At 40.9% G+C, this 72089-nt stretch overlaps 1 protein-coding gene across 2 annotated transcripts; it reads right to left on the bottom strand.

The window, feature by feature from the left end:
- Positions 1–11868: 11868 nt before the first annotated feature.
- BASP1 (brain abundant membrane attached signal protein 1) lies at positions 11869–67540 on the bottom strand. 2 transcript variants are annotated; one of them, XM_060295675.1, is made up of 2 exons: positions 67519–67540; positions 11869–13452 (listed from the first exon to the last, which is right to left on the bottom strand). In XM_060295675.1, the coding sequence occupies exon 2, from the start codon at positions 13441–13443 to the stop codon at positions 12757–12759; it is 687 nt and encodes a 228-aa protein (XP_060151658.1). In that variant the 5' UTR covers positions 13444–13452; positions 67519–67540; the 3' UTR covers positions 11869–12756. The 2 variants fall into 2 exon arrangements, with proteins under 2 accessions (XP_060151658.1, XP_030712462.1); XM_030856602.3 differs by lacking the exon at positions 67519–67540 and adding an exon at positions 66192–66425.
- Between the last annotated feature and the right edge of the window lie 4549 nt (positions 67541–72089).

Raw genomic sequence — 72089 nt, 5'->3', positions numbered from 1 at the left:
TAAGTCCTAACCACTGGATCACCAGGGACTTCCCAATTTAACCTTATTTCTATTTTAGTCGTATGTGGGGGGTGGAGGGTATGTTGGGAATGGTCAGCAATCCTTTGAGAAAAGAAAACAAAAAACTCTCTACGTAGTAAAAGATACAGGAGATGTCATTTAGCTGTCTCGTGTTGGAGGCCAAGCAATGACCGTTCAACATCTCACGACTTAAGCCTAGCAATCATTCAGATACAGACAGCAAAGCAGAAAGCCTAGAAATATTTTTTTAAGTACCAGACTGGAAAAAATTAGATACACACCTATGACATACGTTTCCAGAAATCGACAATTATCAATTGTATAAAATAAATAATATTAATTATTTGAAATCCCTTAAGACCTAGCTATTGAAGTGTGGAGCAAGGACCAGCAGCACGGGCTTTCCTTGGGAGCTTTTCAGAAATGATGAGCCTTGGCCCCAGTCCAGACTTACTGAATCAGAATCTGCAACTGAATGAGGGTTCCAGGTGACTCACATGCAGGTTATGTTTGAGAAATACTCTGACATATATACTAGTACCTTTCCCTTTTCAGTGTGCTCAAAAAGGAAAATTTAGAAAATTACATTTATTTCTTATCCAGAAAACTCTCCATCCTGGTTGCCATTAGTTACCTCTTATGTATAGTTCTTAATTGGTGAAGGTAAATATACTAAGGAACTACTTCCTATCTCCACCCCTCCACCTCGACCATTTCAAAAAGGTGAAAATTCCCTTATACTTAGCAAACCCATTATCAGAAACACAGTGGAATGAGGACTGGTGTGAACAGCAGAGGGGAAGCCCACACATTCAGGAAAAGCCCTGGGAGGACTGGGGAGAAATCACAAGGCAGGAAAGGTAGCCTGGGGAGAAGCTGCAAGCATGGAGCATCTATGGTAAGTGCACATATGGTTGGGTGTTTGGCTTCATAAATCACAAAGATCTCTGATTTCTGACTTCGCCAATTGACTGGGTGCTCAAGTGGATAACCAGCTTCTTCTTCATCTGATTTGCTAGTCCCCAGCTGGTGTGCTCATTCCTGGGCCCTGTTGGTTTTCAGGCATCTATCCTGTCTACAACTATTACCCCTGCACCTTTATCTTCCTAAGTGATCTTCCTCAAAAGTCACACAAGACTCTCTTCCAACTCTTCCATAAACCAAACTGTCTCAAGGAACAATGCAGAACCATAGTCTAAGATATAAAAAAGGAGCCAGACTTCAAATACAAAGTATCTTTAGGCTCAACCCAACAAAATCATCTGAATCATCAGCAATACTTTGGCCTCCTCTTGCCTTTGGGAGTGGGTGGCTTGTAGCTGGTATGAAATCTCTCATAAGTATGAACTTGTGCTTGCTTCAGAGAATCAGAAGATGGGGAAAGTTGGAAGAATTCTGATTAACACATCAAAAGGACCTCATGTGAGTGACTCTGAGCTATGAAGTATAGATGGTTGGGCAGCCAACAAAATGGTGACCTTCAAAAAAAAGTAATCAAGATTTAAATTATCAACTTCTCAGTTGATAGATCCCAATGTTTCCTCGAGGACTAAGATTATAAGAAAGTATCAATCAAACTAGGTAGCACGACTAGCCAGAATTTCTCTCTAAAATCAGATGCCCAGGATAAATGAAGAAACTAGCAATGTGAATGTTTTTTTTAATATAATAATCCACACGCTTTATAACCTTATACAGATTATTTCCATTGTATTATAAACTTGATAAGTGAACAAATTTAAGGATAATAACAGGATTTTTTCTTTTTAAAAGTTGAAGCATCTTTTTGTATGCTTTGTGTCAATGAAGAATACGTTATTTTTAATTACTGAAATATAATGAAGATCCAGGCATATGCATAATACGTGATATAATTGATGGAAATTATGCACACTGTATATTTTTTTCTGTCAAGAAAAATACTACATTTCATAAAAAGAAAATCCATAAGTGAATCATGTATGTTTCCACTAGAAGTTACCGAATCATCATGCGTTACATATAGAGAGAAGGTAACATGTACGTTAGCTTACAGTAGGGGCTTTGACAGAATAAACTCACTCTCTAGTTACTTAATAACCCTGATGGATTGATTATACACTTAGTGTGTAAACTCCTAGTTCCTTGTCTTAAAAAAGATAAAGTTATCCAATAATTATTAGTTGTCTTTAGAGAGACTTAGAGAATTAAGTAAGGAAATGCCAGGTCTTCTAGTTGAACTTCCTATGGGACCTTCAGGAAAAGTCTGAAACTCAGAATACAAAACAGCAAATTTCCAGGAATCCACAAAGAACTCAACAATAAATGTTACTTTCTCCAAAGAATATCAAGCAAATCAGCTTGATGTTCTAGTTGCTTTCTAATTTCTTTTATTTTATCCAAATTTAAATTGAATAATAGTATTTTCAGCAAGATCACTATAAGGCCATCTGCTAATTACTGTCCAATTCCACAGGAGGGCTGTTGGAGATCTTTTGGACTCTATGCAGCGATAGGAAGCTCAGGGAGGCAGTTCGGTTCAACATCTTCATAAACTAATAATGCTTGGCTTCAATCTATGATTCACAGATGCATGTTTTTCATTTATAATATTTGATTTAGAACAAGAACTTCCCTCTCTTCTTTTCCAAATGCTAGAGATTGCTATATATTAAATTATTAATAAGAAAACAAGTTATGTTGTTATAATATCATGTATTTGTAACAAATACCAAATACAGAATTGGCCTTATTAGCTGAGAAAGTCCGAACCAGCCACATACGATGCAATTTCAGTGGTTCTAGGAAGTTCCTCATCAATAACGCTGTCCTGCCCACACAAAGTCACCCCACTCTTCCCCAAACAACTACCTCTCCTCTGCCTGACCATTTACCTGAAACTGGGCAATTGAGTCTTTTTTTTTTTTTTTTTTTTTTTTCGCGGTACGCGGGCCTCTCACTGTTGTGGTCTCTCCCGCTGCGGAGCACAGGCTCCGGACACGCAGGCTCAGCGGCCATGGCTCACGGGCCCAGCCGCTCCGCACCATGTGGAATCTTCCCGGACTGTGGCACGAACCCGCATCCCCTGCATCGGCAGGAGGACTCTCAACCACTGCGCCACCAGGGAAGCCCTGAGAGTCATTTTTACGTAAACTTTTTGTCTCATCTCAAAAGGCAAATAGGTCTGGGAGAGAACATAAGAGGCCATATTATATAAGCCACTTACATCTCAACAAATATTTTCAAAATACTAAGTGAGAGGCAACATTCAAAGTACTGGAGATAAGAGAATGAGAAATTATGTTTCTGCCCTCAAGTCACTCACAGCCTAGTGAGGGAGCTATATGACAGAGAGGATTTGAAAAGGTCCGGTGAGTCTGGATTTTAGGAAACAGTTGGAGAAATAGAGACAAGGCTGCACATTTTCTTTAGTCCATCACTGGGTTCCAGGTACTGTGCTTCAGATCCATCATATCATTGATCTTGGTGACAACCCTAGGAGTCGGGTGATATTATTATTCCCATTTTACAGATAAGGAGGATGAGGCACCAAGAGGTTAAGTCACTTGCCCGAGGTCACTGAGCTCAGAAAGTCTCAGAGACAAGCTTCAAACCAGGAGTCTGCTAAGAGCTTCTCAGTGCAGGTTGTGAAAGAGGAAGGGTCAAGGAGCACAAAGGGATGGGAGGTCTTCGGAGAGATGTGAGGTGTGTGCTGAACCCACATGGAAAGCAGGTTCACCCACGTGTGCTTTGTTTGAGGTCCAGCCTGCAAGGTCTACTGAGGCAAAGTGGAGAATACCTCTTTGGCCATTAGGGCCAGAGCTCACTCTCCTCAAAGGGGATGTTAAAGCTTAATCTCCACGTCTCTCATCTCCGATTACCATCAGTCAACATGCAGTGTAAGCTACCGGGGGGCCCAATTTGCTGCAACATCATCCTCCCCATAATGCACTCTGTTTCCCTGCCTGGACTCAGCTGCGCTCTCCTCCCCACCTCTCAGACTCTGCTCCAGGAGCGCAGCGTCATAGCAAGCAGAGGTCTTTTGCCCTCCATCGTCTTTTTGGAACATCCCTCCTCCCTCCTTGCCTTAACTGGAGCCACCGAGGATGAGCTCCCTCCTTGCTTTCTACAGCAACTTCCAGAAGCCTGGTCTGCAATGGTCCTGTGCAACACAGCACAAAGTCTGCTTTGAGGCTTCCAAGTGAACAACTTAGCTCAAGTCCTGGCCTCTTAGTGTTTTCACTTTCTCTCATTCAATAACCCACTCACCCCTTCAGTCACCTTCTTCCTCAGTCACCAGGAAAACTGTCACTGTGCAAAACTTCTCCACTTCCAAAATTTCCAATTCAAGTGTCCTGCTCCATTTCTCAAACAAGCTTTTCCAGCCACTCTTACCAAGACTGTGGTTCGACTTCCCCGCGGTGTTTATCGCACGGACTGGTTTCCTTCTCCCCATCTACCCACCGATCTCCTGGTTCTTCGCTCTCTTGGTCTTATTTCTGTGGGATGGCCACCGTATCAACAACAATCTTGCCAGTTCCCTGATTGGGTTTTGAGGGCTGGGTTTCTGTCACACGCACCTAGAAAAATCCAACCCTGGAGGCCCCCAGCGGTGCTCTTTTTATGTGTCTGCACCCAAGTAGCCAAGGAATTGTGGGGAAGAGCTAGCAACGGAGCATCATTACCCATCATTCAAGATCAGCCGTCTCCAATGGGCCCTCAAGTGTGTCTTACCACCTTACTAAACTTTGAGGGTCATCTTGCAGATCTTCCTTCTTCTGCATCTTCAAATCTCCTACTAAGCTATCTGCCCAGCACCCCAGCTGGCCCCCCTCAATCACAGTAAATACTCTTGCCTCAGAGGAATAGTCATGACTTTTTCGAGAGCAGGGGTGTAATTTGGACACAGACCTGATGCAACATTCCTTTTCGGTAGTTGTACGGCCTTTTCTGGCTGTCGTCATGGCAACTGTCAACTCTCATGGCACTGGTGGGTGTGTCTTTAGCATGCTAATGTATTACAATGAGCATATAATGAGGCTCAGGGTCTACTGGAAGTCGAATCTTTCACCATCTTGGGCCTAGCTGGTTCTAACCAGTTCTTGTTTTGTTCCCTTTGCAGCTTCCTCCTGAAACTTAGATAAGAGTAGTTGGTTTCCATTTGAGGGAGAGGCAGAGGTATGATGCTGGGGCAACAGCCTTGGTAACACTTATGTACTATGTACTGTGCTGAATATTCCCTTTGATTCTCTCCACAAGCCCCCAAGATAGGCATATTCTCTAACTTTCAGATTAGTATATATTGAGGCTTTGAGAAGTTAAAGCTGTCCCAGTTCATAGAGTTAACTAAATAATAGAGGTAGGATTCCAGGTCTTCACCTGCTATACACAAGGCAATTCATTTTCCCTCCTTGAGTCATATCTTAGTTATCTCAGTAAAGTAATTAGAATATTCTCAGGGAAACCATCTTGGATTTTGACATTCCCCTCCCTCCCTCCCAAATGGTTTCCATGCCTTGCATGTGTGTTTTATTTTTTTCCTACAAACTAGACTGTCTTGTCTAGGATAATGTGGGTCTCAATTCCACAGTCATTGTTTTTGTATTTCCAAGGAAACATTAAGAAATGTCTTCCCATTACATTTTCCTTTACAATTTAAGTAGGATAGACAAGCCAGAGCTTACAATCCCAGCTTTTTTTAGGAACTGAAGGCTCTGCTGTGGTTCATTGAGTATCTATCAAGAGCTGGTTACTTCCAGCTCTTATTAAAAATATTCACAGCAACTTATTATTATTCCTTTTTCCCCTAATGAGGTAAGGGAGCCTCAGAGATGCACAAAAACAGATTCTAACCCAAGTCCCTTTGCAAATCTTGTGAAAGTTTCACTATCTCAGTGAATTCCCAAAGAAGGGCTTTATGAAACTCTTCCCCTCCCTCTACCTTCCATAAGAACTACTGATTCAGCATCATGGCTTGGTGGCTGGAATGTTTTCATTTCAATACCTTAGAAAATTTTATGTAGTCGGGTTGTATGGCATTTCGGAACCGCAGCCCTGCATTCTGCAACAGAGTTTCTTGAGGTGAAACCTTTAGGATTCCCTTTTAATAAGCACTCTACATCAAAGACTGTTTCAAATTATGTTAGATTCTGAATATATCTTCCCTTAATCTCCCTGTTATTCTTTTAGATAAATGGGGATGGCGGGGGGGAGAGGAGATGTAAGTAAAGTACAGGTAAGTTCCAAGTAAAGTATATTGTTCTTCCTGAACAAAGAACAAATGAATAATAAGTGTTGTGCAAAGTAAAAAACAAAAAAGTACACTTAAAGTGCATTTAAGAAGTACACATTTAAGATGTATATAATTTTTATAGTTCTGGCCCAGTGTATATATTTGCCTCAGTGTGAATTCAGTGGAAGGAAGTTAGGAAGGAAGGAAGGGAGAAAGGGAGGGAAGGCAGTGACCATATCACTTTAGAATTTAATTAGTTGACCAAAAAATGTAGAAGTAGGAGACTTGATGGGATAGATAAAATGCAGAGGAAACAGAATAAGGAAGAGAGGAAATAAAAGACAAAATAAGTTATAATGAAGTTCTGACAAGCATCAGAAATGTAAGCAACTCTTCTTTGTCTTCTAATTATGTTATTTTTTGGGTTTTTTTTTGTTTGTTTTTAGTATTGTGTGTGTGTGTGTTTTATTTTTATTTTGAAAAGGTAGAATTTGCTCTGAATGTCAAGGCATTTCCAGCTCCTGCAAGAGAAGGCAGTTGAATAGGTAGCAAAATATAGTCTCTATTATCCTCAGCAAAAAAAAAGAAGTAAAAGAACCAAGAACCCTCTGGGGAATTTGCATACTAGTCAGACTCTGGTGGCTGCGGTGGGTGGCTCTGGCTGACAGGCAGCTCTATTCTTAGACGTCTGGGCTGAGGCAGAGGGTAGCATGGAAACTGTTCACTGCTGCTCTAGGACCTTCTTCTAATCGGAGATTTTAATGGGGTTCACCTGTCAGATCAAATTTCCCAAACCTGCGCGAAAGGCAATTGTAATCAGACGTGTCATTTCCTTCTGCTCATGGCAAATGTCCAAACAGGGTCCTTTCTATCAGTAAAGTACTAAAATGTAGTCTTTCTCTTCCATTAAGAGGATTGCTTTCTTTTTGAGGGCTCAGAGATTCTTTTTCTTTTTTTGTTTTCTTCGCTGTCCTTTTTGTTCACAAAAGTGTATTACAAGTGAATGTGTTTTCCTCCAGGTTATAAAAAGTGCCTTTTTCCTTGAGTAACAATGTTATGGGCCTGACTTTCTGGATATGTGGCTCTTAAGTACAGTCCAGTAGGCATTAAGGATTAATTTAGTCAATTATAAAGCTAGAGTCTTTGGTACCTACTCCAACATATTTTCTACTTGAATAAATTCATAGCTTAAAAAGCCAAAAGATAGTGAGGTTGCCAGTAGGCTTTCTAATGATTGAAACTCAGTCTTTAAGATATATGTTTTTAATGTATCAGAATATTTATGTAAGTTTAAAAAATAGATTTCTCTTTAAGTTTTAGTAGATGTTCCTACACCCATGACGTCAGGGAAACCCGCAGCTTGTCTGGCTTTGTTTTCGTTATCTGAAACTCTGCCTCAGAATTAGGGAAATACATATAAAGCCACATTCAAGATGAGAATTCCCCAATACATCATTTTTGAGACACTTTTACTCTTACTCTTTTAAATCCTGGACTATATAAGCAAAAACATATGTGAAGAAAGCAAATATGAAAGCTTTCTAGATGATTCTAAATTGGTGCTTATTGCTGTATCATTTTTTCATTCGACCATTAAAGACATGAACCTGAGGGAGTTAAAACAAAAGAGGTGGATACATTATAGAAGGCTAATTAATTTATAAATGAATGATATTAAATGTGAATTTTCCTGGACTCAGAGGGAAACTTGGGGGAAACATAAAACTACCTTCAAAGGGAACAAAATGAGGAACAAATGTGATATTTGGACCTTAGGAAAATATGAAGGTAAGTATACATGAGATAGAGATATATGATATTGCTATTTGATTTTTCTATTTCAATGTGTACAGTTGTACTAAGTATTCATTTTCAAGAGCATCGTTCTTCTTTAAATAGATATTCCCTCTAGGAATTCAAATATGTAAATGAGTGGAAGTATACAGCTTCAGAAGGAAAATTGCTTTTAATAAAATGAAGACTGAGAAAAACTTGTAGAAATGTACTGAACCAATGGTTCCTGGATTTTGAGATTTCATATGCTCATAAAATTTCTGTCCTTAAAAAGGCATGCAGCATATAGGCTCTTAAAGGAAATAGCATTTTTTTTTAAATCAAGGACATATACCTTTATGAAAAACTCTCTACGTTACTCTCTTTTAACTTTTTCATGAGCAGAAAGGGTAAAAAAATGTGACAGCCTAGCCAAATAGTAGTCCCTGAGCTAAACGTTTAAAATATGAACTACTTGGCTGACCAAAAAGTGTCAGTTATAAATGAAGCAAATTTTGCCTCCTTTTATAAGGATGCATAGAAAAGCTCGTCCGATTAATCCCACAAATATTACTGGCACTGTTATTTGGTATATTCTTAAAATTATCTTCTAAGCATCTGATTTCCATTCTTGTGTAAATTAGTTAAAAATAAAGATCAAAATAACTGCTGTTACTCTGGAAAATAGAAATCAAAAGAATGGAGATTAAGCTCATTAATCTTGAGACAAGAATTGGATAAAAACAAAATAGTAAATTCTCTAAATAATAGATTATTTTCCCATAAATGAAACTTGACTGAAATTGCTGTATGTCAAAGCTTTCTATATGTAAAGGAACAACATAAGACGGGTGTCCCAAAGCCAGCTCTGACACTGGACATCAGTTGATATGCTGAATGTTTCAATGAAGATGCTGTGTTTCAATATACCATGGTATGTCATTTAATGAAAATTAAGATTTCAGGATGCTTTATGAGAACAAAGTGTGTAGCTGTTGACACCTAATATGTTTCCCAACTTAGGCAGCTAAAGAATGTCTAGATCCCGTCAGTACCTGGCGGTTGACAGTATACACTGGACCTGGGTCTGACCCCACTGAAAGGAAGGACGCCCTCTAAGAATGGCAAATGGCATTCCTGGATGGTGGCCACGTGTGGCCTCTGCCTCAGTGGCCAGGGACAGGCTGAAGATGGCCTGCTTTTAGGGTTGAGTCCAGGTAGGATCACCATGGCACACCCCAGCTCTTGAGGACTTGGGTCCACCCCTATCATGCAGAGGTAGTGTCAGCTGCTGGACAGGACACCCAAGGTCAATGTGGACAAATTCATTTCAATTCCTATTAAGTTTCCTACCTGCAGTATGTCCATAGGCACTCAACAAGTGTTAGACCCTGGAACCCTTTCTTCTTCGTAAAGCAGACGTTAAACACGCATGAGGGAGTTAAGCCAGACATGTGGGGAGTCTCCAAATAAGTTGCCAGTTAAGCAAATTCTGTGCATTACCTTCACTTTATTTAAGATCATTCATGAAAAGGGAGCGATCGAGGTTCCTCCAAAGTTAAAATGGATGCTCAACATTGTTCCTTCCTGAGCCCATCACTCCCACACGCAAAACACGTTCTGCTGAATATACAATGTCAAGCTAAGTTTTTCTTAACTGTGGTAAAATTAAATGTCATGAGCCGCAGTTAGGTTAAAATTCTGATTTCAATATTTGGGGGATCATATTTCTGATACTTTTTCATTGCTGGAACACCTACTAGAGTTAGAAAAAAGAAAAACAGCTCAGATTTTAATTCTCCCACAAAACAACTGTTACGTGTAAATAAACTAGGAAAAATGCCTCCTTAGTTTCGTTTATCCCTAAACGGCAATTTATAGGGATAAACGCTAATCCAGGAGGCTGATTTGATTGTTCTAATTACCCAAAATCCTAGTGAATTTTTTATTAAAAGATGAAGAGTGAATTTATATGACCTCCATCAAGCACATCTGTCTGCAAAAAATGCGTGGTATTTAATATGAGTAACTATTTAAATGTCTTCCATGGTTCATAGAATCTGTTATCTCCCCACCACCACGACCAACCCACCCCTGAGCTATTTTACACCTGCTAGGACACACCAGTAATAATCTGGACATTCCTCTGCTAATTTTCTTACCTAAAACAGTTGCTTGGTGGTTCATGTGTTTACATATTTCTTGTTTGTTGTGCTTTCAAGCATTAAGAGTTCAAATTTATTTCAAGAAACAAGAACCAAAAGTGCCAAAAGTTGACCATAGATATGAATTAAACCCAACAGGTATAGCCTAGTATCCAGTTTTACCATTTCTTCTTCTCCAGTATTACCCACTGGCAACATCTCAGGTGTGGTACATACTAGACTACTGAGACGATAATTGGAGGGGACTTTTTTCTCCTTTTTCATTTAACCATGTGTAATGTAACCCGTTAAGAACCGAATAAGGTTCATCCGCATCCACTATATCACTAGTGTCCATCTGAGAATTAATTCCAGTATATTGGCCCTTCACAAATTCTAAAGAAAATTTTCTAGGTTACAGGGTGAAACTGTATTTATTACTCTAGGTAATTACCACCCAATCCCACTTTCCCCAAAACCTGCCATTTAACTGATTCAATCATAAGAAATCTTTGGAGTGGCTACTATTAAATTCATTTTTAAGTGTTTTATAGTTGAGATTTGGTTTCTAATAGCCAATCGGAAAGACCAAAATCACTACCAAGAGATTAGAGACAATTCCTTCTTTTCTTACATTATAGAATTGATACGCGTGCCTGGCTGCTCTGTAAAAGCCACTGCTGACACCAGCTCTCCAACCCCTTCCCCATCTACAGAGAATATGAGCAAACTGAGGGTCACTATTCCAGCTCTGGGGGAGAAACCAAGGGACAGAGGTGACATCACATCTGTTGGTATATACTTGTCCATCCTATAAAACTGTCATCAGACATATATACAAACTATTAAATATTTCAGAAGTAAAAGGGGCTTTGCCTTAACCCTCCTGTAGGTAGAGCCTGCAGGTTGGATGTGACTTAAAAGCCATGAGTCATTAGTCAAGGCAAAATCTGAACAGGAATCCGGTCACTGTAAAGGCCAGTTCCATGCTTGCTTTCACTCCACTGCTATCTCATGGCCTGCTCACAACACTCAGGTCCCCTTTCTGGGCTCTATCATGACTACGGTCCATTAACAGATAAAACAAAACCATCTTCAGTGGCTTCACAACTTACATACATGTGATGTTTTTATAAGACCTTATTAATTCTCTTCTACCCAGCCTTCAAGTTCAAATCTATTTATTGTCTTTAATGTATTTTATTCAAAATATTTGTGACTTTTAAGTAAATTTTAAATTAAATTAAAACACCCACATTTTTTAATAGGGTGTACCTCCATAGACATAGTAAGTCTTCAGTTTACCTTCTTCCAAGACTTACTGACACAGATCCAGCTAATTTTTGTTTGTTTGTTTGTTTTTTGCGGTACTTGGGCCTCTCACTCTTTTGGCCTCTCCCGTCGCGGAGCACAGGCTCTGGACGCGCAGGCCCAGCGACCATGGCTCACGGGTCCAGCCGCTCCGCGGCATGTGCGATCCTCCCAGACCGGGGCACGAAACCGTATCCCCTGCATCGGCAGGCGGACTCTCAACCACTGCGCCACCAGGGAAGCCCATCCTGCTAATTTTTTAAAAAGATAACACTGAGGATCCTGCTTTATACTTCTATCCAAATATACCCATGAAAATGCCCAATACATTGTTCTGTTCTCTACTGAGGCAATTACAGAGGAGGGGACAGCGTGCTGGTGGGAAAAGAAACCAGTAATCCTTGTGACTTCAGTTTAATTGTTTAACTTTATTACTGTTGCACCATTTATACAATTACATATAATTTCAATGCATCCATTGTACATTTTTTTTGTTTTTTTTATTTTTATTTTTTTCCATTTTCCAATGAGTGGTGTGTTGGTGTCTGTGACACAGAATGGAAGAGAAAACTGGAACTGCAATGAACGCAGACTTTTTTTTTTTTTTTTCATTTCCACTGACCAATAAACAGAACTACAGGTGCACCCAACCACGGACATGCATTAACTCGTCATGAGAAATCTAGGGAGGCTAAGTAGGATGAGAGAATGTTTGTTACTCCCAAAAAGACCTGGGAAGGAAGAATGGAGAATTGGCATTGAGATACATGTGGACAGGCTACGTGGGCTGTCTGAAAGTTGGCATTCATCCACAACATTAAAAAAATATCAAAATAAGAAAGGCTGTAAATGAAAAAGAACACACAGAAAATACTGCTTTCATAAAGATCTGATTGCCTCGGCACAGGCCCTGCGGGCAGAATCGAACGCATCACTCCCAACTCCCCTTGCAGAAGACAAGATGCTCAGATCTTAGTGGCGGAGTGCATGTAACAGCAGTTCAGGTACAAAAGATGTACTGTACTTTCAGACATTGATCTTTCAAATCCAGGACTGATTGGTAGAGTTGACCGAAGGTATATTAGATATTTCCCCACAAAAATACTATTTGGATTCTCCCCCCCCCCTCCCTTGATGGGAACACATCCTTATTCTTGGGCAATACGTATCATTACTTCCAATCTGAAACAAGTTAGTATAGGAGAGAGAGAGACAGAGAGAGAGAGAGAGACAGAGAGAGACAGAGAGACAGGTCGTCGTTAAGCGGTATTCTTTTTTTTCCATAGGCTGTCCTTGTTACTCTTTCACTGCTACGGTTTGATCAGAATTAGCTGCCGGGGTCTCGGCGGGTTTGACCTCGTCTGCGGGGGCTGCGGGGGCCTGGGCCTTGGGCGTGGAACTGGGTGCTTCCGTGGCTGCCGGGGTCTCCTTGGAGGATGGGGCAGCCTCAGTGCTGCTGGGTTTTGAGTCTGAAGCTGGGGCCCCGTCACTTTTCGTCTCCTGCGCGGCAGGCGCTGCGGAAGCCTCAGTCTTTGTGGGTTCCCCACCCTCCTTGCTCTTGTCATCCTTGCTGGGGGCCGCGGGCTCCGCCGCCTCGGGCTCCGAAGCTCTGGGGGCGTCGCCGCCTGCAGCGGGGGCCGCGGCGGCCACCGGCTCCTGCGCAACATCCTTCGGGGGCTCGGGCTTCCCCTCGGCTCCCTCCATCTGCTCGGGCTCTGCCTTCGGGGCGTCTTCCTTGGCCGCCTCTGTGTCTTTCTCGCCTTCCTTGTCTTCGGGCTTGTTGGCAGCGTCCTGGGCATCCTTCTCTGGCTTCTCCTCCTTGCCGTCCTTCACCTCTGCGGTCTCCGCAGCCGCCTGGGTCTCATTCTCCTTCGGGGTTCCCTCCTCTTCCGTCCCGGCTCCTTCTGCCTTCTTGTCTTTGTCCTTGGCCTTCTCATCATTCACATTGTACCCCTTCTTCTTCTTGCTCAGCTTGCCTCCCATCTTGGAGTTCTGTAACGAAACATAACACAAAACGAGAAACAGTTACTCGTGGCTCTAGACCAAATGTCTGTGTCCTCCCAAATTCATAGGCTGAAATCCTAACCCCCAGTGTGACCGTATTAGCAGGAGGGGCCTTTGGGAGTTGTGGGTGGAGACCTCATGGATGGGATCATTGGCCTCACAGAAGATACCCCACCACAGAGCTCTCTGGCCCCTTTCCCCACGTGCCCACGCAACCAGAAAGCAGCCGTCTACAATCACAAAGCAGGCCCTACCAGACACCAAATCTGCCTGCACCTTGGTCTGGGGCTTCCCAGCCTGCAGAAGTGTGAGAAATAAATTTCTGTTGTTCTATGGTACTTTGTTATAGCAGCCCCAGTGGAGGAAGATGCTTGCTCTGTTTACAGAGTAAACAGTTCAGAACACTACTGAACTGTACACTTTAGAATGGAAAACACGGTAAATCTTATGCTACATGTATTTTGCCACAATCAAAAAAAGAGTCATAAAAAAAAGGTAAAGTGTCTCATCATAGTAAGCCAAGGACATACCAACCTGAGATCAAAGAATCAGTGATTAAAAGACTAAGCTTGTCAATTGTAAAGAGAAGTGGTGCAGTATTTGTTTCATCCGCTTTCCCATGTCCGGCTAAACACCAAGTCTTGAACAAAATGGCAGTGACAGCCATTTTAGGTCTATAGTAAAGCTAGTAAAAGGTGTCATAACTTGAAAACACTTTGCAAAGAAATGGCACAGCTGGAAAATCACAAATTTCAAGAAAATAATCTCGAACTACAAACTCCTTTCAAACTCCATTATTCATATATATGTACATATATGCACACACATCTTCAAAGACCAAATGCAAGGAGGATTTAGTCTATCTCATTATTAAGAAGGACCCATTAAAGGAAAACTATCACTCAGAAAATGAAAAGCATGGTGTTGCCAGTTACATTTAGTTTGTTAGTTGTGTCATACTTGTATTCATTGCTTTTCAAGGTATTTTTGGCTTAAAAGAAAACAGTTCCATAATAATATAAAAGTGTCCTTCATTATCAATTTCTTGATGAGAAGTCAAACTAGATATGCAACTTCAATGGTCATTAACAGCCTATTTCACTCAAAGTTAAGTCTCCAACTTCCTGGAGGTTGACACTTTTATTCTATGAATATATTTGGATCCTGAATTTTTCTCCTCTGGTACTAAAGCATTAATCCAAATCAGTAATCAATTATAAATTTAAAAATAATAAACTCAATCCAGAACCGTTGTCGGAGCTAAACAGGCACTCCATTGCTTTTTCTTCAAGTGTATTTTAACGGCATCATATATATCAGTGGGAATCCACCGAAATGTTGCTCTTTAGAGGAAAATCTGTTGCTTTTCCTTGATGAATCATGGCAGAAATTCTATGGCAATATCCTCTTTAGTCCACACAAGTAAGTCCAGGAGAGAAAGAGAGAGAAAAAGAGAGAGGACACACGCCTTGCCCTGTGCCCCATGTGCCGGTGTACAGGTGAGACCTCTGGTTCTGTTCTAGTTCAGGGCTGTCTCCTGGCAGAATTATACTGTACTCTTGGACCAATCTTTTTGGGTTTTTTTTTTAAAGTATTTTCCATTTAGAACAGAAAATTTGCTGCTTATACATTCCATTCCTTGGAATCATGACTCAGGACAGTGATAACCGACATTTATCTTATTTAGAAACCAGGTGTTAGGTAGAAGCGTGCTATTCTTCAGTCAACATTTGTCTCACCACTCTATACGTGAATCTCCTGTCCAAAACTGGGGAAGAAAAAAAAAAGGAACAAACCGAAGGATGATGAAAATACTGCTCCAATTCTCAAGGAAGGCCTTTATTACGTTATCAAAGTAAGAATTCCTCTTACACATTTCTTTCTAAAAAGAGAGTGGCTTTTGGTCATAACCTACTTCAGACACCCAACAGGCTCTATTTGACTTAATTTTTGGTTATTTCTCCCCCAGAAGTGGGAGCAAACATATATGGTAAAAATACTTTAAATGCACCTTTATCCTGTAAGCAATCACAAAACAATAGATGAAAATCTGAAGAAATAAACTGAAGCAGTATTTTAAATTATAGTTTATAACTCTTCCATTGAATTCTTAATTACCCAGTATGCATGAACGGTGCACATCAAAATGTCAGCTCTGATATTTCAAGATATTTTGGTACGTTAGTTTAGAGCTAAGAAAGAGAAAACCTGACAGGCCTGCCTTTAGGATCTTCTCCCAATTCTATAATAGAAACCCATACACCAACTTAGAAATTATAGAATAGAAAACAAAGGATAAATGCAGTGTGTGTATGAACATAACACGAGTGCCCCTTTCTCACCCACAAGGCATGAAATTCTATACAGCTATTCCCAGAGGCTTAAAGTCATGTTGGTTTACAAACCTAAAATCTACTTTACTAAAATTGGTGTTCTGAAACACAGTTAGGGCCACTTTCTATTCTTTATTTCTGGGTAGGAAATGAATGTACATAATCAAATTCTAAGTAAGAGTGTCTCCATTCCTGTTTGTCTTTCAACGTTAATAAACACTCCTACTTTTGCAAATTTTCTCATGTTAGTTATAGTGAGGTATCAGAGGGAGGTTTATAGAATCCACTAGAACCCTGGAAAAGCAGGGCAGTCTGGTTATTTCCCTAGACAGTGTGGGTGAAAACCTTGCCAACAGCCAGGGATAAATTAAAATTATAACTTAAAATCTATTAACTGTTTCCAGGGGTCCAGCACAATCCTAATTCCAAACACATTACTAAACTATTTTATTTAATCTTCTCAACAGGACCATGAGGTCGTAAGTATACCATTAGTGTCCTCCTTTTACCCATATGGAAATTCTAACTAGCTGAGTTCATGCAGCAGTGTCATAAGCAAAAGGCCAAGCCAACAAAATTAGGTAAGGCAGGAGGGCACTGTCTAGGAGGTTACAGGGAACCCCACCAAGAAGCTGGCAAACGGGCAGAGCTCTTGTCTCAGGAATGGTACCCACCTTGGGTCACAAGGTTGGTGCAGATCTACGGTGATTCAAAACTCAAGATGTTGACAAGATAAGGATGAAATTCAGAATTTCAGGTACACTTTGCCCCTAAACTTTTTATCACCCCATTTGCCAATGGAGATTTGTATCAAATCCTTAAAAAATAAGGAGAGTGGTGGGCATATTATTTTCATTATTTCTCATTTCTATTACTTCTAATTTTGAAAGAAATGAGTTGGTATAGAAATTCAGAAGCTGGAACTTCTAAGTTTAAAAAAAGGGCAGTTAAACAAACAAAACAAAAACAACACGGCAACTAGTAGTCCATGCTGGAAGGCACTTAAACCCAAATCTAAGCTACAATGAAAGGGCTGGGACTACCTTTGCATTTCTCCACATTTGGGACATTCACTAGCCATAGAGTGACACAGCAGGAAAACTCACACCCAAGCTGATGCACTGGAACTAAGCTCTCCATGTTGATACAATAACCAAACAATAAAGTTGATTTATTAGTTACAGCATCTCAAAGGAAAGCAAACTCCGGAGCTGTCCTTTGAAATTACAGAAGAATTCTAATTTACAAGGGCCAAAAGTATTTGAAGACTGATGGCTTCAAATCGGCACAGAAAACAACTAACAACCAACAGCAAGAGAGAGGAACTTCACTGTGTTTAATCTGGAAAATGTTGGACAGGAATTATTTCATGGAGACTTTGCACATTGCATCATGGTAGATGTTGTTATGAATCCCATCTCCACAGCACACTGGCCCTGAATCCTTGGGCAAGTTACTTAACCTCATTGTCCTTCCATTTCCTGTACGATAAGAAAGGTCAATCTTAGGAAAATTTTATGTGAGCCATCAGTACAACGTTTGACATTTCATGGGCTTGCAATAAATGTTAGTTCCTTTCCCCATCATTGAGTTTTGCAATTCTTAGATAATTCTGTGCTTCTAAACCCCCAGAGAAAAGTAGAACACAGGTTCCACACCTACAAACACACACAAGTTCTGGAATCAGGAATTAGAAGCACTGTAATTAAAACATTTAAAAAATATTTTTAAATGGCATCAAGAAGATTTTTGGTAATTGTGTTCCAAGCATGCTCCTGCTGACTGGATATATGTGGAAAAGAAGTTTGTACAGTTATCTGTTGTCACCATACTACCCCCATACTGCTAATATTAAAATCAGTCTACTTCTTAGATTTGAATCTTTTATGTACTTAAGATTCTCGAGGTTACACAAGTCTTTAAAAAATATAAAAAGTCTCTTATACCAAGAAATCATTTTCCAGACAGAAGTAAAAATTATAGATCAGTCATCAAATCTAACTCCTCCCAATTTGATCTGATACTGGAGTGATCATAGAAGAAATATCATTTCATCTTCCCACTACCTCTCCATCACCTGGTCCAAGGAAACAAGAGAAAAATTCCCTTTCAGTCATCAGGATGAAAAGAGAGCCCAAATTCTTCAATTAAGACTCATTTACTGACTCATATTATATACATACGTGAAAGACAAAAAAAAATTGATCTACGTTTTATCTTGGCTAATAAGCTAAACATAGAATGTCTATGAGGGAAAGTAACAGTCAAATGTCACCACCTTTTTTTTTTTTTTTAATTTTCCACAGATGACATTTTTCTTGTATAAAGTCCCAAATCATTTAATATTTTTTAGGCACTAACAGTGTTCTAAATCTCCCACAGCTGTCTTGTGACTTATTCCCCCCATCTTATAAAAGTGAGCCTCTATCTAGTTAATTAATCCCACTTGGCTATAAACAAATAGTCCAGAAGAATTAAAATTCTGCTTTTTGGTGAAGAGAGAAAGTGACATTCTAGCACTGTTATGTGATCAAAGCAACCTGGAATGGTAGGCGGGAAAACAGGAGAAAGTGAAAGTGAAAGTGTGAAAGTTAGAGAGAAGATCAGTGGCAGTTATGGGGCCCCCAAGCCCAGTTCTCCTTTGCCTACACCTCTCGTCAGGGTCCCAGAAAGAGATGGCATCCGTGTGATAAATTCCTAGTTAGACAGGCTAAGTAAATGAAGTAAATAATAAGTGCCCTAAATATTAGATTTTAATTTTTTCTCCAAAGCAAATACTTGGAGGATTTTGTTGGGTCTTAGAGCTAACAAGTATTTCTTTTCTTGTAAAAGGAAATCCTGTTTACAAGCTAATGTTCAACTACCAAGTTGAATACAATTCTAGATCTATAAGAAAAAATATATATGATCCTACATATTGCCACCCTAGCAAAACTAAAATTAAAAAAAATTTTCTTTGGGGGGTTCTGGGCAAGAAATAATTTGAAATGCTATGCTGTAATAAAGATACTTTAATAGACAAGATAATCACCTCTACGGAGCTCTTCAAATTCTTTGTTCCTTTCACTCCAGGAAGCCTGTCAGGGAACACGGAAGATGGTCCTTAGCCATTCAAATCAGCTAAGTTGTGTTTATTTTGTACACACAATCCCAGGACACACTGGGCAAAATCACCTCTGTAGAAGCTGAATTATCATGGGGTTTCACTAAACAACCACCATTCTTGCAAATTCTAATATGATCAACTCGGCCAGAACTTTTCTAATATGCACCTGATTGTTTTTCTCACCTTGAAATAAACCTATCTATCAGCATAGCCTACGGAATTAAAACTTAGTCTTTCATTTTGAGAAAATAAAGGTAGACAGGCAGAGGACAAAACGTCATTTAGAAAAAAATAAATTATAAATATTTTCTTTACGACTCATGTCAAAAACAAGCCACCTAACACTCGCTCAGTATGAAGTTTGCTGAACACAGCATGCACGTTGAGTGCTGGTCCCAGCTGTCAATAATTTGCTATAAAACTCTGAGCAAGTCACTTCCCCCTCTGGGTCTCAAATTTCCCATTCCATAAAATGAAGATATTTAGTTTATTCCTTTTCTGACAAAAAAAAAAAGTATATATTATGGATGCTTATAGCACTAGACAATAAGGTATGTGTGAGAAAATGTGCTGTGATCAATGCTATGGTCTGAATGTTTGTGTCTCCCCAGAATTCATATCCTGAAACCTAACCTCCAAGGTTATGGTATTAGGAACTGGGACCTTTGGAAGGTGATTAGGTCATGAGGTGGACGCCTCATGAATGGGATTAGTGCCCTTATAAAAGGGACCCCCATAGAGCTTTCTGGTCCCTTACAGTATATGAGGATACAGCAAGAAGATGGCAGTCTACAACACAGAAAAGGGCCTTCACCAGAACCCAACCACACTGGCACCCTGATCTTGAAATTCTACAGCCTCCAGAATTATGAGAAATAAATTTCTATTGTTTATAAGCCACCAGGGTATAATACTTTTTTAGAGCAGCCCAAATGGATGAAGACAATCAATAAAGTTCTATACTCCTGTTAATTATTACCATAAACACTTACACCATCTTTCACCCTGAAAATCAAATTGACAACCAGTTGGTTTATTGGTATGATTGGATTTCTTTATACATAATTTTAACATGTGTGAAGCTTGTTAAAAATCAGAAATAAAAATTTGTAAAACAACATCCAAATGTTTATCAAATACCAGACTTTTTAATGTTTTCAATTACGTTTAGGAAATGTTTTCAGGATAATGTGTCAGTTCGGTAAGTAATGAATGGGAATGGAACTGAACACTGAAGACGTCTTAGATGAAGATATCAGTGCTAGAAAAATTCTGTTTCATTAGCTTTGCTTATGCAGAACTACTTCATAGCATTGTGTTTATAGAAGATGCTCAGTTGTTTCCACTTCACTTCCTTTTGATGGGTAACCTACCAACCACTGGTGGTTCTGCTTGGCAAGATTTGCTCTATGCCCAAATTTTTTGAGTGCTTCCTCAAAACAATCAAATGCTAACCATTTTCCTTTTTATGCAATGCTTAAAGTATTTTTCAACTATTATTTCAAATGCAGTTGAAGTCAATCTATGGAGGGCCCATCACAATTTTCACAAACTAACATGGCGTTTAGTGTATGGAAATGTTGAGAAAAATCAAGTAGGAAGAGTTTTTAGGTCTAAATTTCTACAATATATCCACCTAACCCTCTTAAAAAAAAAAAAAAAAGTCAGGGACTTCTAACTTAAATAGAAAACAGTAACATAAGATGATTACCAAGCCTGGAAAGCCAAATTAAAACAATTTCCTTTTCCCACCCTGTATCATGTGAGAACCATTTAAATATATAAATTCAGTAATCTAAGACTAAGTAATTGTGTTTATAGAAGATGCTCAGTTGTTTCCACTTTACTTCCTTTTGATGGGTAACCTACCAACCACTGGTGGTTCTGCTTGGCAAGATTTGCTCTATGCCCAAATTTTCTGTTTCCTATATATAAAAACCAGTTATGAAACATAAACTGGTGCAATGTAGATATTATTTTCTTGCCCTCACCATCTCCACTACCTCATCCAGAATTAGTTGATATTGTGAACAGTGTTTGCAAATCTTTCGGGAACACACGTTCAATGCAAATGCAAGGCTTGACTTTTTTCTAAAGCAAGATTTGCTGTTTCATAGGACACTAACACGGAGCACTTAGTCATGTGTGACCTCCCAACAGGGTGTATTCTGTCTGCCAGAAACCAGATTTCAGCCCCTTGCTACTGGTGAGAAAAATTATCTAAGTAGAGGCTGGATTCACTTGCTCCTCAATCAATGCTAAAATTCTCAAGTTCCTAACTAGAGACTCCTTTGTCCTCCAAAGTTCACAAAGGATCTCTAAAGTATGAAGGGTAATTTTATTTACACCTAGGTTAATCTTCTCATGGAAAAAAAATATGATAAAGTATCTTGAATTTTACGAAGAAAGTGGATTAAATTCCTGAGCAAGAATAAGTGTTAAGATTGTCCGATACCACAAAAATGGTCTCAATTTTGCCAAAGTTGAAGGTTTTAGCTGTGGAGCCATTCCCTTTTCCTTCCTTCAACAAATCTGAAGAGGTGAACACATAAGCAAACACAATTATCACCAATCATTTATACCATTTACTTTGGAAGGAGCCATTTTTGTTTTGTTTTGAATTGAGCCCAGAAAATGGAATATTTCTTGAGAAAAAAATGTTCACTTGTTCGTAAAGGCTTGTATCTTTTCATGGATTCTCTTGTATGTTCAGAACCTGATTAAATAGTTTTATCTAAGAAATCGCTCATGAATTGCTTATTTCCAAAGTCAAGGGGTAATTCATTTCTACATCGATTGTATTGGAAAGCTACACCAAACAAAACTAGGACATAGAACCATTTTTACAGAGCTGTTAGAATGCAACATGGAAGATTTTGTTTGGAGTTTATCATACGTTGGGAAAGAGTTCCAGGCCAGCTATAGGTTTTTAATACCAACAGCTTTGCTCTGGGAATATCAGCATGAGGTCACGGTGACGTTTAACACAGTAAGGGCAAAGATGCATTACCCACACATACAAGAGAGAGGGAGAGAGTCTGGAGAAAGAAAGTTTCTCGTTTTCAATAGTCTCTCTTCACCTTCCCTATTCTGCTTCTGAATATCTACTCCTCCACTGGAACCAATCTTTTTCTGCATTTTAACTTATAGAAACTGAAGCCAAATATTCGATCCCATAAGCTTCTCTAGCAGGACACCTTCAGAGGCAAGACAAAAGTATCCAGCAGTAAAGGATTTAAACCTTGACTCCATTCTGCACTAAAGGTAAAGCAATGGTATTAGGAATAGAAGCCCATTGGAACAGCTTTCCTGTTCCCCAGTGTTAAGAAAGGAGCCAATTAGCAGACTGTGGTGAGTGGACCCATGGAGCTGATCTGGTCCTCGGTAGTCTCTATAGAAGACAGTTCTGCCCCTTTCAGTGACTGAGGCTCTCTGGCTACCAAGTGAAAACAGACAGCTCAGTCCCTCTCCCCATGTATTCCTTTGGTTTCGGTTAAGACAGCTGCCAGTGTTTTAAGACATAGGCACAACCCTACCTACCAGGATAGAATCTAATCAAATTTTAGCCGTTCTGGAAGTTGTTCTTATGGCTTTCCAATAAAATGTGAGGTTTCTGGGAGCTATCATTTACTGTTTCCTTTCTTTAGTCTTTGAAATAAAATATGTGCTAAGTAGTCTGGTTGAGTGCAAGTGAGGGAGAAGGGGGAAGTGTTGGATCAAAAGGAGTTTTGAGTAGGAGAAACAACAAGAGAACTGTCATCACCAATTTTAAAATTTCAGTCCTTTGAGGGAGGTCTAAGTAATAGCACACCATCAGGCATCCTAGAAGAGTCCCTCTAGAGAGCTGCATTATCCAAAGAGCTTTCAAGAACCATTCTGCATTCTGCTAGCAAGCAAAATTACTGGTAATTAAATGTTAGTGTTTATCTCAGCCCATGTACTGAATTTTAGATGTTTTGATGTGCAGATGACCACCATTTGTGACTGCTGAATTTTCATTTAGGTAGCACTTTGTTGGTTATATCCATCAGTTAAAGCTTCCCACATCTTCAGATAAAAAAATGCAAGCCCCAATTATAGCACTGACCCTCTTCAGAAAATGCAACCTTGCATAATGACACAGTTTCCAGGCATTAACTACCCCAAAACCACGGGGATTACATGTGCTGTATTCTTCCTACAATTAGTACGTATTCCATGACATCTCCCAATTCCATTTCTCATTTGCATACTTCTACATTTCTGTTACTCTGTCAATGAACAATAATGCAATTCTGTGACAATGAAAATCATTGGCATACGTTAACTGGTGTATAAAACAAAACAAGAAAATGACTGATAATAGTATTTCTCCATATGGTCTGAAAGTTACTATATTATGACTTCCAATGCTATTCCTATTTATATCTTCTCTCGCTACACTAATATCTAGGCATTTTCTATATAGGACAGTTTGAATCATACAAAGGTCCCATCCATTGCCAAGTTTCTATTTTGAAAATACAAATTTGGATTAATTAACCATGTTATCTAGAACCAGGAGACTAAAGTTCTTAGGGATGATGTCAAACAGATTACAAGTCTATAGACTCCAAGTCTATTGCAAAACCCAACATGAATATGCAACAGTATGTGTCAGAGACTGAAGTGTTATTTCTGGTTTGATTGCTGCTTCACGGTGTGATCAAGACAAGAAACAGTCTCCTTCTGATTCTGTTTCCATCTGTGAGGCAGATATATCTTCTTCTGATTATAAGATGGATGCAGAATCAAAAAGAGACTGTTTCTTGTCTTGATAACATATGAAAACGGATCAATGTTTCCTGACAAAGTTAAACATGTGACCATAGCACATTAACTGTGTCACTCTGCAAATTCAAGGCTGCAAAGGTTCAACACGTTTAAATACAAGATAATCCATTACTGATTTTTTTAAAGTAACATACAAAGTTAGAACTGACTCATAAGTTGCATCTGCAGACAAACATCACCAGACATGTTGGCTTTACAATGACACAGGCTGAAAGAATCCAACTTGTTGGTCAAACCTAGCTGAAGCAAATGTTGGGAAAAGAGAAAGGAAAAAAAATTTTTTTTTACCTTAAGGAAAGAATTTACAAAGTATGGAGAAACACAACAAATTCAAAATACATTTTCAGTAAGAATACAGGGGGAAAAAATCTAAAACATATGGTTGGTTATGTCCAACAATTTCATTTTCAACAAACAACTGTCCCTTTTCTTTCAAATACCAAAACTTTTATTCTAAAAGAGGAAAATGAAATAAAGATAATGTAGCCTATGTGTATTTTTGGTATTCCCATCAGGATGTACTTTGTCATAATGATTTGCTCTCAGCTTTTATCAATGCCTGGTGATAATTTCTATTGTTGGAATTACTGTTGTCAGTATCTGATTCAGCGAAAGCTTCCATTCAGCAATTGTAACATCACCAACATTTAGGGTATCGGAATGTCCTCTGGGGAGAGGGTACTATAGTAAGAGCTGTTAACCCATGTTGAAATTTCTAACGCCAACCTATTAAATACAAGAGTAAAATTTTAAAGAAAACATTTTCAAGAGAATTTATTTCCTTGTCACAATAAATATGTTCAACTTTGTAAAAATGTACTGTAAAATGTGCAAGAAATATTAGAAAAACACACAGATACACATACACTGCTACAACCCAATTTTCCCAAAGAGGTGGTTAGGATGAGTTAGAGCTACACAGTCAGAAAGCCCTCCTATAGAAAAGGAAATTAATCACAAGTGACACTTCCATTATTCTCCTTCATGAAGTTCAGGCCAGCCCTAAGAGCAACCTCAAAGTATCTTTGGGGATCTCTCATCAAAAATTCAAAACACAGAATAGTCTCAAGACCTTCAAATCTTCAGAAATTATTTTAGGAAAAAAATCGACTTGATCTTTAGTAGGAGAAGAAAATTTTTTTGAAGTTAAGTAAGATATGAGAACATATGAGAGCAAAAAGCCTACTCTAATCTAGGTTAAGACAGAGACAATTAAAATTAGAGTAAGTTAAGCCTCATAAGAGAGCAAAAAATAACAGTTTTCCCAGAAGGGATGACCTTTAGTTGGACTCAGGAGATGAGAAAAGTTTTATAGACAAGGTGGAGTTTGAGAGAGTAGAAATATCAAAAGTACTTATACACATAGAACTTACTCTGTCTAGAACTGTCTTACTATTTAATCTTTACATATATTAACCCATTAACTGTCTCATCAATCCTAGGAAAGAAGAAATTATTACTACTTCCACTTTACCATGAGGAAACTAAGGCATGTTGGAGCCAAATAACTTACCCAAGATCATATACTAGTAGTCTGGAGATGTGGTGTGAACCCACGCACTCTGGCTCTGGAGTGAGGTCTCTTAACCATCGTGATAAACTGTCTTGAAAGATGACTAAGCTACCTTTAGATCAAGATAGGGAAGTAGGAAGTATTTATGTTAGAGCAAACCAACAGGAAGAATCCAGTCGAGTATGAGAAAAACCTTATTTATATTTAGGAGCTCAGTGAGGAAGAACTCATCTACCTGGAGGGAGGTATGATGGAATATAATCTATCAAGGTTGCCTAATCGAATGTTTGAATTTAGCTGGCAGAAAGCAGAAAACCAGCTTTCTTCCAGAAAGGGAAAAAAATAAATATGTTTCAGAAATCAACAGAGAATTTTAGGAAGCAGCTTGGAGGAGTTATATTCTGCTACAAAAAGATGAAAAAAGAAACAAGAACAGGAATTGTGCGACTTGATCTTGTGATGAGTTGTTAACTACTGACCCTGGAGTGACTCAGGTTGAGGAGTGAAGACACATGCCTCCTTGGAAAGGCTCAAAGAACGCATGAGGAGCCAGAAAAGATAGCCACAAAGGCCCACACTGAAGAGCGTGAGTGAAGTAAAAGCAATGTCAAGGCAAGAATTTGCAACTTTGCCAAGACTGAGTTTTGTCTATTTGTTTATAAGCAGTTGGAAGACTGAAAATATATACGGGAAGATGGGATGAGACTAAGAATAAAGAGAGAAACGAAAGTGGAAAGACAAAGGAGAAATAATTGATAAGGCAAGGTTCCGGAAAACTCAGAAAGGTCAGTCAAGATTAAGCTTGGTAAGGAAGGACCCTTAACTATACAGGGGGCAAGAGAGGAGTGAAATGAATTCCAAATCCAGTGGTTTTCCCAGCCTGGCCACTGGCATCTCTGTCTTTCAAGTGCATGCAGTCAAATCTGAATGATTCCAGACCAAAGACTGAATAAGGTCTCTCTAGAGTAAATGTCTGATCATGTGTCTTTGAAACAGTCATTTACCTTTTGGTACTTTATCTTCTCAGTTCTTTCATATAACAGTGAGGATTTCTCAAGTACTGGGAGGAAAAGGACAGACATTTCATCAACCAAAATGCTTTAAAATGCTACAGAATTAACATAGTGACCACTAAACCAGGAGAGGTCTTATTGTGAAAGAATTTAATGTGCAAAGTAAAGCAAACAGGCTTAGTGCATTATGAAGGGGTTTAAGAGTTTCTTAGGTAAGAAATGCATAGCTGATATCTAGACCTGTATTCATACAGTATTCATGTATGAATTTTTCAAATTCTTTTCCCATTTAGGTTATTACAGTGTATTCAGCAGAATTCCCTGTGCTATACAGTAAGACCTTGTTGGTTATCTATTTTAAATAGAACAGTATATACAAGGGACATTAATTCTTAAGAACTTCATTACTACCCTTATCCTTTCCTTATTATGCAATCTAGTCTTGGTTTTAGATAAGCCTCCATCTTTGGTTATTTACCCGTATCATCCTTGCTTAACCCTTTTATACTGTGATTGTGCTGGAAGTTTTAGCAGTAAAATAGATCTGACCCCACTTCAACATCGACCTGAAGTCTAACTTCAGATTTATTCAACGTAAATATAATGACCTCAGAACAAATATTTTGTTTTTAATATTGGTAAAGCACAATGGGTACTTGGTAAGTACTACGGACTCACTGAAACATGCAATTTTCAAGCTTTATAACTTGAAAGAGTTATAAAACTCAGAAGATGAAAGTCTATACAACCATATAAATTGAGTTATGTAAACTCTGCTTTCACTTAGCAGTAGAAATAAGTATGCTAAATTAGAACTGAAATGTCCATTCCAGTCAATGAGACATGGCCAAGTTCCAGGGATCATCCATGATGGCAAACTCTAAAGCACGAGAACCCATCACATAATTAAAACAAGAATACACAGAAATCACTACAATAATATCGACAAGACATTTTTCTTTTAGGTTACTATGTGCATATCGTAGGGACCAATTCTTCAAAGTGTATCTCCTAATTGAGTCTACAAGTTTTGAGCGTAAAACTCTGAATTGACGCTGCTGTTATAAATATGACAGATGACAGTTAAGCCTGTCTTGGAATATAAAGGTTAACTAAATGCAGACCTCACACAGAGGGTTTTTTTCCCCGCTTTTAAAATATCCTGCCACATGCAGCAAACACTATCAGAAAACATGTATTATTCATTCTCATCAATAGTCTACTATGCTTTTAGAGTCTGCTGTACATTCACATCGTTATTTATTTGCACTTTGGAAAGGTGGCCCTTTCCAAAGCCCTGGTTACAGCATCCTAACATATGACTTTATATGAATCACTTGGTCTTTTATTCAATAAAGCTACTAAGTGAACCAAAACCAGCCCAGGAAATTCAAGCCCCTGATATCACTTCTGAACCTTTTCTCTCTTCCACAGAGTCAGGAAACTATCATGTCTTATCACCACAACTAATTTTGAATTCTCGAAACAGAGTTAAAATAAACCACAGGGAAAAAAACTTACAGGAGCTGAGATATTTTTGCTGCTTATTAATGGACTAGACAGACCATCATGGGCTTTGGAGCCACAACAGGCTTGCTCAGTGTAGCTCACTCGACAAAGACAGGCTGGTGGCCAAGGAGATGGGGAGGCGGCCCACCTACACCAAGAGGAGTTGCAATTTTACTTCTAGTAATTTCTATATCCAATCATCAAGGGAGGTTCACACTTTCTATGACTGTCTAAAATCGTGATATATTGACATTTTAATGTGTCTTTCCTGCCCCCCACCCCTCCCTGGCACCAAAAGCAAATGTAGCATTTCCAGTCCTAAAACTATTGCATATTTTAATCATTTTTGATGACAACCTTTCCAAAATTCTTCATAGGTGTCCTTGATTTTTAAACAAAGAATTTTCTTTTTTTCTTGGTGCTGTGCTTAGCACAAATAAGGATTCAGTAAATGTAGCTGAATTAAGAAACAATGCGTTAAATCCACAGGCAGAAAGTATGTGCTACGCCTATCTTCAAGAGGCTCCTACAATGCTGAGTTTAAGCAACACAGTGTAACATTTAATGTCCTTTGTCATCCAGCCTCTCCTTACAAATCAAGTTTATCTCTCAAAACTTCTCAACCAAACACTCTGTCCCGAGCTGTCCATGTTCACACTCCCTGCCACACTTTTGCCTTCTTCAAATTTGAGCATCTTAGCTACTTAATGAAGCATTGAGCAATGAAGAGACATGGAAGGTTTGAGTCCCAGAGAGCTGTGGGATTTAAAAACATAACTGAGGGGTATTTCTTCCCAGCCGTGGAACTCCTGAAGAAAAAAGACTGCCTTTCATCCCCAGACCTGGCATGTGGCAAAAACGCAATACATAGCTTTTCAAGTAATGACTGAATGGGAATGAATTCTAACTGAAGCAACCGGAATTCAATACCAATTTGTTCCTTATTCATTATGTCATTTGGAGCAAAGTCACTCAAATTTTCTCTTTTGTTGATGTTTCAATGTAATGTGTCAAATAGAAGTAGTGAGACGTGTGTATATAGGAATCACCCGAGGAGCCTGTTAAAAATCTAGATCTGCGGTCTCGTTACAGAGGTTAATTAGAGGGTCCAGAGTGCATCCTAAGAATCTATTTTTCAGCAAGCTGACCAGGTATAGCCAGAGCTGGTGGCTCAGAGCCACTGGTTGAGAAATACAGATACATGGAGTTTGAAGTGACATTGAGTCAGTTAATGATTTTTCATCATCTGTAAAAACTGAAACATGAAAATCCCCCAAACCAGTGTGATTACTGGTGGTTACAAAGCTAAAAACAAGCATGGCAGAACACCTAGCTGGGTCTAACCTGCAGATAGGGGTGGACAGAATGAGGTGGTGTCAGCCCCAATGAAATCTCATCAACTACTGAGCCATTTTGTCTCTGGGTGCTCTTTGCTACCAGAATCACAAATAAGTTAGAATTACCAGGGCTTATTCTCCTTCCCCCAAGCTCCCCAGCATCCAAGTGCCCCACGACCAGTCTACCCTCCTCTCCAGCACTCTCCCACCTAAGCCCCTCCTTAATGCCATTGTTCAGCCGCAGAAGGGGCACCGCACAAGCAGCCCACCTAGAAGAGCAAGGTTCCTGACCGAAGAGCAGTTTTATCAGCTGCAGAGGAGCCCCTGTGCCTACACCAGGCTGTGTGCAGTCCTTTGTTACCCCAGCAACTTCTGTCGCCGGTGGGGGAAACACAGCAGGGTGGATGTGCAGCTCTGTAAACTCCTTTCTTACATAATGTGAGGCTTCAATTGTTGTTCAATGTTTACAGTCCACCCTGTTGAGACACTACTGTTTTCAGAAGCGTCCATTTAATGTAATTAGAGTTTACGTTTCAGAAAACAGGTTTTCCTCCTTTCATTTCAAATGGAACTTTGATGGCTTGCCATGAGTTTTGAGCCCTGATCCAGTACAGGAGAAAGCCTATGGGCAATGGGGTCAGCAGGCCAAGTTCAGCTATGTGAACTTAGGCAGGAGCGTGAACCTCAGCACCCTCAACCTCACCCTTAAAAAAAAAAGAAAAAAGAGGGAGAGGAGGTTATCAATAGCATTTAAATGGAGTATTTGCAGGAAAGAACATAGTTCAGCTAAAGACACACAGTAGGTATTCAGTAAATTTTTGTTTACTCCTTTACCTAAGACCATTTCTCAGTTCTGTTAATATGGAATAGGGAGTAATCTTGAATTTCAAGATTAAGTAAAACAGAGGTGGAAAAAATTACTGTGTTCAAAACAGGCAAACAAATGGAAATTGATACAATTATAATCAAAATAATAATCACGGGCTTCCCTGGTGGCGCAGTGGTTGAGAGTCCGCCTGCCGATTCAGGGGACACGGGTTTGCGCCTCGGTCCAGGAGGATTCCACATGCCGCGGAGCGGCTGGGCCCGTGAGCCATGGCCGCTGAGCCTGCGCGTCCGGAGCCTGTGCTCCGCGACGGGAGAGGCCACAGCAGTGAGGTCCGCGTACCGCAAAATAATAATAATAATAATCACTTTCCTTAACATTTAAATTCTAGATTAAAGTCTGCAATATCCATTATATAATCTGTAGATTTTAAAAGCAGTGTTACCTAAGGGGCAAAATCTTACAACGATGAGAACAGAGGTTGGTTTGGGACACGAGTCCGTCTTCTCCCCAGGTTGCCGGCCTCCTAAATAAAGCAATCTTTCCTTTCAAACCAACACTCTCCACTGTTGGCTTTCAAGCAGTGGGCAGCTGAATCTGAGTTTGGTAACACTGGGAAAAGATGAATGCCAACCAGGAACGCCCAAAGGACTGAGTGAGCCCAGCATACACAAGAAAATGCCCCAGGGAAAATCAAAAAGGGACAATGGGCCTTAAAATGTGCTTTAAAGCAACCTTCTGAAAGGGAGGGTTTTTTTCCAAATCTATTTCCATCCTATTTGCTTTCGATTGAGAGGCTGTGGGGAAGAGCCATGCTCAATATTCTGTTTTACCAATTTCACCTGTTTGGAGTTCATAATAGTTTTAAGATGGAAATATCAATAAACCTTCTCCCTAGGAATATTTTATTCTTCATCTACAGCTATAAAATATTACATTTAAACATTTTAAAGTAAGAAAAGAATGACCAGATATCCTTCCTCAATTTTAGCAAAAAAAAGAATTCAGGCAAGAAGCCAGCCACTTCTCTATTTTTTCCTATAGGCTTAGAAAAGCAAGTTAAGAAAAGCCAATTGCCCGAATCCACGAGCATTTTTCTTGGAATTCAGGGGGCACTAGGGAATGTAGCATTGCATTCTGAGCCACACCAACATCACGCTGGTACTCAGCCTGCTGACCAAGTGCTAAATACCATCCCAACATGTGGACCTTAAAACAGGGCACCCATTTCATGCCTCAGTGGAGTCCCTCGAGCTGCTCAAGCCACACAGTAACTCATCTAAGGCACTCTCCTTTGAAAAGGAGCTAACACCATTCCTCCTACATGTTTTGTGAACCTGAATCTTTACAAATATCTGTTAAACGAGCTTGAGTCTCACCACAGCCACTACTGGCTGCTTATGTTAAACAAGCCACTTTTAATTCCCCAGGGCTTGGTTATTTCAGTTGTCATATAAATGACTAGAACTATATACCTTAAGTCTATAATTTTTTATCTTTACGTAAATGTGCTGTAATAATGCACATATTTAATTAGATTATGCTGAGCACTCAAATCCACTAATGCATTTATTTCAGAAATGTCACTAACGTCCAAGCTCTGTGCTGGATGCCCAAGGGGAAAACAAGGTCAACTCAGACAGCCCATAGATCTTTCAAGTCTAGGTCATAGGAAAATTATGCCTCTTAAAAAGATCTAAGGTAACAGCAAATGCTAGCTCGTGGGCTGGATTCTGACGGTATGGCTTAAACTATTTTAACAAGTACACTACAACAGAAAGTCAATTTATTTTGCAAAAGTTAGAGCAGAAAATACACAGGCAGGGGCCCATATCTCATTAGGCTTTCTTTGGGATGTCCTTCAAATTTTGTTCTGCACCGAGATGCGGACCAAGGTTGGAGCTGCTGAAAGAGGAGTGCTGAAAGGGGTGGAAAGGCATGCTGCTACCAGACAAACGAGAGGTAAGGAACACCTCAGGAGTGACTCAGTCAGTCATAAATTTCTTCTGACCAGTAGACCAAGGGTCCTACCTGTGCACTCAACCCATGTCTCCTGTGTGTGAGTGTCTGCAGTTCACTGTCTGTAAATGTACTCTGAGCTGAGGACATTGCTAAATGGAATGTACCAGTGACAGCGTGAGTCTTAAGCAATCCTGGAGTTGTGACACATACATTTGATGAGGGGTGTACTGTCTTAATAAAAAAGTCAGAGGCAAACGTAGCGTCCACTGAAAACAGAAGGTGGAGGTGATTTAACGTGACAAAGTTTATCTGACTTATACAGGCAGGAAAATCTAAGCCTCAGTAAAGATCCCAAGTTCTACTACTCATTCCCACCACCAACCTTGCGCTCCCACAACTTCCTACCCTGTAATACCTTCAGGGTAGTGGGTAACAAATTACAGCATTTCCTGATTGACGCTAGGCATCAGTGTGGGGCAAGAGATTTCAAAACACACACCAGCCTTAGACTGGCACAGGTACCACAGATGCCCTACAACTCTTCAGGTGTACAGAGAGTATAGAATCAAAGCTTGGAAGGTAACACTAGGCTATGACTCATGAGTCTTTTAATGGGAAAATCCTAGTGAACCTATTATAGTATTAAGTGGGTAAATTATTCTACTATATCATTACCAGGAGACCTAAAATAGATTAACTTGAACAAAAGGGAAGGAAAATCTTTGTCAGAACGGCATCCTCTAGCCCTTGAGACTGTCCAATGTCCCTGCCATTTCTGGGCCTACAAGGTTTTCCTTGAAAGAAAGGGCTTGGGGCTTCCCTGGTGGCGCAGTGGTTGAGAGTCCGCCTGCCGATGCAGGGGACACGGGTTCGTGCCCCGGTCCGGGAAGATCCCACATGCCGTGGAGCGGCTGGGCCCGTGAGCCATGGCCGCTGAGCCTGTGCATCCGGAGCCTGTGCTCCGCAACGGGAGAGGCCACAACAGTGACAGGCCCACGTACCGCAAAAAAAAAAATTAATTAATTAATTAAAAAAATAAAGGGCTTGAGCTATTTCATCTCTAAAATGTCATGTGTGTAAAACACTATTACAATAAATACCAATATAGAAAAACTTGCATGTCCCAATCTGTTTACTTGTTTGCAAAAATGGGTGCAAATAAGTACATAAATAAACGTTGCTGGTTAGAATAAATTATCATGTAACATGAAGAAAAATCAAAGCTATACCTTTAGTCAGCTGGAAGGCTAAAAAGAAGCAGAAGGTGAATTAAAATTACCTAAGACCACCCATAAAAGAGGGAGCATCTAATAAGGTAAAGGTCAGTGTCAGAACGTTGTTATTTCTTTTGGTGTCAACTGAAATAGGCTGTCCAAGGTGCCATCTCCTGAACTAAGGACATTCAACATAGACAGTGCTTTAAGATTTATTTCCTCCATTTTAGTATTGGACCTCTTACAAATTTAAGCCTGAAATATCTTCGGGATCATTACCAAGCATGCTGTACAGTAAAAAGTCCTTGCTCTAAATCACGATTCACACTTTGTGATGACTCAAACATGGGCTTTGCGATTCTTACCGAATGCTCATCTGAGAAATGAACATACTTATTCAAAATTTATTGAATGCTTCATTAAATACAGAAGATCCATTGCAAATTAAACATTTCTATCAACCTACCTCACTTTACTTCTTCACACAGATTTATTCTGTTTATAACGTAGCTTTGAAAGCAGACGACGCTAAAATCCAAACCATCCTCTTAGGTCTCTCTTTACTTGGAATTAGTGAAACTTGACTGTCACAGGTGATTATAACAGACTCATGGGATTCCCCAAACACAGTCACAATGTCTCAGTTCCCCCAGGCACTCGAATTTCAAAGACTTTCTGTACGAGGAGGAGAAATATTTTATTTCCTGTAAGTCACGAAGAGAGGCAAAGGCCAAACACAGAAGCAGAACTCAGCAGCAGTGAGGGGGACATTCACCAAAGGTGCATCCTGTATTACTACTACAATGCATGCAGCCGGCCTTGCCTGGGAGGGGACGGGCACTTTGAAATGAACAGAAAGGATGACTGACAATTATGTTAGCAAAAATTTGCCTTTTCAATTACAAATAAATGAGAAGTGCAAAGAGAATCAAGAATCTGCTTATGATTCTTTTACAAATTAATTATGCTCATCTGTCATAATCAGCCCTTATTTGCACCCAAGATGTTAAGTCCTCCTAGTTGGTTCTTTCATGCGAAAAGAAATTATTTCCCTTAAAAATTCCATCTACTTCATGTTTCCAAAACATTCAACCACAAAACAAATGCAGCTTTGCAATTTGAACCTATCAGAAAACTATCAACATGCGAATTCCACTTAGAATGCTTTTCTAAGATAGCTATGTACATCTGCATAATACAAATAAAACACAGGAGATAAAGTAACTGATGTTGAAGGACTTTTCTATTCTATAAAGCCCCCAGAATGTGCTAGTGGTCTTATCATTGGTGAGTAAAATGCATGAAACTTTGCTAATAATGCACGTATAGGAACTTTCTCACATTCACAAGATTCCAGTCTGCGAATCCACAGATGCTGGGGTCCACACACACATGGATGAGGATCAAAGCAGCTCAACGTCTCAGCTTGGTAATCAAGGATCTCCACGATTTAGGGGTTGACTTGAAAAATATGGATTATTTTGAGAGATGTGGAGGCACCCTGACAACTCAGAATTCCATCAAGACTACCCAGGAGAAAACAAAATAGAGAACAAAATAAGGAAATCCAGTTTCATACTTTGCAGCTGCTCTCCCAGAACTGTCCTTACACTTATAAAGGATCATTACGGAGATAAGTTAATTTTAAAAAACAAAATTAGTCAAATATTTTGAGTTTTGGAAATGAAAAAGAACAATTGCCTTTTTCACAATTTTGTCAGATGACTTTACATTCAGGACTAAACGTGGAAATTCTAGAACTTAGCTTTCTTCTAGGGCAGGGGTCAGTAAACTGGGCCACCTGCTCATTTTCGAAAATAAAGCTTAATTTGAACACAGCCATGCCCATTCATTTACATATTGCAGCTGCTTTCATGCCGAAAAAGCAGAGTTGAGTAGTTGCGATAGAAATTGTGGGGCTGGCAAAGCCTCAAATATTTACTATCTGGTCCTTTAAGAAAAAGTTTGCTGACCCCTGTGTAGTCTTGGATGAACATACTTCACCAGTGACTCAGTTCCTACTATCAGATGAAAGTGTGATTCAAGCCTAAAAGATGCTGCAAAGATTAATCAGGCTCTTTGGGGTTTGCAACAATATTATCAGTAAAGAAGAATGTCACATGGGAATGTTTTAAGATTGGGAAACAAGATAGTGTTTTTTTGGTTTTTTTTAACCTCTTATCACTTACTCTCTGCATTCTGACTGCCAGAGAGCAGGGAGACTTAGGTCTGGTATCAACACAGCACTTCCAGGTCAAAAACTGGACAAGCCACTGTACCTCTCAGGAGGCACGGTGCCCCAGCACAAAATCCAGACGAGAACCAAAACACTTGCTTAGTTTCCAAGCTAGGGCTCCATTCCTTCCTGCCGCATGGCATAGACTGAGCTTCCTATCCTCTGTGAGCCTATTTTTTCAAAAGCATAAAATGGGGATAATACCTTTACACGTGAGAGGATTTATAACAAATGGGACAACAAAGACTTCAAGGCTCCTCTTGAGCAGAGGGCGTGGTCTGTGACACTCCAGATTCTATCCCGCCTGGCCTTCTCTGAAGTGAAAACGCTCAGCTTTGTGATGCTTCCATAATATCAAACAATGGTGAAAGTGAAGCTGAAGGAAGCACAGCTGCTGCTCTCCTTTCATTCTCCCTGGACCTGTCTTGCTTTTCCTGGGAGATCCAACCACTTGCACACTTTCAAGAGCCTTCTGGGATGCTAAGGCTCCCTCTGCCCGAGTGTCTACAGCTCGCTGACTGTTATTTCCTGAGCTTCAGACTCACACACAGTATATACCACTGACCCAACATGGACGTCCCTTGGGTATTTCAAACTCAATATCTCCCCAGGTGAGCTCACTGCTACCTTGCCCACCTTCCTGAACCTACTCCTTTTCCTGTGTTCCCATCCAAGAAACTACAACCACCATCCATCCCACCGCCTGGGCAGAAATACAGGGGTCTTTGTGGACCAACTTGAACCACCACGACCAGCACTTTTGTATCCAATTGCTTAAAACAGTCCATCATTCCACAGCTAAGTGCTGGAAAACAAAATATGATCTAAAGTGTTGTACGTACTTCTGAAGAAAGATAGCTTGGAGCTCCAGCAGCCATTTTGAGCCATGAGGACAGAAAGACCGCCTGGCATCTTGAGGGCACTGCTGAACTGCCACATCAGCCCTGGGGCCCATCTCTGGAATTTTACGTAAGAGAGGATTCAATTTCTCTTTCACTCAAGCCATTATAATTCTGGATTTTCTGTTCTGTCTGTGCAGCAAAATCTAATCCTAACAGAGAGTAGATTTCTCAGAATCACTCCTCAAGCACCAAAAGTTCAGGTTGAAGTATCTCAACATATTTGGCAATAAATCATTCCGTTGACTCCCTCCTCCCCAGGACCATCTCTCAAATAATGCATACATACATTTCTACATAGTCAGTGTTCAGAGTTAGGTATCACCTGGAAATACCAAGTCTGCTCAATGAGTTCACCACAGAAAATATTACTGATGCTGTAAAAAAATAAAACAGTAACAGAAAATTAGGTTGATTTGTCATACTTACTACAAAGTCAGTGCAGCTCATCTCACAAAAGAATAGACAAGCTAATCAAAGAACACACTTTCTGTAAAGTGCAAAGATTTTATAAAAAAGAACAAAGTGACTTTTTATAGTCAAGCAGACCATATATCAAATTGAAACAGAAGGGGTACCTTTAGTAAAGATGGACCAAACAGCACGAGCAACAGTGAGTCTTAGCAATAAGTCAAAGCAAAAAGGAGCTCTAAAAACACACTCGCATGAAAAGGCTTAAGGATGGTCAAGAAAAAAAGTTGTGGGTTGAAAAACATTAAGTAGGAAGGAGCAAAGCAAGGAAAGATAGAGACGTGTTAGTATGAAAAAAGTGATTTATAGAAAACAGGATAGGATCTAAATCGAAGTTTTAAAAAGGTAAAGAGGCTATGTTTAGCAAGTGGTTTTAAGTAGCGTTTAAAAAAATATATGATGGGAAACTCCCTTGGCATTGATTGAATAGGACCAAGAAGGTATTATGGAACTAGTCACTGAATTTGGCTTTGCAAATTTTGCATCAGTTAATCACACCCATTTAGACTTCTGCCAGCCCCTCAGCTCAGGAGGGAGCTACCATAAAGAAGGGCCTGAATGCTGCAACTCAGGATGACAGCTCTGACTTGTTGCTACAGGCTTGCATAAGACAGGTGCAGACAGCTTCTCACCTATGACCAAATTTTCTTCAGAGTGAGAAACAAAAGGCTTCAGGGACACTGGCAAAAACTGGACCCCATACAGGTCTGACCCACCCATCAAGAGGTGAAGTAGTGCAGGCCAGCAGCAGGAACGGTTCGTGCGTCAGGCCCTGAAGGTGCAGGGCAAGGCTGGCTGGGCTGACAAGAGCTCTGGAAAGTCTAAAAGTTTGAGATCTCGAAGAAATAAAATAGTGCCTCCGAAGTGCAAAAAGAAGACCTCCAGATTTTCACTAGTAAGTGTTTAAGTGTTGCTATAGACTGAATGTTTGTTTCCTCCCCGCTCCCACCAAAATCCACATGTTGAAACCTAATCCCCGATGTGATGGTGTCTGGAGGTCGGGTCTTTTCGAGGTGCAAAGTCATGTAGGCAGAGCCCTATGAATGGCATTAGTGCTCTTATAAAACAGGTCCCAGAGAGTCCCTTGCCCCTTCCAGACACTGCATCTGCTAGGGTCTTGATCCTGGACTTCCCAGCCTCCAAAGCTAAGTGAAATTAACATTTATTGTTTAAGCCATTCTACATTATTTGTTCGAGCAGCCCAAACAGACCCAGACAAATGCGTCTACAGTAACACTTATGCCAGTGAGCTCCTACAACTCAACACAGAGAGATTTATAGTTATGCAAATTACGTTCAATTTGGGATGAGAGTGTTCTCATGTTTAATATGATGTGGAGTAAGTCTTCCATAATTAAGAGATGCTAGAACTTGTGGAATGATGGTATGCGAGTAGAGAAAGGTAATCAAGGAGCCTAAAAAGTGCAACAACAGGTAAAAGTGCTTAAGGCTACGAAAAAGCACAATTGTAATGTTTGAAGTGTATTTATAGCAAGATATTATGGTGTCAGAGTCATCCAGTGCCCTCCTGTTTGATGGGGGGCCCCAGACATGCTTGTTTTAGGACATCATGCTCTACCACAGGCCGCAAGCTACTCACATCCTATAGGGCAACACATCGCTCCCTTCTTCTGAGTTCAAAAGAACACTTCCGTGACTGAACTTGGTTTTATTAATCCTCTAGTTTATGCAATGAGAATGTTCCATCATAGAATAGACATTGGACAGAGTAATGTCCAACTCAAGCTGAGGCAGATCTTTTCAACAGCCTGCTGAAGTGACCTCCCATTTAAATTCACCTAGTCAACTACAGCATCAATATGCACACAGCAACAGCATATGATGAAGACACCTCTTATTTTAAAGTATGATGCAACTGTTTTCACACCAAATCAATAGGTTAAGGTCACAACAGAGGCTGCTCTGAAATGCACACTTGTTGGTCACCTTCTCCAGGTAATAGATGCTGGATGTGAACTTGGTCCTTTCATTGCAATAGTTTATAAACAATGGCTACATTTAAGTGTGTGCCAGAGAAACTGTTGCATTTATAGCTGAAGTGAGAATTTCTGATAGGCAACCATCTAAAATGTATTTACTAGAATACTGACCAGCAGGAAACCATCTGTTCACTATCCCAGATCTGGAATATTTAAATGTTTGAACTGAAATAATCATAAGCAACTGAGACCAAGACAGAGAAAACCTCATGACTGTGGGGCTACTGGCCAGCCTATGCCTAAGACAGCTTCGTGGTGGCCCAGATGCAAAGAAATTCACGATTTCTCTGATCACTAATGTTGCTTTTCCAGGAAACAGTGGGGCACTGCTGAAGAGACCACAAAAATGCTAACTATTTTCCAAATCCTCTGCAATACATTTATCCCCTGATTCTCATAACACAAACCCTACTGATTCTTTTAAGCTAAATCTGGGACATGTGAAGGGCTAGAAGATTTATTCAGACACACTCGTGTACTTCATTCCTGCCACTGTCTTATATGCTGAAAGAGATACAATTTCAGTCATATTGCTTAAATGTGACTGAGGCGTGATTCCATCAAAGGCAGGCTTAAGTGCCGGTCCATGAACTTTATAAACCACATCAAAGCTGATTCCCAACCATGGGTACCTTTTGAAGAAGCAGTATCCATGATACAGTTATAGCTTTGGATCAGTCTCAAAAGCCGGACAATAAATGGGAACACACACCCACTGGGCAGTCTGGTATTCAAATGATTTCTTCCATAGTTGAATGAGGACATGGTAACATTTATGTTTTCCCATCCTCTGAACCACATGGAAACATCGCAATAACATAGTTGTAGGTATGAAGTCAGGATCCACATCCTTTAGAGCCCGTGGAGCCCTTTTCCATGCCGAGGGCCCCTGGATCAAGGGCCTCTCAGATCCAGCGACCAGTACTTTCTATGCTCAGGACTCTAATCCAAGTAAGAATCCAACATTCAGAAATCCAGATGACGTTTACAAGGTGATATAAAAGGACGGATAGAAGGCAGGGCAATTCACCTCTGTGGTGACAGCCAGAGTTCAAATCCCCAGAGGCTCAGAGGTAGAAACATGCAATTTTGAAAAAGACCCCTCCTTTAGATTTTGCCAAGTTACAAATATCGGTACAAGCTTATACCTAGACACAGAGATGTGAGTCGACCCAAAGCACAGCAGCGTTTCTCTCATAATGAGTTGTATTTAACAAAGTTTGAACTAAACAGCAATAACTGAAATAATAACCAGGGCTCGATTCTAAACCCAAAAATCCTCTCTCAAGTTTACTAGTTTGCCTGTAGGTTAGCTCCTGGCACACGAGTTTCTTCCTCACCCTCCCATGTGACAACGTTGTGCACTGGAGAGCTGTGGATTTGGAACCTTGCTGCTGCTCCATTAGTGACCAGTCTAACTCCCCACTGCCATCTTGTGAGCCCAAGTTCCAACCTAGTTTTCAGGGTTGTCTTCTGGTCCCTCTGGTCTAGAATCTCTCCCCTCCAAAGGTCTTTTACAGGGAGTCTTTTGTTCTTGTCAGTACAGTTGAGACTGTCCTCTGAAGAGGCTAAGCCCGTCCTCAAAGCTGAGACAAGTCTTGCTGAAAAACCTTCTTCAAATACCTTGGAATGTGATGTGGCTCTACCATGAAAGCTTCTCCAATAATTCTAGAAAATTCCAGAAAAATTCTAGAAAAACATCTATTTCCTTTCCTTTTCTAGCGTCCTCTTCACATTTTTTTCTCTATCCATACAGTCCATTGATATTATTCAACGTTATCAGTTACCCACTACTGCCCCCCCGTTTTGTTTAGACTCCATGAAAGCAAACACACAAGCTTAAGCAACACACACACACACACACACACACACACACACACACACACACACTTCTGAATCCTGGTGCCTCTATTTAACACCTGAGTTATCCTAAGCAATGTATTTATTCACTCTGATCTCAGTCTCTCCTTTTCTTGTCTTCCTCCCTTTACCCTTTTTCTATTTTCACCTTTTCCCACCCAGCAAGCTTTCTCTGTATTTTTTTTAAGTGAAACAAACAGAAAAGACCGAAGAGATTCTCTGATTAGAGGAAAAAAAAAAAAATTATGTAACTTTCTATGAGAAACCTAGTAAATTTTAAAGGCCTATAAAATCATAAATTTATTTATCCTTAATCTCAGAATCTCATATATTAAATTGCTGAGGTGAGAATGCTTATAAAAAATGAAATTAATAAAGGAGGCAAAGTGGTATTTATAGATTTATATGATTTATATACAAACATATCTGGCATTTAGATTTAGTGTTTATAAATGTCTAGTTAACAACTGAAATACTGAAACAAAACAGTGTTAATCAAACACCTGAGACAAAATAGTATAAATAATGATAAAATAAACCCCATCTTCAAAATGAGAGTAAAAAATAATTTTTAAAAATTAAATTTTAAATAATTTAATATTAAAATTTAAGATAATTTTATATAGTTTATTTGATATCCACTATTAGAAAAACATGTCTTAACTACCTTTTTAGAAACTGTAATTAGAGTATTTTGCACATAAACGTAAATACATATTCAATGCCTATACACCAATCAAGCCCCCTTTACATTAAAACATAACTTTAGGATCTGACAGTGTATACAATAGCAGCGTGCTTGTGGGTAACTCATAGACCCTTTCGTCATCGGTTCCCTCACCCCTAAAACGGAGAGTTGGAAGAGATAGCTTCTAGGATTCAGTGTCAGACCCCAACTCAGCAGGAGTTACTGGCTAGAATGTAGGTCCCCAGATATCCATGGATAACAAATTTCTAAGCCATTATGTATTTTCCTGATAACAGGCAACACATGTTTTATTCATGTTTGATTCAACATAATTTTTGCCTGTACACACAGAGCAAATCAAACAAAAACTGACACTATATAATACTCAGTCTGAAGTTAAAGCAGATCACTTATAAACATAAATCCAATTATACTGGCATGAGTTAAATTACCTGTTTGGAAAAAAAGCATGATGTTGGACCAGTCTTTCACCTAATCTTGCAAATGTATAATGTGTATATTCTTATCAAGAAGGCATGTATTGGAAATATTTAATATAGAGATTCTCACCGAATAGAAAGTTATCTACCAATATTTGAGAATCTAAAATATCAAAACAGAAATCTTCAACTCTGTGTTACAGTTCTGTGTAAGGATATATTTTCAAGGAACTGACTTTACCTGATTTCACGTAGTACCCAGCATGTACTGCACTGGAGAAACTGTGCCTGATAAACACTTTGGCAAGAGCTCCAGTGCTTGTTTTCTGCTGGCAGTGAATAATTACGCACTGAGAAATGCAAGGTGAAGAGCACTGGAGATAGACCTGGGCTGATAGCAGAGAGCTTACATTACCGGCTAGCAGGGAGATAGCATCATGCACATACGAGACAAGACCACCAACAATAAGATCATATGATCAGACATAGTCCACAAACAAGACAAATTCCCAAACAAAATAATTACTATGTGTTATAAGTGCTATAAGGAAACAAAGATCTGGATTAGAGCAGGGAGGTGAATAACAGTAACTACCACTCCTTCTTGAGGGGTTACTCCAGTGCCTGGCAAATCCTTATAATGACATGAGGTAGATACCATTCATGTCAAGTTAGACACAAAGTATCTGAAGCTAAGAAGGATGGAGGAGTTGGATATAAATAAGGCATAGAACAAAGATTTTAAGTGCGGATGGGTCTATCATGATTCCCTTTCACCATCTATTGCATGAACCTGGTGGAGACAGTAGGGTACAGGTGTTCCAGAATGTTCCTTTCCCCTTTACACACATGACCCACTCTTATACTCAGATTTTAAGGAAAAGTGCAAATTTCTGGGGATGGAAGGGCTTATAAAAATGTCATTTTAGGGCTTCCTTGGTGGCACAGTGGTTAAGAATCCGCCTGCCAATGCAGGGGACACAGGTTCGAGCCCTGGTCTGGGAAGATCCCGCATGCCACAGAGCAACTAAGCCCGTGCACCACAACTACTGAGCCTGCGCTCTAGAGCCCACGAGCCACAACTACTGAGCCCGCGTGCCCCAACTACTGAAGCCCGCGTGCCTAGAGCCCATGCTCTGCAACGAGAAGCCACCGCAATGAGAAACCCGCACACTGCAAGGAAGAGTAGCCCCTGCTCACCACAACTAGAGAAAGCCCGCACACAGCAACAAAGACCCAATGCAGCCAAAAATAAATTAAATAAAATAAATTTATTTTTTTTTAAAAGTAATTTTACTAGCACATGTTCACTTAAAGATATGCCCTCCTCCCCCCAAAAAAATTCCTTTTAGGAGGGAAAAGATGCTTACCATTTTTTTTTAAACCAAGTTGATTTTTTTCCCTAAACTTCCACTCCATTGGAATATTAGTAAGTTGAGCAAATATGTAATATTATAAATAACATTAATTTTTCTGTTGTTTAAAGATTTTAAAACATATTAATAGTCATAATGACATAATAAATGCACTGGCAATCACTTAATCCCCCTTAAATTAAATGAGGAGGCCTGACTTGAACATTTATTAAGAGACAAAGTTATGACACAGTAGTGGTAGATACATGTCATAAATTAGTCCAAACCCACAGAATGTATGACACCAAACTACAGACTTTGGGTGATTATGATGGGTAAACGTAGGTTCATGGATTGTAACAAACATGCCACTCTCGCGGTGAGGTGTTGATAATGAGGGAGGCTATGCATGTCTGGGGACAGGGGGCACAGGGGAAATCTCTGTGCCTTCTGCTGCATTTTGCTGTGCACCTAAAACTGCTCTAAAAAGTATTAAAAGAGAGACAGAGAAAGACAAAGCCACAGGATCATTCTCAACCCCATTCACTGCTGATATGGATGTATCCTAAACTTCTCTCTCCTTGCTTTTTTATTAACTGTCATCGATAAAATTAAAAAAAAAAAAAGGAACTACAAATTCAGTGATTCAGTGTGGTTGATAGTGATTGCCAGAAGTATGAAGGGTGCATCAAGAATGCCTTCCACGCTACAGAGCAGCATGAGAAAATAGTGCCTTACTATAATTGTACTCCTTTCTCTGCCACTCAAGAAAGCGCACAGAATGCGAGGGAATGAGGTGTCTTCTCGGAGAGAAACACGTTCCCTTAAAACTCAGCGCATCTCCTATTTTGTGGGGAGACCACAGTATGGTTCAATACTTCAGTTAAGAGTCCTCTGATTTAATGTTGTAAGCTTAAGTTTGAGGCTCAGAAAACCCCAAGTTTGCATCCTGACTCCATGTACTAGTTTTGCAGCCCGGTCCCCAAATCCCCAGCTTCTGTTCAGTCGTGGGGGGGGTGGGGGTGGGGTTGAAACCTCTGTTTTGTTTTGGTAAATTGACCCACAGGACCGATTCTCGCCCACTGCAGCCAAAGAGACTGGAGGAGGGGCGTCTGTGACACTGGTGGCCCTCAGGGATTCACAGGCAGGCACAGTGACCGCTGTGCACAGTGGTTCCGCTCCAGTCCCAGAACAGACATAGGAAAGCTTCAGAATCTTGTTCATTTCCAACAAATACAGCTAATGCGTGGCACTTATTTAAAGAGGTCAAAGAGAAGTGACCCAAATTGGAAGCAACAAATTAAGTTTTTCTATTGACCGCAATGCTTTTGGCAAGTTAAGAGCATGGAATGTGGCCCAAGAACGGCTGGTCACACAGGCTGTGTGACCTGTTACTTATTTCTCTGTGTCTCAGTCTCCTCATTTGTACAGTGGGATGACAACAGTCCCGTCAGGTTGCTGTATCTTGTCAGTCTCTGTAAATGTCAGTCTCTGTAAAGCTTGGTGCACTGCCTGCCTGGCCCATGATAATCTTGTATTCAGTAGACTAAAAGGTTTTATTTTATAATAATATAACTTTAAAAGATTACAAAATGCTGTGAAATGCCATTTAAAAATTAGATATTTGTATAGCTTTGCCTTCCCTGTAATGATGGTTTCATGTTATCAACTTAGAATCAAAATCATAACAATCCGGGCCTTTTATTTAGTAGAATCTTTGAAACTGCATCTCTATGAACAGTGCCAAATACAGGACTACAGGTTGGAAAAGGAAACGCAAATACCACCATACTACTTTTCCAAAGACTCCACCACCACCGTGGTGGTTACCAGTAAAGAGGACTTGGAATAAGGACTGTACAGATTGGGGGTGGTGGAGGAGGGGAAATCTAAACTGGGGAGGTTTTGCTTCACTAAGTGAAGCTTCTGTCTTCAACCCTTAGAGGACATTTAGCAGATGCAAATATGCCACACACATCTAAATCCCTAACTGAGTTCAGACTAGGATCAGCCTTACACTGCAAGGTCCTGGAAGGAAGGTAACCAAAGCTGTAATTAAGGTGATGGTCTAGGCTGTCTAAACATCCTTCAGGTGAGGCCTAGGTCCCAGAGTGAGTACGGGGCCAACAGTTATCGCCAAATATACGGCCCTCTGTATATGGACCGACATTGACCTTATTTGGACCCTGGGTTTGGCAACTTCAAAAATGGTTTACCTGTAAATCAACTATACTTCAATAAGGGAGGGAGGGAGGGAGGGAGGAGGGAAGGAAAAGAGAGAAAGAAGGAAAGAAAGGAAGGAAGCAGAGAGGGAGGGAGGATGGAAGAAAGAAAGAAAGAAAATGATTTACCAAGAAAAAACAGAGTGAGGGGACTTTTCGTCTACACCAATCATACCTCCTTCAGAAGGAGCTAGAGTAGTGTGTAATATTCAACCAAGTGCTGACTGACTATTCAGGTAAGAATAAGGAGTTGTGTGGCTTTATTCCCCCCACTTCTTTACACATTCCTTCGGCTCAAGCCAGATAAATTGGTTTCTTACCCAACTGAAATGAGGAAGCACTAAACCAATCCTCGTTTTCCAGGCATTTATCAGAGAGCTGGGCAGTCTTCATCTGAGTGGAAAGGTCCTTAAAATTTACCAAAGATAACCAAAGTTCAACAGGAAAGTAGGTGATTAATGGTTTACACTCAAAAAGAAGTCTCCATGTATTCTTCGGAAAATCATCACCATATCAATATTTAAATACAATTCATAATGAGTCACATTTAAAGAGTCATATCCTTTATGCCACACTTCAGATATTTATCAGAAATTAGGAGCAGCTCGTGCTGCTGGATAATGGTATGGCAAACTGGAGATGGCCCAAGGCAGCAAGAAGAGACAGTAGGAGATGAAGAAAAGGTGGATCGAGTTCAGATGTGAAATGGCTGTGGCTACACTTCAGCACATGTGGTTGAGGTTATTGGGGAGTCAGGCAAGCATCTACACTCCTAGCTTTCATGGAGTCCATAGAAACCGATGGCCAAAGATGTCCAACGCTCGACAGAAAATATCCAAGTTCTGCACACCATTCTGAAGCTTGACATTAGTCTCCTTTAACACTTAACTACATGTTTCATCAAATAAACGTCGAACTACTCCGAAGATGAACCTCAGTAGGTGTTAGTTGAAAGGGAGAGAGGGGGACGCTCAAGCTCCTTCAGTTTCTTTGAAGTTTTATTTTGCTTTCAATAAAAATTCAGATAGGGCTTCCCTGGTGGCGCAGTGGTTGAGAGTCCGCCTGCCGATGCAGGGGACGCAGGTTCGTGCCCCGGTCTGGGAAGATCCCACATGTCGCGGAGCGGCTGGGCCCGTGAGCCATGGCCGCTGAGCCTGCGCTCCGCAGCGGGAGAGGCCACAACAGTGAGAGGCCCGCGTACCGCAAAAAAAAAAAAAAAAAAAAAGAGTAAGATGTTGAGGAGAACCAAAGGAATCTGGACTGGGTTTAAGGAGAAGGGAAGTGCAATGCTGTTCTGAAAAGAGAAAGCGCTTGATATAGAGAAAAAAACAGAAAGGCACCTAGACGATAGAATAGGTACAATTCACAAACATATTCCAAGTTGCAAACCAAATAAAGTGTTAGTCGAAGTGTCAAACTGCTCAGATCCATCCAAGAGAATATGACTGAGAACTGGCAAAGACAAGACTCCCCCAGACAAGCATTTATATAATTAAATGGCCTCTTCACACACATTCCACTTTGTGCTGGCTTGGCGACACCACAAGCACTCTGACTTCAGAAAGTCACATCAGGGAACACCCAGGAAAGGCCAGGTTACAGAAGCCTCATTTAAACACCTCATTCTCCAAGGTCTACACGGTAATGCCTGCAAGTTCAACCCCAGGTTTAGGCAGTTTTCCTTCTTCAAAATGAAAATTATCCAAGTCACTAACGTTAAAAACAGACCTATAGTCTGTGTTTTAATTCAGAAGAGAATTCCAGATGAGCTCAAGGAGGGTTCTTTGCTTCCCTACCAGAGAGCCTTATCGGTCTTCCTTACAACACCTCCAGGAAGAATTCTTGGTTGTTTACTGCAGGGTGGGCTGGAACATTCCATTAACAAGCTTTCAAAGGTATACACAAAAATTCCAGCTCTTGAAAATTGCAGAGGAATTACACAGTAGCTTGTTGATATGAAGACATCATTTATTTACACCAAGACCGCCTCTTAAGAATTTCTTCTTAAGATGGATCTAATTAGAAGTGTGCGTTACTTGCCACATTTGACCTACTCAACTTTTTGATATTAGGAGCCACAAAGATGATATAAATCTTTCATTCGTATTATTAAAATATTTGGGTTTTTTTAAACAATGACATGAAAACTAAACTCTTAGGATATGGTCTCAGGATATATTCAGTAGCCATTTAACTATTTAGGAGAGAACATCAACAGAGCATGAATACTTTAATTCCCATTTATCAGCCAGGAAACTAGCTCTCTGAGTGATTTGCCCAAGAGACCCACAAATGTATCACTGGTTTAAACTCATGTAGTAATACATTTTTAAAATGTAAAAAGTAATCATTTTTGCTTTTCTCCCTCAAGGTAGAATAATCTCCAAAATTAATACATTGATTTATGCTGAGCAATTATTCTGGGCCAACTATTGCCTTTAATTCTAGGAGAACAACAGTCCAGCAGACAGGGCTCCTATGTCCAAGGAGTTTCCCCATGAGGTTGAGAAACAATCGTTTGTCAGTCAGCTGATATAGATGGCAGGTAGTACAAATCAGACTAGAAGGTGAAGGCCAGAGGAACAATAAGAAATTGGTTACCAACCTTGCCATAAATTCATTGAGAGATTTTTTTTTTTAAAGTCATGTTCAAGAGTCTCTGTAAGCTCCTGAATTGCAAATTTCAGGAGTCAAGAGAAACCAGCACTTTAGAGCAAAAAGGACTAGACGCATAAGGAAATATAATTCCTGTGACAAAACATTAATGGAAAGATGATCTGCTATCAACCTTAGCACTGCAAACTTACCCAATCCTAGAAGAAACTCGAATTTACATTTTTCAAAGCACATTTTATCAAAATAAAATGTTTTCTTTGTATAGGGACACTCCTTAGTCGCATGTCAGTCATTTCCACGCACCTCCCATTGTGTTCCTAGAGATTCCATCTCTCTCTGGAACAAAGGACCAGCAGCATTCATTCCTGGATTCAGGGAGTAACTTCCAGAGAATAAAGACTTGAAGGATCCTGCAAACTATTGTGTGCTTTTCTGAGACTCTTGAAAAAAGAACAACAGAAATTCTTCACTGTTTCTCCAGCTGAGTAGCCTGTCTTAAGGCAGTCAGGCCAGCAGGAGGGAACAGCAGCTGGGGACGTTTCCCCAAAAAGGTCCTCAGGTACTGTAAGGATGCTGCTCGCTCGAGATCTAAAGCATATCCTTACTGTGTTTTAAGAACTATTCTTGAAGGCTTTTCCTTCAATTCATAATCCTAAAGTACTTTGTTTCTGATGAAAATGTAAGATATGTAAATGACTTTTCTACCGAGTGGTTACAACCTTTGAATTAAGTGAAATCAATCCTGAATTCCATATTCTCAAAAGAGAGGGTTACATAAAACTCTTTTTAAGTAATAGCCAATTGAACTTGGAATATCCCACATGGCTTAGTCAAGTGGAAGAGATGGATCTACTGACAGCAGAATAGAGAAAGGACAGAGGTAATCATTGATCCATGCTGTTAATGCAATGATTATCTGCTAATATCTCGACCCTGTTTATACAGACCAACGCTTGTCTCACTGTAATTACTGGTGTACTTGTTTGTCTTCACCAACTGTGAGCTTCTTAAAAACAAGGTAACAGGTCTTTGCATCTCTCAGCTCATTCAGTAAACAAACATTAATTCTACAAGATTTTAATGTGGTTTGTATTTTCCTACATTGCATTTAGCAGAGTAGAAAACTCCTACGTCCATTGCTCATTTGAACTGCTTTTAAAAAGCTTAGTCTTAAAAACATGCTTACCAAAACAACCGATCTTTTTTTAAATTTTTTTAGAAAACCACTGATCTCTAAATAAAGAATGAAGTCATCACCAAAGCAATACTTGCACCTTTTAACTATATAAAAGAAAATTTTAAACTTACATCTTGTGCATCCAACCCAATAATGCATTTATAGAGCAGAAGTAGAATTGTCTTCACACAACTGAAGGGGAGCTATGTAGGTACTCACAATAGCAGAAGATGGAGGCCCACAGACAATGTTTCCTGGAGTTGGGGGATGATGGAATTTAAACATCTAAGCCAATCATGCCCTGGGCTTCCTTACTGCAGCCACAGCAACTTTCCTGTTTATATTCCTCAATCGCAAAACCAAGACGACACCTTTACCCTAGCAAGTCACATGAGAGGACTCTTTAAAAAAATAAAGTAAGGAAAATATTATCTAGTGAACTGCTTGGAAATACACATCCAAAGGTATACCAGTCGTCCAGTTACTCATTTGTCATAACTTGCTGCTCAACCATCAATACCATGTCATGCCAGCTGATTACATATTCCAAGTACATAATCTACAACCTCAGGGCTTCATAACAAAACATGAAGTTTGGTAATCAGCCAGCCATATGGTGAGTTAGGGATACTCGACGGTGCATAACATAAAAAGTTAGCTGCAAAGAGCTATCACGAATGGATAAAGAAGATGTGGCACATACGTACAATAGAATATCACTCAGCCATAAAAAAAAAACGAAACTGAGTTATTTGTAGTGAGGTGGATGGACGTAGAGACTGTCATACAGAGTGAAGTCAGAAAGAGAAAAACGAATTCCGTATGCTAACACATACACATGGAATCTAAAAAAAAATGGTTCTGAAGAACCTAGGGGCAGGACAGGAATAAAGACGCAGACGTAGAGAATGGACTTGAGGATATGGGGAGGGGGAAGGGTAAGCTGGGACGAAGTGAGAGAGTGGCATGGACATACATACACTACCAAATGTAAAATAGATAGCTAGTGGGAAGCAGCCGCATAGCGTAGGGAGATCAGCTCGGTGCTTTGTGTCCAACTAGAGGGGAGAAAGGGAGGGAGATGCAAGAAGGAAGAGATATGGGGATATATGTATACATATAGCTGATTCACTTTGCTATACAGCAGAAACTATAACACACCGTTGTAAAGCAATTATATTCCAATAAAGATGTTAAAAGAAAAAAAAAATAAAAAGAGCTATCACTGCCCTTTTTATTCTACTACCCAATTTAAACCCAACTGACTTGACCCTACGGAGTAGATGATCCCTAGCTATGCTCTCCCTCCTGAGGGCTCCTTTCGATCCATATGGAATTGCCACCCTAATATGTTAGTGGGGAAGGGCGCCAGGGGAAGAGGGGGAGATAAAGGAGCCGCAGCTGCAGAGAACGCCATTGGCTAATTCATAAACTGAATTCATATAAAATGAGCCCACCTGAGTAATCAGCCACATACAACCGGAATGTGTCCCATCTTGTCTAAAATGAGACCATTTTTAGACAAAGTATTGATTTAATAGTAAAAGTAGCACATGTTTACGGTATAAATCTTGGAGAGGGTATGAGAATGTCCTAGAGCCCAAAGCAGCTCACAGATATAGACAATAAATACCCAGCCATCACCTCAACTATAACTACACTTTGAATATGTAAAAAGGAAGCTCATTACAATAAAAATTTTGCAAATAAAGTATCAATATCTAGAAATGTTTTAGAATGAGTAAGTTGTATTGCCAGATTAGACTTGCCTACTGGAACCCTGCATTATTATTTAACTACAGGTTATTTCAGAAATCATTTCCCTATCACTGTAAAAACCTACAAACTTATTTTATTTAATAAGAACTTGATCATTAAGAATCAGCTTTAGAGCACTAGGCACTGTCCTGTGAGAGACCCCAGGGTTGACATGAAAACGCTTATCTCTAAGAATCTTAGTTCCCACTAAGGCCAGAGACACTCAGGAATGAGACAATAAAAGTTGAATACTGACCGCCAAGGATGACATGTAAATGAGGGGGTGAGGATTAAATCACAAATGTTGTCTTAACTGTATTCAACCCCCTACCCCCAAAGAAAACACTGTGATATTTGCTAAAGATTCATTACAAGCTGGTTCTCGGATGTGAAAGTACAGCTAAGGCCAACACTCTGAAATATGCCTTATCTGTATAGCATGATGTCACATGGCCACAAAAGACGCCCTTCTGTGCCTTTAGCCCTTACTGGACCACAGGTTTTGTGCTAGAAACTGACATCCAAAGTTGAAGGAAGCAAAGTCCTGGCACGGATGAACTCACCATTTAGAGTAAGTGGTCACAGCACAGAACCAGGGCCAAATTCGTATCTACTTCATTAGGTTTATAATCCATTAATGTGTTAAGATTTAAAATCATACGCTCATCTGGAGGCCTCACTCCTGACCTCACAAAGACTGTTACAAACATTCATTGGTTAAGGTGCTCAATACTATTGATCCATTCAGTGACTTGCAAGGATGGATGAGAAATATAACCACAGCCAGCCCCAGCTTTCACTCACTGCGGTTTATGCCTGAGAAGACCTCACAGTGTAATACTATTTGTTTCCCAAATAACAATACGATTTCATTCCTCCTTTGACACTCTACCTTAGGAGGAAGCTCGGAGGCAGGAGCCATTAGTACTAATCACTCCATAATGTCCCAGGGCTTTAGTACAATTACCACTAAGGTTACCGCTTGGAAACAGAATCCTTACACTAATTGGAGTTCATCAGATATTCATCTTCATAGTAAGCACAACTGATGAGCTGAAATTTCCCGTCCATAAATGGAAGTTACCTCAGCTGCAAAAGGACCTCAGCCTTTCAGAGGACATGTGCGCTCCATGAATATAATGTCCTGTAGGCAACCTCTGACACTGAACAAATACGGAGCGCTTGCTAAGTCCCAGAACTGTTGCACAGCACTGTAACGGATCAACCAAACTGACACACCCCTGCCTCCCAGGTCTTTCCACCTAGAGGAATGGAGACGTTAAATAATCCCATCAGTTTTGATGACTGTGGGGATAAAACTGCCAAGTGTTCTGAGAGGTGTGGGGATAATCAAGAAAGCCGTCTCTGAGAAGGTGGCATTTTTAAGCCGAGGAGTACTCGGACAATGGGAAAAAAGAACACTCCCGGCAGAAGAATGGTGGGAAAGAGCTTGGAGCCTTGGGAGAACTGAGAGGCAGGCCGTGAACAGAGGGTGGGTGACGGCGAGGACCAGAGGAGGCTGAAGAGGAAAACAGAAGGTGAACACGTGGGAACTGACGGATCAGCAAAGGATTTTTACATTTTATTCTAAGTGTAACAGAAAGTCATGATAGAAAAGTCTTCAGCACAGGAATGCCATGATTAGACTTAGCAGAGGAAGACAGCAGTAATCGAGGAGAGGGATCCAACTTCGACTAGGTCCCTAGCTTAGTGTAGAGAGGAATGGACGGATGTGAGGGCTAATATAAGGTAGACGCCATAGAGCTTTGTTAACAGGAAGAGCCCAGTTTTCTGGAGTGAATGGAAGAAGGTGCTATTAACCAGAAGTCGAGCACTGAAAGAAGACCACAGACATTGGCTCGAAAACAGATGTGGCATAAACCAGTTAAAATAAAAAATTCAGGGCTTCCCTGGTGGCGCAGTGGTTGAGAATCTGCCTGCTAATGCAGGGGACACGGGATCGAGCCCTGGTCTGGGAAGATTCCCCATGCCGCAGAGCAACTAGGCCCGTGAGCCACAACTACTGAGCCTGTGCGTCTGGAGCCTGTGCTCCGCGACAAAAGAGGCCGTGATAGTGAGAGGCCCACGCACCGCGATGAAGAGTGGCTCCCGCTTGCCACAACTAGAGAAAGCCCTCGCACAGAAACGAAGACCCAACACAGCAAAAATAAATAAATTAATAAACTCCTACCCCCAACATCTTAAAAAAAAAGAGCCTTTAAAAAAAAAAAATTCAACAGTAACTCACATTGCAGGTTTTATGCAGAAAATAATTTACCAGTGAAATTTTTTATAAAAGATATTAAACAGTACCAACTTTCAATTAGTTTAGGGCTACTGGTTCATCTAGAATCATCACAGTGAATTACTGTATTCAATTAGACTGTGGCTTAGTGAGGTAATATTTTTACTGCCGTAGTTAACACAACATGACGTGACCTGCAGCTTGAAACAGAAAGGCAACGGCTGAATCACTTGAGAGGGCACTTTCAAAAGCTGTAAATTGCTTTTTGAAGAAGAGCATCTCCAAACTGTTCAGTGAAGACATACCCACATCCACATTTGTTGAGAATGCCCCTCAAAAAATCCCTTCAGGGGCTTCCCTGGTAGCGCAGTGGTTGAGAGTCCGCCTGCCAATGCAGGGGACACGGGTTAGTGCCCCGGTCCGGGAGGATCCCACATGCTGCAGAGCGGCTGGGCCCGTGAGTCATGGCCGCTGGGCCTGCGCGTCCGGAGCTTGTGTTCCGCAACGGGAGAGGCCACAGCAGTGAGAGGCCCGCGTACAGGACAAAAAAAAAAAAAAAAAAAAAATCCCTTCAGTATCACTACTTGTTTTAGTACTTGGAAAGGCCCCAACATTCATGAGCCTTGATTTCTGTTATCATCAAAGACTTCACATGACTCCTGACACTAACTTCCCACTGTTTACTGTCCCTCTGTGCAGAAACCTATCAAAACTCCAACCATTCTTCCCACATTTGCTTTCTGTTAAAGCTTGTATCTTCTAATGTCTTCAAGTCTCTATGTAATAAAACTTGCCCTGTAGTAATACTCTGTACGGTGAATCCCTACCAACAAGCACGGATGCTAGAATGGGATTTTAAACTGGCTTACACATCTGGTCAACTCTTCCATCTAGGGTAGGAAGGGCTCTTTACCAATGCCACTATTGGTAAGAGTTTTTTGTCTGTTTGTTTTTTGTTGTTGGTTTTTTCGCCCAGAATACCTCTATTTTAATTTACCCAAGACTGGCTAGTTCTTTACACGACATGGACTAGGTAAATCCTTCTCTCTTCCTTTATTCACTCTTGTCATTTTTAGGTATATGGATAACCAATGGGAAATGCTTCAAGCAGAGGAAAAACATGATAATACAGTGCTAGAATGAAAACTAGGCTTCACCACGTATTAATGCCTATTGATTGGTGGCGACTGCCTAGAGCACTGTGTTGAGAAGGATTCTGAGGCCTCATCCATAGACCCAAGTCCATCCTGAGTAAAACAGAGGGAACGGTACCTGCATACATACTTTGCCAACCCCAGTCCAAGGGAGCCACAAAAACAGGCTTTGAATCACACACAGGATCTACCTTTTCCAGCAACGTGAATCTCAGGGAAATTAACTTCTCTGCATCTCATGTTGTCCAAAGAGAACACTACTTAGGTTTGCCTCACATGGATTTGTGAGGATTAAACCACAGGCTCCAGGGTAGCTCATCTTGAGGGCAGGGAAAATGGCATTTTGCACAGGGGCTTCGAATGTTCCTCACTGTAAACCACCTTTCCTAATATGAAACATGAATTGTTATGAGCTGTGTCCCCTCCTCCCACAGATTCATATGTTGAAGCTCTAACTTCCAGGGCCTCAAAATGTGATTGTATTTGGAGAGAGGGCCTTGAAGTCCAATAGGACTGATGTGTCCTTATAAAAAGAGATTGGGACATACAGAAAGAGACACCAGGGGTGCACGCACGCAGATGCAAGACCCCGTAAGGACACAGCAAGAAGGAGGCCATCTGTAAGCCAGGGAGGGAGACCTCAGAGGAAAACGAACGCCCTGACTATCCACACCTTGACTTTGAAATTCTAGCCTCCAGTCTGGGGTATTGTGTTATGGCAGCCCTAGCAGATGAATACAGGAACAAAGCATCCCTGCCTCTGCCATTCCTATCCCTGCAAGAGCATCTCCACCCTCCTGTTCCTTGCCTTCCTCCTCATGTGCTCTAGTCTCCTTTTCTCCCCAGAAAACTCTAGAAGGAGGGGGCAGTGCAGGGCTTGGAAACGAGGTCATTGACCGCTGATCTAGAACGATGCCGTTTTGCTTCCTGTAGCGTACTTACCAGAAATCCTGCCCACGCAAGGGGAATCCAGACACTCTTAACAGAAAGGAATGGCATTCCCCTCTCTCCATCCAGAAATATGGCTGCAAAAGTACCTCGTTGAAACTTCCCTCAAGTGTAGCCATCTGCTCCCTCTCAGAAGGATTTTACAAAGCTCACTATTTCACAAGAAATGCTACTGTATCCAAATGTCTCTCCCTCTCTCAAGATAAGACGGTTTAATTAGCTAGGGTGGTAGTTAAATGTGTTATCAGAATCAGATTTCAATGGAAATTCATCCCCAGCCAACTCACATCTCACACTAACCGTGGTGCACGTTAGTGATCTAAAACATTTATTCTAGTAGTTAGATATTTTCTCTACTAGGTAAACTATGCAAACAATTGCTAGCATGTCAGGGCCTGCTGGTTTGCCATGCTGTGTGCTGCTAACATTAATTGTATTATATTATGCTGTCTAAATACCCTAAGGGTTTGGGAGGTTTGGGGGTCGATTTTTAGATATATCTCCCTCAGGTCACACCCTCTTCCAACAGAAATCATGCTCAACTCAAAACTGGCTTGAGGGTTTTTTTCACTCCCCTTAGAAACAGCAGTAACATTTTTTGCAGTATTACATCATTCTGGACTTCTTTATCTGGGATTCTTGGCTATCTCACTACAGGTATGACAAAGGATACTCCTTAGGTAGTATGCCTAGCAAAGTGGATCAATAACAGGAAAGAGATATGCAAGCAGTAGCTCTTGGTCTTACAGAAGGCAAGTTAAAGGGGGTAGCATGGGTACAAATCCCAATTTAACTGGGGACAAATCCTAATTTGCCACCTGCTTCCTTTAACCACCACTTCTCCATTTAACATGGTAATATTTGTTGCAGGGAAATAAGGATACAGTCAAAGAATGTGTTACTATCGACAACATTAAAGTTTAAAGTACAACAATGTGATATTTTTTTAAGCAGGAAGGACTAATTAACATGGCTGATGAGGCAGAGGGATGTGAAGCCTGTTGACATTCAAATTCAGTTTTTCAGGAGTTCATTTTTTGGTTATATTCTCAGCACTCAGAGTTAGGAGTAAATCAAACATCATAGCTTAGAAATATTAATGGAACTCCTTTCCCATTTAAAACTACAACTCTTACCTTTTGTGTTATAATCCCATCATGTGGTTGCTTCTCTCTGCATTGTAGCCAGTTGAGTTCTCCTAGGACAACCCTCATACCCAACTACCCACCCAGCCACCCACCCAGGAGACTTTATTATGGATGAAATCGAAGCTAAGCTCTCTGGATAGTGGAAACAAAACCAGTAAGAATAGAAAGGGTGGAGGTAAATGGAGTGAGCTACTAGCTCTGTCTCTTACACCAGAGAAACTTTCAGTGAGACTTTTCCTTAGTCAACCACCAGATTAGGTGAGGAAGAAGACTGATAATCATGTGAGTCACATGAAGAAACACATACCTGGGAAACTCAATCTTGTATTAACAACCTTCTTGAGAACATTGCTACAAACACTTGTTACTATTTGTCTGAAAACCACACACTGAAAGTGCTGGAAAAGTCCAGTTGGGTAAGCCCTAGGAATTCAAAGCTTGAGGTCTCAACAAAAGATCACCAGGGCTACTGAGGAAACCCTAGTGCCACAATAACCTCTGGTCAATAAGGGTAGTATTCACTGAGGCTGGGTGATCACGAGACCCCCCAAGAGCTATTGTCACCAACTGTTAACTGAGACTCTTCCTTTCTTCCTTAGGAAAATGAGTCATTCAGAAAAGATTCCAGAACACTTCATTTAATCATTTAAGTCTTTAGTGAATACCCAAGTGGTCATATAACCTCACCCTACCTTCTTGATGGAATGCAGGATAAAGGAGGAGAGAAAGTCATCTAAAAATCTCTCCACCTGTAAGTCACTGATTTCTCTCAATTTTCCTTTTACCCAATAGTCTTAAATATGCCGAAAGCAAATACAGATGATGTTATCTTGTATTGAAACAGCTGAGAACATTTGTAAAGGTCAGAGACAGCAAATATTCCTATAGCTCCTACAGTTTCCAAGACAAGCTCAGAGAAGCTTAAAACAGTACTCTGTGACTACGCAACGATTCCAAGGAGACACTCTTCTCTATAACCTTAAGAAACTGGGATGTCCTCAGTTATTAGATGGTTCCTATTATGTTCTCTTTTGATATACTATTTTCCCAATTAGATCTTGTTACTATTTAACTTGGCTGTCGTATTAGTCTGTGTGGCAATTGCATTTTGAATGCCTGGCAGTGGGTAAATGATGTGGGTCTTTTCAAAATCACTTGGCCAAGCAATCCAGGAAACTTGTAATTTAGAAAGCTTCACCAGGAAAAGCTGTTCTCTGACATCTTTTTCTTCATAAACTTACAAAAAACTTTTAATCTGGGTTTATTTTAGGAATATATCCATTTCTGAACCTGCAAAACTATAATAATTAAAAGCATTACAAAAACTGTGACGCCCTTGCTGATTGCAGGTTTCCCTGGGAAACAATATAAATTTATCCAAAACTTATTCTCCACTTACTGAAACGACTAAAGAGATTATTTTAGATATGAAATTAGAACTCTCTTATCCAAAACTAAACTTATCACAGCTTCTCCAAATACAGATGCACATAAACAGTTTACACTGCTAAAATCCGTTTCAAACGTCTGAATATGAAGCTTTATGAAGTGTTTTAACACCTTAAGTACTTAAGTTCCGTATCTTAATGACTACTTCAGAAACGTACAGCCCTTTTAAATCCTCTAAATCAGCCCAAATACTATAAATGGTAATGTTAAAGAAAAAAGATTAAACCTCATGTTTCACGCAGCTCTCAAACCAATAAGCCAGATGACACCAGTAATCGGCGTAAAAGCTTGTGTCCATCACCTCTCCACAGCACTGTGCAGGCTGGCTTTTCCAGGAGATTCCGGAGCATTTCGAGAGTACCATGCTCGACTGCTCCGCTCACTCTACAGCCCCAAATTAGTCTAAAACCAACTGGCTTTCTTTTCAAACTCCTACCCTCCACGTGCAGGCTCCAAACCCTGCCACGCTGTTTATTCTAGGAGGAAAACAAAGATATGACATGAAAATTGAGTTTTCTGGGCGAAGTTGTTTTAATGCATGCCATAAATTCTTCGGCATCTAAAGGAAACCACATGCCTATAATGTAAGAAAAAAAAAAGAGAGAAGTTGAGGGGGAAAGATGGCGCGTAGATAAAGCAGTAGCGGGCAGTAAGCACTGAGTGGTGTTATCAAAAGGCAGAATGGCTTCTCTGCTGGAGAGGGGAGACAGGGCATCAGGGAGAGAAACAGGGTCAGCATTGGGTTTTCAAAAACTGGAATCAGAGTCAAAAAATGGTAAGTTTTTTTTTTTTTTTTTAAAGTTATAGACAGTGAGTAAGAGCTTGACTCAATCAGACAGAAGGGAGGGCCCATAGGAGTGAGGCTTTATTGAGAAATAACCTGGGTTTCCACTCAGCCACTAACCAGCTCAGGGGACCTTGAATAAGCCGCTAACTTTTCTAAGGTCCTTTTGAGTTCCAAAAGAAGTGCTTTAGTCATGAGCTTTCAAACCTTCTGTTAGAATGAGGCAAGTACTTACAAAGGACTGCGGTTGAGTTAGGATGGTATTACAAGCAGCCACCAACCTTCTGTAAATGAATCTTGTGTGGGGGCAGAAGGAAAATGGGGTCACAGATTTAGGACTTGGTTTACTTCTAATCAGGCAACCCTAACTGCATAGCTGGAAGAGGGCTGACCAGTATCCCTGATTAGTATTTCAAAGGTAGAATCATAGGTAAGGCATTTGAAGGATTCCTTCCACTTGGGAAGTGTCACGAGGAAAGTGAAGGCGGCAACCAAACCCACATTTCTCTACAGCCCTGAAAAGCAGCCCTCATTCTCACCGTCATCATCCCAGAAATAATTTAAGGATGTCAGCCCACGTTCACTATGACGGGAAGCATTTCTAATCTAGAGATCACTTAATGTATTTACAGATTAAATATTTATTAGACACTGTATCTCTTCTAAAACAAATAATTTTTCATTGAAGAACTTAGTACAACTCTCTCTAAATGAATATTGAAGAAGTTAATGTGTTACAATATGTTATCCATTTTATCAAGTGTCCGTAATTACGTGAAATAAAATGGCCATGGCTTATGGGAAAGACAGCAGCATTGGCCAGCGGAATAGGGCTATCAGATATGGATTCAAATTCTATCAATTTCTATTAGCTCTAGGATCTTATGTACATTATTTAACCCTCTATTTTTTCCTTTATTCACAGGTAAAATGCATCTTACAATTTGTTCGAGGGCATAAATTGCAATTAGAGCATATGACATACAATCAATAGTCAACAAGTGTCCAATTTCGTCCCTTAACTTCTCCAGATTTAAAAGAAAAAAAAAAAAAACCTTTGATGGAGGAAATGTCTTAAATGATAAAATCACTATATCCAAAACCTCCTTCCTATACTGAATACCTGACAGATAAAGTAAAATATAATTTCCTTCCTGAGTCCTTAAGATTCAAACTCCTGTTTAAAGAAACTATTAAAAAAAAATTTAGCCAAAATGAGAATGATTTTATCTTCACTCAGCAGCCAAGCCCAGTGTCCTGAAGGACGAACACAAATCACTCAGGCAGGTCCCTGAATTAAATGCCTGAAAGGTCAAACGGATTCCAGGATGAACCACCTCAAATATCTGAAATTCCCAAGAACTTCCCTTTTTTTTTTTTTTTCTTTTCAAAGAGGCCAGGATGACTAAGGCTGCCAGAGAGATAATTATTTCTAAAGATTTTGTCAACAGGTGACAACACCTTCAACATTCCTGAGTAAGACAAGCTTTAGTTTTTACTCCTGGTGTGGGTGGTAGGGATGTGGCAAAGTGAAAACTTATCTAAACTGGTTTATATCAATCTTTGCACTAATGACTAAAACACTCCTTTCATATGCTGATGATGCACTAGATTCAGGGCACAACAAAGCCAAGTCTCTTCAGGAATATGAATGAATTATGTCTACATCCAAGGTTATCCATCTCAACAGAACAAACCAGTGAGCCTTTCTCTGAAGGTCTCTCAATTTCCAAGGACTTTCATATTATTGTTTTATACTGTAATACCAATCAATACAGAGGCTGGGGTTCTATGACTACCCATTTTGGACTTTCAAAACTAGTACAAGTGTCCTGGCAACATATTCAAGGTATCATAGCTATACTTGGAGGATTTTTCCAAACCACAGACTTCTATGTTCTACCAACTGTCCAGGGTACCACCACCAGCTTGTCTTGCAATAATAATCTTTGAAATAAGCATATAAACAGCTATAAATGTAGAGGATGAAGTACAGAAAGCTGGTCCTCTCACAACTTTACAGTGTATGTGCATTATAAAGTGTGAGGCATTGTCCTAGGTCTCTGACTATTTCACTTAATCCTTACAATAACTCTATATTATAACCCCCATTTTATAGATGAGAATTGAAGCACAGAGAAGCTAAGCAATTTGCCAAAGGTCACACAGCTAGTAAATGGTTGAGAGGAGATTCTTAACCCAGTGAATCTGGCTCCACACCCAGCCCGCCAAGTCACGCTTTCTAAATATCATACTTCCTACACAATGTACAGTGGCTGAGCCCTATATTTCAAGGTGAAGTTCAAGGAACAAACCCACGAAGTCCAGTCCTTCCTCCCTCATCCAAAATGAACAAGAAAATAAAAAATCAAGTCAAAAACCGGTTCAGAAAGTGTTTAAGAGATAAGAAGGAAATGTTGTGTAAATATTTTGCCTTCCTCACTGAACACCATTTTCTTATATTATCTTGAAACGTTTCCTTATGACCTGGTTCCCTGTTGTGCTTGCAGATGACTTCCATTTCTAAGTCTCTAAAGCTTTCAGGAATTTATTCCTAGACTTCGAAGCATGCTCGAGCACAACCTTCCCTCACTGACTGCCTTCGCTAGTCAAAAAAATCTCTGCTTTCCCTGTTTTTGTTCAAAACTTCTACTGCCTTTGGAAAGCCTGATTTTTAAAGTTACTTAAACCCTCAGGGTGCAGAAGAGGGAAAACACACTCTGAGACTCTGCATCCATCTCATCCCATTTCTGAGTTCCAGAGAGAAAAAAAGGCTGTGGTCTAACCTCATTGCTTCTTAGGCTTGTGTCTTTTCAAAATTACAATTTCACTATATCCTGGTAAGAATTTGATTCCCTAAATGATTACCTTTTACTTTTGATAAGGTTTCCTGGACATTTTTTCTCACACGGCACTTACCTAGATGTCTGTCTTAATAGCAGCGGAGGGAATGGCATTTAACAAAAACCTTCCTTTGGCAGGCTGGGAACCTCTGTGGTTTTAAGACTACCCCTGTATTTTCTCAAAAGAACTTAAATGCCATCTCTTGAGTTACATAAGCAGCCATGGTAAATTCAGTGAGGGTGGCCATCCTAGCTTCATTCAATCCACTTTGAGGCAAATTCCCATGCAGCATCTCACAGAATTTCAAATATCTACATGAGGTTTGAAATATCCTATTTCTGACTGAATACATCGAAACCCTCAGGTCTTAATCAGCGTGGAAACAAAAATACAGCTCAATATACAGAAATTAGTTACCGATGTCAATCACACTGATGACTGTGCTGAAAATGCAGACTGAGAGGTTAGGCCGGCCCCTAAGAGCCAGCCACTGTACTTATGCACTTTTCAGACATTATGTGTGGTCCTCATTATAGCCTAAAATTAGGAATTATTACTCCAATTATACAATTGAATAAAGTGAAATTCAAAGAGGTTTGAAGTAATTTGGCCAAAGTGGCCGAGCCAGTGCCTAGAGATTTTTCAAACTGACTCTCTTTTCCACTAACTACATCCTAGGAAACCTCTCCATCAACAGTATTTGCTCTTTAATAAACATTCTGGCTGTGCACAAGCTCAGTTATTTCCTGATACTAATCCACCAGAATTAAGCTGTAAAGTTCACACTGCATTGTATTATCCAAAGTCTTAAGAGGCAGAATAAATGCAAAGGATTCAGTGAGCTGAGAAAACTTGATAAAACGACAGATTCCGCACCCATTCCCCCCATCCCCAGAACTTCAACCCATACACATGCTCGGTTTTCCCTTAGCAGTTACCTGGTTTCCAGTTTACCAGCTAAAACAATCATTAAGAAGATGTTAATCTTTTGATAAACAGGGTGTAAAATGAGTAGGTAAAAACTACCTATTAGAAAGATAAAGACCTAAGCAAACCAGAGCATCGCTCGCAACAGAAGCAGACACCAAAGGCAATTGCTTTGGACAAATAGTTAGCACGCCTTTTCTGAATATTTTTCAGAACAAAATTTTACAAATGATAACAAAAATAAGGCAAAGCAACTTTATTATAAATCTTTTATTTAGGAAGCATTGTTTATTACAGCTTTTAAAGGGCTTTATGTGAATGTTTAAGCCCATAAATGAACATGTTAATTTCAGATGCTCAATGCAACCCATTTGTTTCAGGGGTACATGGGGAAAAATTGGAAATGAGCATCTCAGTAGACTAGCTAGGTTCTCCCGTCTATATACATACTGAGAAAAACAGAAAATTGATTACTTTCCGAAGACCATTATGAAGCACTGTAAAATAATATCCTACACCGACTAGTTTAGTTTCATATCATTAATAAAATTTTATTTCGTAACATGAGTAAATACGTATAAATTGTGTATGAGTATATACACGGCACCTTACTTGCTTTAAAAATGGTTTCGGATTTTGCCATTTTTTTACAAAACTACAGTGACTATTGCAGACATCCATTGTTCAGTGACCGAATCTCCTCCAAACCTAAGTTTTTCATACTCCACTTATCTTGACCACGGAATGAAAATAGTTTAAAATTGTTGTTAATGTGAATTTTTTTTAAAAAAGACAAAAATTAAAGAGACAGAATATGTCACATCTTAGATTATAATATGGTTTGGTCTAGTAAATCCAGGAAGATGTAACGATGCCTCCAAAGAGAGGGAGCCAAAGCCCATAGGGCTCTTCGGTTCAAATTAGATGTTCAAATTAGGGTGGTCTGTGGGGGAGGAAAGGTCCTCCTGTGCCCACATAATCACAGCGTGAGCACCAGTTAAGGAGAGATGCGCCACTGGCGCCACTGATAATACTGTGTAGTCATTGTTGGCGCATTTTGTCAAAAGGCCCAACTCCCTTTCTCTACCTGTTAAAGCTTGCCAGAAAGCTAGCTGGATAAAAGAAAAAGGTAACTGATCATTGATAATTCAATTTAAGAATTATCTTCCTCAAAAACCTAAGATTCATTGAATTGAGGACATATTGGCATATATATGCTATTGCATGTGGTCTATATTGACTCATCTCAAAAACATAACCTAAAGAAAAAAAACAACAAAAAAACCCTACATCTAGCCCTCTAAACCATAAAAAAAAAAAAAACACTCAATACTAAGGAGTAGAGAGGGTAGCAGGCAGTCACCCTACCAAATAAAGGTCCTGATACAGTAAACTTGATCAATATCAAGTTTTATTAAAAAGGAACAAAAGAGACGATTTCCATTTTCCTGCCACGTGTTGTCTTGCCAGGGTGTACCGAGAATACTTAGGTATAAAATTCTCTCAAGCATGACGTACCATTGTGAAAATATTATTAATATTTAGCTCCTTTTTATACACACAGTAAGTCTCCTTTTAGTTGGTAGAACAAACTAGCCCAAAAAGAGGCCATAATCTGGTTACTGCATCACTGGAAAAAAAATCAGTCATCAACCATCAAGTGTGTGTGTGTGTGTGTGAGAGAGAGAGAGAGAGAGAGAGAGAGATAAAGAATGGCTCATGGCTTCTGTTAGACACAGAAAAATGAAGAATTTAATCAACCATCTTCACCCCAGCAGCCCCAGCTGCTTCTTCCTCTCCTATCAGTGGATTTCCATCTCCATGGGGTTCCTCTTTGGGATTCCTAATGAAACAATGAGGTACTAGGAATCAAGAGAAAACAGACAGCGTTAGGATCCTGACAAGGTAACCCTTTTTCTCAGCTCTGGGTTTTGTAGGCCATCTTGTTCGTATAAACGCCAAAATGTCTTAATTTTTCCCAAGGAGTGACACTAGGGGCAATGCCCACTGTCATTTCTGAGACCAAGGTCCCTTAATCAAATGGCCAGCAGCAAAAATCTGTCAGACAAACGGTTAATTGATGCATATGAAGACAGCCACCATCACTGCAGCGCAATACGTTACAGGAAAGAGAATAATGAACAGCACGAGAAAGGAAAACAGCAGTGTTCGGTTACAAAAATATTTAATCCCCAGTTTGCCCTCATCGTCAAGGCTAATCTTATTTTTCATCAATTGAAATCGCTAAGAAAGCAAGAGATGAGATAGCCTGGAAAAGAAGAAATACACACACAAGGGGGGAAAGAAAAAACTGTCATCTGTATCCAGCGGTTTCACGCAACGTTTAGGGCAAACGCCTTTGTTCCTGGGCTTGGGAAGGGAGTGGGGGGGGTGGGTGATGGAAAGATCAGATAGGGCTGCCTGGGCCCTCCACTCCCTGTTCTCCGGCGCATGCGCCAGGCCAAGACAAAGGAATAGGTAATTACAGTCCCGATTCATTCATTTTGCCCGCAGTACTGAGGATCTGCTGGCCCCGGCTGTAGTCCCTGGGAGGTTGATCCACACCTCTATTGCAGGAAGACCACCTCTAGACTAGTGTTTGATTTTTAACCCGCCACAGATGTGCTAGTGGCCTCGCGGCAGACCGAGGTGTGGTGTCAATCCTGGTCAAGGTACTAAAAATGCACCCGTGTGCGCTGTGCTAATTTAAGCAGAGTGAAAATTACACAGGCAAAGACTGTTCACTGAGTCCGTTTCAAGGCGGACATGTCTCCGAGGAAGCAGATCAGGAGGCCAGCCAAGCGTTCGATGAATATTCATGAAAGAATGCGGTTTGTAGCCACGCTTTGTGTGTGTGCGCGCGGACCCAGGGATTCTGCAATTTTTATTCTTGGGGTGGGGGGCGGGTAGGCGGGGGCGATTGGGCGAGGAGGGCGAACAAGGGCCGAGAGTCGGCTTTCAGTGTTAGCGCTTTCAGCAAAACCTGCTAAACCCCAAACCTTCGCTCACAGCCGGGCTGGGCGGTCAGGGGCCGCGCGCTGTCAGGTTCAAGCTCACACCCTCCCGGCCGGGCCCGCGACAGGAGGCACTCAGCGCATTCTCCGAACCGAATACTCGAAAACATAAAATACTCAGATGAAGCCCACGGGTTCATGGGAAGGCAGTTCAGCCACGACCGAGGCTGGGGCTCTGATCTGCTCAGCTGTGCTTCTGGAGGCACGTTGTCGTGTGAACCTCGCGTTTCCTTGGCCACCCGAAGCCAAGATTCAGGAGTCCCACAGGTCAAGGAAACCCATCTGCTGAACCAAAAAGCCGCCTCCTCCCTTCGGATCACACCAGATTCCCCGTATTCCTTCTCCCCTCCCTCCCCCCCGCCCCACCGCACCCCACCCTCCATCTTCTGCTGCTGCGCCCCTCGCACCAAGCGCTTTCTTCCCGGCTCTGGAGAGGGCCAGTGGCAGATACTCTCCCCTCGGCCTCCCAAAACCGTCTCTTCGGGACGCAATTCATTTAAAGGGTTTCACATTTGGCAATTTCCTCCTTAACTAGCAGCTTCCCTCCCACCGCCCACCCCCAACTCCGTTTATCAGGCTCACCAACCCCCCATCCTCCCCGCCCTGCGAGCGGTCGAAACCACCCACCTCGGGGCCCCCCATCACCCCAGATGCCCGAAGCGCGACGGAGGCCTCACGGAGGGGGACCGCACGACCCGCGCCGTCTAGTGGGGACCGCACCACTCCCTCCCCGCCCCGGGCTGCGGCGCCGAGAGAGAACAAAGGGCCTCGGGGGTGGGGCGGGGGCAGAGTCGGGAACGGAGGCCCCCGGTGGCCTGCAACCCGGGTCCGCGGCGGCAGCTGGGCCACCGGGGCGCGCCTCCTTACCGGATCTGGGTGCCTGTGCCGCCCCTGGGTGAGCGCGGTGCCGCGGAGGGGCCCGGGTCGCTGGCGTCGTCCGGCCGGGTGCCTGGCCGCTGGCGGTGGCTCTCTCCCCGGCTCGACGGCGGAGCCCGGAGCGAGGAGCGAGTTGGAGCGCTGCCGCCGCCGCCGTCGCCGCTGCCGCTACTGCTGCCGCCGCTGCCGCTGCAGCCTCTGCATTTCTCGCGCTCGCGCTCCCCCTCCCCTTCCTGCCCAGCGCCCTCCCCCGGCGCGTCCGCCCGCCCAGCCTCCCTCCTCCCGCTCACCCCGCCCACCTCGCTCCCTCCCTTTGCCTCCATCCCGGTGCCCCTCCCGCCTCCCCTGAGTTCCCCGCCGCTCTGGGGCCCCGCCCGTCTCCCTTCAAATCCCCTCCATCCCGGTTGCCCCCACCTCCCTTCTCCTCTAAACGGCTGATCCCCTCCTTTCCTCCCCTTCCCTCCATCCCTGTGCCCCTCCTGCCTCTCTACATCATATCTGAACGCCGGTTTCCCACTCCCTCCTCACCTCCCCTCCCCTCTTCTCCCGTCCCCCTGCTCCCCACCTCTGCCGCCTCCCCTTCCCCGCGGCGCCGGAGATGTCCGTGGGCACTACTCTCTGTTTTTCTCAATCTCTCTCTCTCTCTCTCACTTTCTTTCTCTCCCTCTATTTGGAACGGTTGGATAAGAAGTGCTCGGGCTCTCGTTCAGACTCCAGAGGCTGCCTCGAGGTGGTGAATGACGCCCCCTGCCACCTGCTACCCTTCTCAGCGTCCCAACCCGGCCGCTCGCGACGTCCGGCTGAGATTCTGATCCCCGGGCAGGCAGTGAGGTCGGGGGTGACCTAGTGGCTGCCCTCAGCCCATCAGGACAGATGCCCGCGCGGTTGACAGTGACCTCCAACTGCAGGCGCGTCTGGGCGGCGCCCCGGCCGACTGAGTGCGCTCGGCGGGCGGCGGGCGTACACGCTGGGCTGAGCCGGGAAGGCTGCGGCTTTGGGCAAGCGCGGCGCTAAGGTTCAGCTGGCCGGGCGGGCGGCGTAGCCCCTGCGAGGATGCTCTCAGGACTTGGGAGAGGAAGGAGGGAAGACAAGAGCCCTAGGCAAGGAGCCGTCGGGTTTTTTTTGATGCCTGTGCTTTAATGGAGGCACCGGTTCTCAGGAAGACTGAGTTATAGCCGAGGCAACCTGCACAGTGCCGCTCAGAAACGCACAGGTCAAAACCGTAGCCAACTGCCGTGTGTCGGCGTGGCCCGGGGGGCTGCCACTTTGTTTAACACAGGAATACAGAGTAACCACCAGGGTGGGGAGATATGCTCACCTTGCTTATCTGTTGGCAAGAAGCAAATACGACATCGTTTAGAATGGTAGCTCTTTCACTAGACAAAAGCCAATTTTTCCTTCCTGCAAAACCCATCTGAACGTTGGAACTTTCATTTGCGGCATTTGGGCGCCCTCTGGCCGTGTCTGAATTGCTTTCATGCTCGCCTACGTCGCATCTAAGAAAAGAAAAAAATGATTGAGCTGCTGTTTCCTCTCCAGGATGGTTCTGCCCTCTAGACCTGGGCCTGGATTCGAGGATAGAAATGTTTTCCAAAATGGGGGTGACAAAATGTAACCGTATTTAGGGAGGCAGACGCCAAAGGCAAGTGCATCCGCTTTCAACTGGGGTAAGTCCATTTTCGATGAACAGGGAGAAAACTTACTGGAATCTAATTACTATATTTAAATTCAGCAGGGTGGCAGTGTCAATCTCATACTAGGCTAGAAGTTTTGCAGTGGAACAAGGCTCCCCGGCTGTGCAGGTATTTACAGTTTATACAGGCCACACCAAATTAGACAAAGACATGCAAGCTGGAAGTTCACACATTAAAGCCAAAGTGGCAGGGGAATTTTGCTGTCTTTTTCATTTTTTCTTTTTTCTGTTTGCCATTTAAATGAAATAACAAAGAAGTAAATATGGTACAAAAACAGGGAAGCAAATTACAACTAGGGTTTCCTCCAAAGCATTTTATTTATTTGAACGTAAATGTTCAATAATTTAATATGTTACATATACGTCCCTCTTTCCAGCACATTATCTATGAAGCTAGATGTAGGGTTTCTCAACCTCCTGTTTTGGGCAGATAATTTTCCAATGGGGATGGGGGTGAACCTGTCCAGTGTACTATAGGCTGTTCAGCATCACTGTTGGCCTCTATCCATCCACTAGTTACCAGTAACACACACACATATCACCACCACCAACAACAACACCAGTTGTGACGACAAAAATGTCTCCAGACATTGTCAAATGTCCCCTGGGAGGTAAAAATCACTCCAGGTTGAAAACTACTGGGCTATAATTTTTTTTAACTGTCGTGAGTAAGTCTCTAAGTTTTTCCCCTATTAAATTAAATGAGCACTTACAATTTTATGCTCAAAACCTGTACTGAGTGTACTTGTTAGTGTATCTGTGTAGTTATTTCATTTAGCATTCAGTTTTTATCCCTGTGATCTTCCAGACATGTAAACTCACCTCAAAATTAGTAAATATATGTTCCTATTGTGTTTGCATGATAAGCCTCTGGATGTTATCTTCTTTCTATCTTCTCTTTTTTCAGTTTTTCAAAAAGAGACATAAAATTTAATGTCTTCGGTGCTACTGGCTAAATTTTCATGATGGAGAAAACAAGCCTTTTAAAGGTGTGATTAGAATATAGATCATAGGTTATCATAGAAACAGGAGGCAAAAGCTTACACCAGTGAGACTGTGGGTCTCATCAATTTTGTCTTCCATCAGATTTATTTGTTTACTTAAAAGATTTTTAAAGGAATTCTTCTTTAATAAAATAATGTAACTGGCTGATAGTGCTATTAACCTTAAGAATGGAAGCTTTTCCAGAATTTATAGACATACATCAAATGGTACCCAAAATGTTATATCCAAATACATTACTACATAAAATCCAATTTGATTATGTTTTTAGTCTCCTTTTTAGTTGTTCATCTAACATCTTACATTTTTAAGGTGCATTCTTTTGAAAGTTTTTTTTTTTTTATCACACACTTAGGAAATTAATGAATAAGCATTTAAAGCTCTGGAGTTGAGAAAAATTTTAACATTAACTATTGTGGCTGTCACTAGCTGTTTAGATTATAGACGAATGAACTTGGGAGTAGATGTTAAAGGTGCAATTTATGACAAATGTAATTACCTTTCAACATTATACTCCTGAAAATAAAGATTGCTTTATACTCCTAAAGGAATGAATAATTTTTTAATAAATAAAGCTAGACCTCCTGGGTTGTAAAATGAATTCCACTGTCATTTTCAATTGCCTACATGTTTTGCTTCAGTGAGGCATAATCTGCATTATGGAAATATTAATCAAAAAGATAAATAAAAAAAGATAAATGATTCAGTGACTACTGATTTTTGCTAAATGATTTGCTGTAGAATTGCTTGCAATGTAATGGACTCATTGCCACCTAAATTAGTAGGTTTACCAAAACATCAATATGTGTTCAGCTTTTAAAATTGTATCTATTGTCAGTTGAGACATATATAACAATTATATAGACCTCATCTCACCTCCAAACCTCACCCACATCTCTGCTCTCGGTACCTCTCATATCACCCACCAAGGCTAAGCATCTTCCCAGTTCCCCATCCTTTCCTCCTAAACAGTAAAAAGAGAATTACGATCCCACATAAAACATGTAGACCAACATGGGTGAAGCAAAGGCATGGTGACAGTAGTGTCACCCCAGTATTGCCCTAGCTACCTTTGCTTGACATCTTTTTGACTAGCACCTTTAAAGGCCACTGCATTAACGCAGACCCGCAGAGACCCATGTAGAGAATTTGATCAATTCAGCTCGACAGCTAAGTATTGGGTGAAGGACTGAACTGCTGTCATTCGTTCACAAGATCTCTTCTGCAGATTGCAAGCTAAAGGCCAGACAGCCAATATTACATATGGAAGCAGATAGGTTTTCTTTCTTAAATATGTTAATAATTTTTAATCAAAGGAAAATGTTTAAATCTGTATATTTACCTCATCTTTCTCCTTTTCTACCCTCCCCCTGGTGTTACAACCTCACCCTTCCCATAGCCAAGTGAAAGGACTTTGTTTCCATCAGTGGTTCTCAAGCAGAGGCTCTTCTGCATCCCAGAGGACATGTGACAATATCTCCAGACTTTGGGGGAAAAGACTGTAAGGGGAGACATGCTACTGGCATCTAATGAATAAAGATCAGTGTTGCTGCTAAACATCCTACAATGCACACAGAGCAGCCCCATAACAGGCAATTATCCATCCCAAAATGTCAATAACGGTGAGTTGAGAAACCTTGGTTTAAAACTTGATTTTTCTGAAGAGCACATGCTGCCTGGGGAACCGCCTCTTGCTGTGGTTTCAGGGTATCAGTAGCAGGCAGCAGGTCTGGAGATGCAAAGATGTAACAGATTTTCCTTTTAGCAGGGGCTGCATTGTGCCCCGAGCCCTTCATTGCCCCCTTCTTTGGGTAGAACGTAGATCTAGGAGGTGGCTTCCAGAACAATGACAAAGGTTACCATCCGGGATTATGAATTGCACTCTGTTACTATACGCTGAGTAACTGGAAGAAAACAGCTTACCTGGTCCCCTTTTTCACACTCCTCTTTATGTCCTGTAAGAGGATAGTTGGAAACCGGAGCCAACGTGTGCTTACCACGAAGCATTGGACTTGAAATGCCAGGAGCAACCTGGCCTCGGTACCACATTGGGAACATTTTTGCCCAAGATAAAAGGTGGATAAAAAATAATCTTATCCTCCACCTGAATAGTTCTCATTCCCAACTCCTCCCTTTCATAGACCAGAATTTCCCCACCTATCCTTTCAATCCCAAAGCACTGTTTCTACTCACCAGCATTTTCTGTTAAGGAAATACATACAACTAGACATGGAAAACAAACTTATGGTTACCAAAGGGGAAAAGGGGGAAGGGATAAATTAGGAGGTTGGGGTTAACAGATACACACTACTATAAACAACAGATAAACAACAAGGACCTACTGTAGAGCACAGGGAACTATACTCAATATTTTGTAATAACCTATACAGGAAAAGACTGAAAAAGAATATATATATATATATATATGTATATATACATATGTGTGTGCATGTGTGTGTGTGTGTGACTGAATCACTGTGCTGTATACTTGAAACTAACACAGTATTGTATATCAACTATACTTCAGTATAAATAAACAAATAAAGAAAAGAAAATACAAAAAACCAGTGATCAAAGGGTGTTTGCCTCACTAAGCAGGGAGGGCTTTTTTTTCAGGCAGTGCTTACCTGTTTCTACAGACACAGGGCAGGGGGTTAGAACAGGGAGACCTTCGTCTTGGGAGAGTAGTCCTTAATTCTTTGGCTTCCCTTCCCCCATAATCACCCGTTAAACCCTTCAAGTAACAAGTGACTTTCCAATGGCATATAGAATGTTGTAGAACACTTTTTCACATGGCTTCCTTTTTGAGTAAATGAGACTGCAGAGGTTCCAGCGTTAAATAGTGTGAACCTTAGGTCTAGCCCCATTTCTCGTTACCACCTGCTTCTCTCTCAGATCAGCCCCTACTGGTAATGAAAATATTTTTACTTTAACTCCAATGCAAGAAATGGTACCCAAAATCAATTGGTAATTGCAAAAGCACATTGCCAAACAGAATGCAGAGGATGCACTTTTTGCTGTAAATTAATAAAACGATGCTGCTTTGCCTACTTCTCCAAGTGCAAATATTGTCAAATTCCAACATCTCCCTAACTCTGCTCTTTGGATACACTCCCTAAGACTCCTGAACAGATGCCCTAACCCTCTTGCTTCTCAAGCCCAGGAATCTCCTACTCAGCTAAGTTCAACTCAAT

This window comes from Globicephala melas, chromosome 3 (assembly GCF_963455315.2).
Source record: "Globicephala melas chromosome 3, mGloMel1.2, whole genome shotgun sequence".
Lineage (NCBI taxonomy): Eukaryota > Metazoa > Chordata > Mammalia > Artiodactyla > Delphinidae > Globicephala > Globicephala melas.
The sequence above is the reverse complement of the archived record's forward strand: the minus strand, read 5'-3'. Positions and strand labels throughout refer to the sequence as shown.

Coding starts and splice junctions, on each gene's coding strand:
- BASP1 (XM_060295675.1), bottom strand. CDS start 13,443: ATGGGAGGCAAGCTGAGCAAGAAGAAGAAGGGGTACAATGTGAATGAT.